This window comes from Meleagris gallopavo, chromosome 2, assembly GCF_905368555.1.
Source record: "Meleagris gallopavo chromosome 2, MGAL_WU_HG_1.1, whole genome shotgun sequence".
Classification (NCBI taxonomy): Eukaryota; Metazoa; Chordata; class Aves; order Galliformes; family Phasianidae; genus Meleagris; species Meleagris gallopavo.
The window spans coordinates 78414728-78479258 of record NC_139405.1 but is presented as its reverse complement, the minus strand read 5'-3'; the positions used below and the strand labels follow the sequence as shown (position 1 = coordinate 78479258).

At 40.3% G+C, this 64531-nt stretch overlaps 1 protein-coding gene across 1 annotated transcript; it reads right to left on the bottom strand.

Annotated features, from left to right (window-relative positions):
- Positions 1-31752: 31752 nt before the first annotated feature.
- ELOVL4 (ELOVL fatty acid elongase 4) lies at positions 31753-63999 on the bottom strand. Its single transcript, XM_085217741.1, has 6 exons — positions 63669-63999; positions 45512-45699; positions 42699-42779; positions 35262-35433; positions 33411-33538; positions 31753-32714 (listed from the first exon to the last, which is right to left on the bottom strand). Exons 1-6 carry the CDS (start codon positions 63766-63768, stop codon positions 32439-32441), a joined length of 945 nt encoding a protein of 314 aa, XP_085073867.1. The 5' UTR covers positions 63769-63999; the 3' UTR covers positions 31753-32438.
- Between the last annotated feature and the right edge of the window lie 532 nt (positions 64000-64531).

Sequence of the window (64531 nt, the reverse complement as noted above, 5' to 3'; positions counted from 1 at the left end):
AGGTCATTGCTGATCTGCAGGGATGAGGGAGGGCACCCAAGCACCCAAGGTTTATACTCCTTCTGAAATTGCTATAATAAATTATTTACAGCCTGAGAAAAATAACTGCAAATAGAATATACCTTTCTCAGATACTTACAAAGGGAAATTGTATTGCTCCCATCAGATGGTAAGTAATATGGAAAAATGTTTTACTTTTTACTCCTTCCTTTAGTCAAACTTAGTCAAGAATATGCAAATGCAGGAAGTGGGATAGTATCCCACTGACATATCCAAGGCAGCAATTTGTGATGGAAAAGCTAAGGGAGAGCAGGATGCGCTATGAGCACAAGAAGAATGGAGAACATAGTACTGCATGATATTTGACATTTGGCTAATTTGCATATGAAGAAAAACCGTTCTTGAATTTAACTGGAACCAACCAGAGACAACGAGGCCAAAGTAGCATGCTATTTCTCAGAAAGCATACAGTACAAGCAATGTGAAACCAGACAGGGGGAATTTAGAGGCTCTTCTAAGGAGTAAAGACTTATAAGAACAGCTATGCCTAGAAAATCAACTCTTTAATACCATATAAATCTGAAAATGCATAGGTAATAGTATAAGAAGTACTGGATTTAAAAATAGTATAGCAAAATAAGGGTAAAATATTTGTTTTTTTAGAAGGAGTGTGAGTGGAAAAAGGGAAGTAAAGGTTATAAGAACAGGCTGAGAGAGCTGGAGCTATTCATCCTGGAGAAGAGAAGGCTCCAGGGAGACCTGCAAGCCTTTCAGTATCTTAAAGAGGGCTGTAAGAAAGAAGAGGACAGATGCTTCAGTAGGGTCTGACATGATAGGACAAAGGGAAATGGTTTCAAATTAAAGAGGGGAGATTTAGACTGAATATTATGGAAAATGCTTTTTACAATAACTGTGGTGAGGCACTGGGACAGGTTGACCAGAGAGGTGGTGGATGCTCTGTCCTTGGATACACTCAAGGCCAGGCTGAGCAGGGCTCTGAGCAATCTGATCTAGCTGTAAGTGTCCCTGTTTATTGCAAGGCATTTGGACTAGATGGCATTTAAAAGTCTCTTCCAACTCAAATGATTCTATGATTCTATGCTTGTAAATCAGCTATAGAACAAAAGGCAGGACAGTTCATGGTGGGAGTGTGGACATATACATGAAGAACTGATGCTGATGGGCACATTCAATGCCTTTTGGGACATTGGAGGAGAATGTTCAGAGAGCTGGACTCTCCATCAGGTATGTCTGAGAGACTTGTGTGGAAGACCAGAGAAGGGAGCGGAACTGTGCAGCAGTCGGATGTGAAAGGCAGAGCTGGGATTCAGCAGTCATTGTGTTTGATGAGCAAGTATGAAAGTGATTAAACTGTAATTCAAAAATTACCACTGTACCACTGTACCATTGTAAAGAATGATAGAAATGTGAATCAGTGAAAGTGCTCTGCTCTTATTTAATTAGTTGATTGATCAGGTAATTGGTTTATTAGATTATTAGTACTGTGATGGTTAGTCAATAAGCATTATAGTCTCTCAAAAACCTCTCTCCCGAACCTGCAAAACAGCTGGGAGAGCTGGCTCTTGAGGCAGTGGTAGGCCAGCCAGCCTGGTGTTTGTAAAGCATCCCTGCAAAAAAACATACCAGTTAGCAATAAGGACAAGCTATCTATTTCTTTATTTCAAATCAGAAACAGTTATGCACCAGCAGGGTGAAGGCAGTCAGTTTCTATCAGATGAGAGGGGGGTACAAAGTTTAAACAAAGCTGAGAACAGGGAGCTCAGAGCTACTGAGGGGAAGCAGGTGAGTTTCAAGTCTGGACAAACTGGAATGGAAGTGCCTGAGGCATTATCTGCCACACAGTAACAGCTTCCCACTAGAGCTTTCAGTCTCACAGATAGGTAAATAAAACTGTAGGCAGTCACTGCAGAATCATAGTGCTATCACCCATTCTAAAAAGAAAAAAAATAATCTGAAAAAAACATAATATCACTTATTAAAAAAAAAAAAAAAAAGAGTTTCAATGATCCTTCTTGTTGCTGAAAAAGCCATCTTGTCATTTAACAGTCCTCTTAATGCATAGACAGTTAAAGTGAAACGTTTGTTGACAGACACATAATTAATTTGGATTTTTCTCTTTACCATGAATGATGATGAAACACAAATGCATTTTAGAAAGCGTCAAAGTAGCATCCATTATTTATGAGCTGGCTGGTAAACAAATAACAAAGCATGTTCCTTGTTTACCAGCTGTTCTGGCAGATAATGGTTCGACAATCAACATCATCTGATCAACAACAAGAATGTCCCTGAAGTTTTGCACACCAACATGGAACTGGGAGTGCAAAATGCTGCAAGGATCTCACTGGGTTAAGCAATCAGAAACTCTTCAAGCTTGCCCATAATCTGCTTACTGATTAAGCTGATCTGGAATCAGGCGGAAGAGTTCCTGCTGACCTTGCCAAGAGGGTCATTTCAGTCCACACACAACTTTAGGAGAGTCTCGCACTGCGCAAATGTGTTAAGCTGGCCCAGCTCAGAATGGCTACCAGTGCATCAGTCAGAGAAGTGTTGTTCTCTGGCTTGCATAAGCATTTAGGAGAAATGTGTATATGATCACAGAATCACAGAATTGTAGAGGTTGGAAAGGATCCTTGGAGATCATCATGACCAGCCCCTCTGCTGAAGAAGATACCTCCCTGCTAAAGCAAGTCATGTTGTTAACTTGAGGAGGCTGACAAAATTGACTAACAAATCAACACAAAGTTTCCTGTCCACTGTATTACATTCAGATTTTTTAAATACAAGTAAACATATGATCCAATTCAAGGGGGCTGATTAACTTGTTAGCTAGTTATACTTTCAAACCAGTTAGGTTAAGGTGTATAAAGCTATGATTCTTGAAAATTCAGTGTGATATGAAATTATTACATCAGTGTTCAAGTTATTACTGAAAATTTGACACCATTTGATCTTTTATTTCCTTATTTTAAATATTTGTTTATCCCTCAGATGTGTAAGCTATAGGAACCAGAGACCTGGTTTTTCACTTCCTATTCCATGGAGGAAGCTGCCTTCAATCCCAGGGATTCTTGAAGGCCAGTTTTACCAATAAAGCTCAAGTAAGAAAGAGAAGTCACTGAGTGCCTCATCTTCTTTCATCAACTTCTCAGCGACTGAGGTAAGGCTGACAAGCCTATGGGTCCCTGGATGCTCACTCTTGCTCTTCTTGAGGACAGGATTGGTATTTGTTCTCTTCCAGTCCTCAGAAAACTCAATCATTTCTGTGGTCTTCCAAGGATATTCAAGAGTGGCATTGCTCTGATATTGGCCAGTGTCCTCAGCACATGTAGGTACATCCCACCAGTCCCACGGACCTGTGTTTACTCAGTCTGTTGACATATTCACTAACCTGATTGTCCTCTATGGAGGGGAAGCCTTGCTCCAGACTTTTGAGGACGTAGGGCTCCTAGAGGCTGGTTTTACCAGTAAAGGCAAAGGAAATAAGGCACTGAACTCAGTTTTTTCCACGCCCTTTGTCTCATTCATCAGCAAGCCTGTATTTACACTGGCATCACTTCTGCTGCTAATACACTTTAAAAAGCCATTTATAGCTATTGTTGCTCTTTATGTACTGTACTGGATCCAGTTCTGGAGGGCTTAAATTGGCCACATCTCTTTCCATCTGAGCTATATTCCCACAGAGACTTCCCACATTAAATGTTAACAATTTTCTTTTTTTTTTTTTCTTTTTTTTTTTCCCAATAATTCTGTATCATTTTCTATAATCATTTTTCTGTTACTCACATACTCCACATTACATGTGTTTTAAATTGACACCATACTGTTGGCAGATAGTTGTATGCGAGTGTTTGGGATGTTTCCTTACTCCTTTGGAAGAATTTGCAAAAGGGGTAAACTGTTACAATTTTAAAAGTTTCATGTTCATGTTATCATCCTTTAGGCCTAATATGTTGGAGAAGGGAGAGAAGTTGAAAATTAGAATTTCTTCTTTCATGTGTACCTTCATTTTTGTAAAGTTTATCAAAATGGATTAGAAACACTCAGCAGAAATATTTCTCTATTTGAAATCATTTCTGTTTCCTGGCTCTGAAATGTTTTGTTTGTCTGTTTTTGTTTGGTTTATTTATTTGTTTTCATGTTTTTCTTCCAGTGAAAATGTAAAAACATTCATATTCTTACACTTATCTTTATTATGATTTTTCTCTGGAGGCACAAATTATTACAGAGACACACATTTCATTCTTGTGGGAGAACAATAGACTGAAACCCTCAGATCCATCTGTGGCCCTGTGTTGCTTGGACTGTGCATTGGTGGCCCTCACACTGCTGTTGCTCTTGAAGGGCCTTTCAGAGTTTTTGGCCATCTCACAGGACTTCTTTCAAGATGCATGCTGTGATGCTTGCTTGAAAAATTCCTATCTGAATGCCTTTGGCTGAGGCCGTTTGTTCACCTTACTGGCTTCTCCATCCAGCCCTCAGGCACTACAGTTTGCTGCCACTTGCATAGTGTTGCTACATGGCTTATTTTTAGCTCTCCCTCATCTGTTTACAGCATGGACCTCAGTGATCAACAGCAGAACTGGGGAAAGAATGTGATCTGAATAAGAGGAATATTGGCCCTGACAAGTGACTTTAGGTCTGAGGAGGACTGATAATTCAGTATTGTATGAAGCCAGTCTACTGTGAAATGAGGATTTTGGTGGTCAGGGGTTGGTGGTTTGGTGGTCAGAGAGGATCAGAGGCTTCTTCAGAGTTTGATGAAGTAGCCACAGACCTTATGAAATTCTGACGGATCGTTGAAGGAAAAAAATAATGTTCTTGTGAAATGAAGTCATACTCTATTTCTCATCTTACACATAAATGAGAAATGAGAAACCAGCACGTGTGGGAAGTGGAGAATGAGGACAGATTTCCATATGCTGGGAGCCAGGAATTCTTGAATTTCTGTTTGTTTCTAAGCTGGATTGGCAAAGATTTATGCAAGATTTATTCACGGTTTTACAAGAATTATAACTCCATTCCCAGTTTAAAAACATTGCTGTGCCTCATCCATTCACCTCTGGAAACAGATTGAATTATTTGTCCTCGTAGCAAACTTCATCTATTCTGTCTCTGCCGACTTGCCGAGACATTAACACAGAGCTCCTTAAAGGTCCCTTTGGGGAAAACCTGTACTTACTCCAGCAAAGAGGTTTAAAACATCTCAGTATGCAGGGGCAGACACCTGCTATGGTTCCTGATATTTCAGCAGACCTCTGGCCATTCTGAAATTGTGTCCTTTTTGTTGGGCTCTATTCTATCAGCATTTTCAGAATAGAAATACTGAAAGCTTTTAAGAAGCCAAGTAAACCACACTTCCTTGCTTGCTGCCCATGAATGCATTCCTTTTTTAAATATGGGTTTTCTCCTGAAGAATCCTCACTTCTCTGAAAGAAGACTTCAGTTTTTCTCAAGTTTGTGCTATTCTGGCTTGACAAGACAGATTGACCTTGGCTTGGTAGCACATAAAGGTATGTTTGGTGTGTCAGGATGCTCCAGGCATCTACCTGCCCTGGTCCTGGGCCACTGCCAACAGCACCACATGGCATCTCAGACATCCTGTGATACCTTGAACAACACAAGACACAACTATGTGGATAAACATATGGTACTACCTTCATAATTTCTGGGACGCTGGCTGATGGCCCACGATCCTTTGAACTTTCTCTGGTGAGAGGCCAATTTATTTTTTTCTGCAGTTAATGACCAAAGCTACACATTGATGACTACTTTTAATATATTTTCTCCAGTAACGTTTGTTTTTTCACTACATTTCTAGCTCTCATGAGACTATTTATCAAATTCATATTTCCAGTATGATTTTACAAATCTTGGCTCATGCGAACCTCATGAAGTTCAATGAGGCCAAGTAAAAAAAGCTGCATCTTGACGTGGGGCAATCTCAAATATCAGTTTGCACTGGGGGATGAATGAGTGGAGAATAGAGACAAAGGAGTTGGGGATATTAGTGGTTGAAAAATTGAATGTGAATCAATAGTGAGATCTCACAGCCCAGAAAGCCAACCGTATCCTGGCCTACACTGTAGCCAGTAGGTCAAGGGCGATGTTTCCAACCCTCTGCTTTTGTGAAACCCCAACTAGAATACAGCGGTCAGTTCTTGGACTCCCAGAACAAGAAAATTGTGGAGCAAGAAAAAAAAAGAAAACAAGAAAAATTGTTCAGGCCTGCTCCTTCACTCCCAGACTGAGGATACCTTGTGAAAAAAAAGTGTTAAAAACCTGGCTCTGGTAAACTCCCAAAAGTAAGTGTCGCTGATTGCATTTGCAAATGGAGAATACTGCACATCTTTTCAAAACATGAGTTTCTGGACTAGATGAGCACAATTAGATACACATTTTTTAAAAAATAAAAGAATGTTTACTTCAAGTTCTAAATTAAATGAACTTTAAGAACAGAATTGATTTTTCCATATCAAGATACTACTAATAATATAGTGTGGATGACTTAATACTTCAAAGCTGTTATTGGATAATCAATTTGGATATTTTTAGACAATGAAGAAATTTTTTTAGTCCTGCCCAATTTGTTTAGTCTGGAAAGAAATTCTCACAATATAATAAAAAATGTAAAATAGTGAAAATTACATATATGATTTACATCCTAAGCTCTCATTTTTAGGAGAACTCTGGCTCTCTAAACTGAGTGGAAAATCAAAGTTGATTGTGAAACGTTTTGCCAGAGGGGATTGACCAAGGGCATCCACTGCACTAGGAGAGGCATGAAGTCAGTTTCCCAAGCTATGTATTTTAGAAAATCACAGGACAAATTCAAATCACTGGGCACAGAAGAGCAGAAATATTATCTAATAAGAGTTCATATTATTAAATCTACCAACGTATTTCTCCTAATCCTCTGTCTCCCTTCTCTCATTTGATCTCCGCAACGATTTTTGCAATGTAAAAAAGCATACTCTGCTTTAATAGGGCTTAGGTATATAATTCTTTCTCTTCAGATGGTCATGGCCATGTGAGTATGAGAATGGTGAATTCAGCCCCTTGACAGCATGGGAAGATATTTCATGATTAATGCAGCATGAGAGCCATGTTTAAGAATTATGCGTCACTATTATTCACAATTTAAATATCACCACAAATGTTAAGTGAGTGGCCTGCAGTCTATGTGGGGATGAAATCTGGCTGTGGCCTGGGCAGCACAGCATGGGCTGATCTCCAGGACTGATCTGTGCCATTGGAAATTGCTATCTTGAGTCTTTTGCAAGGACAATATGGTAACTTCTAGCTCAATCCTGTCTCTTCTGCCTGAGTGCCACAGATACCTAAATGACTGAGTATCAGCTCTGAGATGGCAAAAATTAATGATATATTTTGTACTTTTGATTTCCAGTGATGTACTCAGATCTACTGTAGCTAGTGAGGATTAAGAATATACAGATACAAACTTGTTCTCCCTGGAGACCATTTAACCCACCACTAGCATACCTGAAGCATTCTCAACTGAAGTCTCAGTGACCTAAAAGCTCCCTTGGTGGAGACCCCTCTCTCTCCCTGGGTGATCCATGCTAGGGCTTCATCACCCTCATGGCTGCAGAGCTCCTTCTGATCTTTCAGCTGCAGCTTCCCAGCTTCCTGTGGCTAAGGCTCGTGGTCTTCATCTTTGTCACTGTAGACATGGGAATGGATAATTCATTTTCTCTTTTTGGTAGACTTTTAGACATTCCTTACTCTGTCATTCTGCACTCATCTTCTTTGGGTAACAGTTGCAGATCTGCAGGCTTGCTGTTCATTCTTTTCTCCTCTTCTGAGAGAAGATTGTCTCAAAGTCTTCTCCTTTTTCCAAGTGCATTCATCTTTTATAATTACAGCTTTGAAATCCTAAATCTAGTTGTCATTTACAGTTCCTTCTATCTTCCATTTTCTGGCAAGTAACTCACAAAGTAGCTTCTCAGAAGGAGTCCACGCCATACTTCTAACCCATTTTGAATTATTTTTAGTTGACTGCCACAGATAAAACAGCAGGAATGTAAGCTGTGTGATTGAAAAGTATCTTTTATAAAGCCAGGGGATGCAACCTGCTCCTACCATTTCACTGAAAGCTCTGCTCTAGTAGCGTGTGTTATCTCTGCTGGAAAACAGTCACATTGCTTCCCTGGGTGATTTGCTCCTGCGAGGATTTCTTAGTGCAGTCACAAAAAAGTAGCAAGGCTGGAGCCTGCTTTTCATTGAAAGACAATGAGTACCTTATTTCAAGTAAAATATCTTTGTTTTGAAGTAGGTAGTAAAAAAAGAAAGTTTACTACACAGTGCCTACCCCTGCACCAACTTTTATTCTAATTCAAAATGCCTATATTTCATATATTTCCTGTAATCAGCCCTATAGTATGAGGGAATCCGAATCCTATTTCTCAGGGATTTTAGATGCATTTTCGAATTCCCATATTTTCTTTTGCTTTTCTTTTCTTGTCAGGGAAGTAAAAGCAAGATCAGAGGGCTTTAGAGGAGTGTTAGCCTTCTTTAGCCTGGAAGACTTGTAGCTAAATCCTTCTGCACTCACCAACCAAGATAGAATTAGTACAGAATTGTTTAGTTGGAAAAAAACACAAATATTATCAAGTCCTGTCTGACCTTTGAGGGTTAAGCAAAAGTTACAGCATGTAATGGAGGCATTATCTGAATGCCCCTTGAACACTGACAGACACAGGGCATCAAACATCTCACTAGGAAGCCTGCTGCAGTGTTTGACCACACTCACAGAAGAGATATTTTTCCTGATGTCTGATCTGAGCCTCCCTTGTACAGCTTTGTCCTGTGCCTCCAGATTCTGTAATCGGTGAATGAAAACACGTGTATTTCCACTTTGATTGCAATAATGCCTGATCCTCACTGCATAGCCCAGTGTTGAATGATGTGGTTGCATGGAAAAAGCAAAAGGTCTGGAACTATTTTTTGTTTCCATAACAGTGAGACACGTGATAAGGTAGCTTTAAAAATATGGGTTGGGAACTCCAAGAGAGTTTGATCTCTGACAGGATCCCTTGGTCCTCCTATGCCAGCACGGGGCTGATGTAGGAGAAGTGGCCTCCAAAGTGCCATGCTTTCTTCAGAGACATGATGGCAGAATGAGGAGCATCAGCATAGGACCTAGGGGCTCACCACTCACCACAACCCTGTCACTGTAAGGGGGATGTGAGTGTTAGAATTTTAGATGCAGATATGGAGGCTGGTAGTGGTTGTTTTTCAGCACAGCCTCTTCTGAGAGCCAGTCAGAGCAGTGAGAGAGTGCTGGAAATAAGAGGAGGTAGTGCTTGCTGCTATTTTCGCTTATATCCTTATCAACCTGCCTTGTTTGTCCTGCCAAGACCTTTGAATTAGCAAGAGACTTGGTGATGCAAAAGGCAGAACTGCAAGTCACAGCAGTTCTAGGACTAAGTGGATCTAAGCTTCACTTCAGGCTGAGGGTGGCCCTGCTTCCCACTTCCAGCTGCCGGAGCACTACAACAGCATTAAAGCTGTTTCATTCTGCTGTGAATTCTAGAAAAAGTCTGTATTGTTCTTCAGCATTATTTGGAATTGAAATGATATCTGGTAGTTTGTGTGACCAAGCTGAGCTTGTGTAATACATGAAATATTTGACATCTGATCTCAGCTTGTGAAAATTCTGAGATAACATGAGGGAAAAAGATGACTTAGCTGACTTTATTTTCTCCTTCTATAGCTTTGAAATTCCACCTTGCCATTCTCTGCCTACTTCGGGGCAGTATTTCTAACCAGAAATGTGCATCTGAAAATGTAAATGATACCTTTGCTTGTACCTCCAAACAATGCAGTGACTTCTGCAAGTACTTCTCTGGATCCAGACCAGGGCAACTCCCAGGGACAAGTGCTCAGCCTGCAGGAAGGTGCCTATGCTGGGGCACACATCCTTTGGTGCTGTCTCTAGGGACATGCTGCACTCATTGTGTGCATTGAGTTGCTTGAGGGAAGACAGCCCTGAGAGAATCTCAGAGCACATCTACTTGCAAAGCAGAATTTAAGCAACGAATGAGAAGGATGCAATAAGTACATAAGCTGCCTTACATGTGAGGACATACATGGTAGAATTAATTTTTCAGAGGATAGTCTGAATGACAGCGCCAGAAGCATGGAGTTGGCCCCTGCCAGACATCCCCTGTGGTCACTTGTGCATAGCAGATCATAAGATGGGGATGTGCACCCCAGCTAGAGACATAAGGACTGGGTATTTTTTCAGGGGCAACTGTTTCAGATCGAACTGGGGAAGCCAGGGTTTTAAAACTGTATTTGCATGATTCAGGAGAGCACCTGAGCCTTCTGCTTGGCTCAGCAGGCAGGCTCTGAGAATACTCTCAGGTCAGCAGGACCTTGCAGACACAGTAGGTGGGAGATGCCTGGCTGGAAAATCCTCCTGCAGATGAGTCAGAAGATAAAGCTCTGAGCAGTTTAGTGGTGCCAGGCTCCCCAGGGAGACAAAGCTGCAGCAGGGAGCGGGACTGGGGAAGAGGGAAGCAGGGGCTGGGAGGTGTGGGCAGGCATTTCCTCACCCACTGGGGATAAAACGGAGTTGTGTTTGCTTTGGATTCTTTTACAGGCACTAATCCTCACAGGAATAAAGTAAATTGTTTGGTGGATTAATATTAGTGCTTCATTATATGAATGGAGTATTTATGCTTGGACCTGTATTGTTGTAGTGGGAAAATGCATAATGCATTCCTGCCTACTATTAATCATCTTTCTGTTCAGAAAGATTTTTTTTATAGTTACCCAGGATATATGATGGGATTAAGTTATTTTAAAACATGATGGATGGAATTGTTACCTCTGTTTTACCCATGGGTTGATATTAACATCACAGATAGCATGATCTGGCTGCATGGATGCTGATGGGATTGCTCTCAGCAGCCTGCAGGCTGGCCTGATGGTGGGGAAGGTGTCTGAGTGCCTGAAACACACCACAAACTCCCTTCATCTATGCCATGACCACATGACAGTGAATGCAGAGAACACCAGTGCTGGGCCTCGCTGTGCTCCCTCAGCACACCCTCATTGCCAGATGGGTAGCCTCAGGCCGATTTACTGCCTGCAAGCCAAACCTTCCTCCAAAACACTAATTTATTAATACTTTTTTCATCTGTGGCAGCTGTTACCCCATAGCATGGCTGCTTCACAAACATTAATTAACAGATATCTCCCTAGCACACAGGGGAGAGGCACCGCAGGCCTCATCTCTAGCCCTGCTGGGCACAGCACCATGAGGCAGACAGCCACCCATGTGTGGTTGGCTCTGCTGGGCTCACAGCAATGGCAGGAGGGATAAGGAGGAAGATCTAGTGAATTCTGCTAAAGTGTACATGGGCCTAAGATCTTCCCTGAAGCCCTCCTTGGCAAAATCCTTTGGTACTGAGAGTCTGGAGAGGATGCTGTTGTTGTTTCTCTCAATCCTTTCTGGCACACCAATGTGCTGGACTAGAAGCACCATTCTTGGTACCCTGGGACTCACTGCCCTAACAAAATCCACCAGGACATTGGCATCTGTGTAGCTCCTGCAGCACCCAGCGGTAAGCATCAGAGCCATCAGAGCAGTGAGTTAGGTGGCAGGAGGTGGCATACTGCTTCCCTGACTAGTAGAGAAAGAAATATGAAGCAGACCTGTATTGGGATAAAGCTCAGCAGCCACTAGTCACAGAGGAACATGATCAGAGCACCTCTGACAAAACTAGCACAGAGATGTTTCCTTGGCTTCACATAATTGCCAAATTTTTTGTCAGCTGTAGTAGATCACACACATTTTCAGCGCTGCACAGGCAGACAAATGCTGCTTAAAATAACCTGCATCCAGCAATTCTTCCTTCAGGAGCTTATCTATGAACATTTTCAGTATACTGATTAGCGGGACCAAGCTCTCTCTTCCCACTCATCTCATTAAAATATTTAAAAGAATACTAAGTAAATTAAGACTGTCTAGTAAGTGACTAGTTGTGCTCTTCTCTTTGCTAGATTATGTTTTGTTCATCTTAATTAAAGAGAGGGAGAGGAAATCTCAATAAATCAGAAATCTGCTACTCTCTGAATCAGGAATGCTTCCTTTTGCTGAAGAAGATGAGCTTTAACATGTGACACAGGTGTCAGATTGGATTAAATATTATGAAATAAGGAGTGAAATAGGAAGCAAAATTATGATATGAGGTAAGTTAAAGAAGCATCTGTTTCAATTGGATTTTTTAAAGTTTAATAATTGGGTCTGCCAAGATGTTAATATTCTCATATAGATAATGAGAAGTCTCAGAGTGAGAATTTCAGGGTCTTGGCATGAAATCTACAATACCTCACAGTTTTTATATGATAAATATGTCTGACGTTCAGTAATGGGATATTAAAGCAGGCATCAAACGCAGCCCATTTCAGTTGCTCACATGTGAATAATGCAGCCTCTTCTTGTCAAAGTCAATGGTCTCTCTTCATCTGCTATCCTTTTCTGATGCCAGCTGCACTCTTAAATGCAGGACTAATCTATATATTCCTCAGAGTGCTATAAAATTTATGAGAGAGCAAAGTGAACTGCATCCAAATGGTCCACTCTCAGGCTAGCAGTTAGCAAAGGAAAACATTTCCTCTACAATGATGATTTAAGAATCCTGATTTTAATATATATGAAAGTGATATCAATGAGTAGATGTATGCTATATTTTGCACATGTAAGAAGTTACTGGAAGGTATGAATTTGAGAACAGAGCAGGAAACCATGACTTCTGCCATAAGTATGGCTCCTGCAAATATATGTACATATACCAACTTTAATCTGCCTTTCTATATGTATCCTCTATAGCTTTCAACCTACCAAAACTCTGTCAACCACTATCCCTTTCTGAAGCCATGAAATTCTGTCAGCAACATTTTGGAGATGGGAAAGAGGGACATTGAGGATTGAATTCACAAGAGCTGAATCTGAAACATGACCAACCTCCATGCCAGCTGTGTCTTGCCCCAGGTTATGAACCAACTAACTGACAATTGACCAGGGGCCTCCAGCAGTGAAGGTAGGCTTTGATTCGGAAAAATACATCTATTATTTCAGTACCTCTAACAAGAGCATTAATGGGAATTTTCAGTCCTACAGATTTCTTCTGATGTATTTTTCTGCTAAGAAGGAAAGTGTGGGAAGAAATATTGATGATCAAACCATGACATTTTCTGAGGAGGGGAAGTATAAAGTACTGCTGATAAATGCTGAGCAGAATGAGACAAAATGTTGGACAGGGGAACCCTGCAGAAGAGGGCATGAGAGGTGGCCATGGCATCCTGGGCTCACCACTCATTGCTTTGCAGGAGCAGCATGCTGGATGAGGATTAAGAAGAGAGAAAGAAGACAAAGAGGAAAAGGCAAGGTGAGGCTATGAGGGAGAAGGTGGGGGGTAGGCAATGTAGTGATGAACAGTATCAAGTAGGCAGTACACTCTGATTCTGCAGTACTCTCTCCTTAACACACAAGCAAACCACAGAGAAACTCTGCTGAAAAATAATATTAAAGTTGTCGATTTTTAGAGAAAAAAAATATAAAAATAATGCCTATTAATCAAGCAAATGGCACTCCAGGGAATTGGACAGTGTGGGAGAACAAACTGATTTCAGGAGCTGTGTGTTCCCCCTATGTGTCTCAACATTTCAAAGTGTACATAATACCCGGTGATATTATTTGTTAGCCTTTTAAGTTGGAACTGAAATGCAATTAAAACAGTACTTGAGAGAGCCATACATTTTAATTAATGGCTTGCATTGCTGAGAACTTAGAAAACAAAGAGAGTATTGTCCATTTGTAATGAGTAAATCAAGACAGATGCTTTCCTGGCTGTTCATACATCAATATGATGACATAATCTAGTAAATCGAGAAGCCCACCCCTGCTGCAATATCACTAGTTTTTCTTCAGAAATCCAACCCAACAGGTGTGTATGATAAGTGGATTGATGGATGAGCAGGCATCCATTTTTTAAAAATGGGACCAGATGTATGTGAAGGGATGGGGTTTTCCTGCTGGTCTCCGAAACCAAATTCATTCCAAGCTGAAAAAGAGGTTTGTGCTTAAGGTCTGGAGTTTGCTCCAGCTCAATGCGTCTAGTGGAGCGTGGGCCTGATAGCAGGGACAGTGCTGGGAGGGGGCCCAAATAACCCTACTGCTCCCAGGGGACAGCTTGGATGTGGCATCCCTCTTCTGGAAGGCAGCAGAATTATAAAGCACGTATCTATGTATATGCAAACATCAAAAACTACAATCAGACAGGTTTGCAAGCACACCTTTCTCTCCCAGGCCTTAAGCTCACAAACATTTTACAAGATGAGCATCTTGAATCTAACATTCACCTGGAATAATATTGACACACAGAAAAAAAAAAAAAAAACAGACAAGATTACTAAATTCTCCTAGATAAATAGTAAAATGGGAACTAATTCACATGTTACAAGTCAAAGAGTTTTTTCAAGAATATTTGTATTAACGCATATCACAAACCACATATATTTTGGCTAAGGAGCAAGGATCTCATAGAAGAGATTTCTTCAGCTTTTTGCAAGGGGAAAATCAAACCAAACAAAACCAAATATGATCGAGCTATTAGAAAAATCTCACACTAAAATGAGAGACTGCAGAAAAGCAAATATACCAACCATTTTAAAGCACATTTATAGACCTTAAAATTACAAACCACTGAGGTAACAGTTCGCAGAGAAAAGCATTTTTTTTTTTTTTTTTTTAAGGTAGATCAGTGTTTCCTGGACTAGGGAAACTCTCGGAGAAACTGACAACAAATAGACTCTTGGGAAAGAAGATGATGGGGGAAATTGGCTGTTGTCAGTATGAGAAAATGAGCTTTAGAAGAAATAATTTGAGCTGTTCTGTCCCCTTGTTTGTCCCTCAGTTAAATCTAACCATTTGGGAGAAGAGATTGACAACCTCTGGGTCTATAATCCAACAGAAGGCTCTGATTTTGGTCTTCCCAGAAAAGCACAGAAGGGTCTGGGATAATTCCACTTAAATAAGTGGTCTTCACGCATTTTGAATGTTTGGGGCATTCTTAGTCACTCTATCATAAACCATATGAAGCAGAAATTGATGGGCTCCAGAAAATGGGCAGAAAACAAGGGAGCACAGGGAAAAGTTTTCTAAATTGCACCCCAGGGAGAAGGTATCCAAAGGCTTATGTTTGCCCTCAGAAGGTCAGTTAGGCTGTAGTCTGCCTACAAGGAAGTGTCAGAGGGACTGTGGGTGGGCACAAGTACCCCTCTGTCTGGTTTGCAACTCTTGGTGTGGGCAGGGGACACAGAGATCTGCATGTCCAAACCAAGGACATCCTGGGTATGTGTGGGTGCAGGAGATCTGTGTATACATGGGGGAGGCTGGGTGTAGAGCAGAAAGAGAACTTTGCAATCTGGCTCCCATCCCCTGTGCCTTTTCATTAAATATGCTTGGAAAATGTTTCACATGGAAAATAATCATTCTATTTTGTTCTATTTATTTAATATTTTATTTTTATTTGTTTTATTTTTCCAGTTTCCTTTTTTTTTCCCCCAGCTTTAAATAGCTCTTTTTAAATGCATTGCTAAGTTTTTTCAGCAACTGGCAGCCATAGTTTCATGCAACCACTTCAGGGTGCATTATTTACTGAGATGAACAGAGAAAGGTGGGTGGCCCTTAATCCACACCTGCATACTCCCTTGGGAACTAGTAAAGCTAAGGTACTTCATCTTCTGGGAAGTCTGATTTAGAGTGCAGCTCTCCTTCTAGTGTCATCTCAGTGGAAACTGAAATGTCACGTTGACATCAGACCTGCAAAGTGAAGCCAAACTGTTACCGGTTTATTTTCTGTATCAAGAAGCTGAAAGCAGGGAAGTACGTATGAAAGTTACAGAGCTGGATCAAAGACAGCTAATTAGAAGCCTAGATAAGTGTGCTGAAGGGAAGATAGGGGATACGGTTGAAACAAAAATCACTGTGCAATTATTTATATAATCAGCTGTTTTATAATCCATGATGAAATATGTATTTACAGTTATGCCGTGTTCCAAAGTTTGATTTACTTTCCTAGTTGTATCATAATTGTAACGTTTTATTGCAAGACAAAGCGAACAGTCAATCCAGCCCCCACATCTACATGCTGTCATTGATTCCAAGGGCAAAATCCCCTTCTCTAATGATCAAAGACAGAAGGTGAACTTGAACTTTCCAAGAACCTGTGGTGGAGCTTATATAAATGGAAATGGCCTGGGCCTTTGGATCATGTAGTTAAGGTAACACACTGAAAATACTAAAGAAGCTTCCCCTTCTTTTGCAATGGCTCCAGAGCCCTGTAGGCACTCAGACCTGACTGCTCCCCACCTCAAAGTACATGTTCAGCACATTCACTGCTTTTATGCTACCTGTTCTGTAGGTGAAAACCAAGCAAAGCAGCCAGGGGTGTAAGTGGTGAAGGAAGGGCAAGTTCATCCACAGCAACATCATTGCTGTGTTAGAGAATTGGGAATTTGCATTATCACAAACTGAAAGGGGGTAAATTCCTTTCATCTGGAGTTACCCTTGAACATAAATTTCCTTTACCTGTGAACATAACTTTCCTTCTTATTTTTGAACCCGATCTGCAGGTGTATTTCTCAGAGGAGGCTCTGATAGCGATATAACCCAAGGACTATATATACATATATATACCGGTAAAGTCATTTGACAGCAATTAATAAAGGGAGCATCAATTAAAAATGAGAAGAGTTAAAATTTTCAGTAGTTCATCCCTTTCATTTGTACATAAAGCCATTAGGTGGGGCCAATTACACACATTGTGCAGCATCTCTCATTGCTGTGGTCAGGAGTGCTGTGGACATCCCATCCCATCTTACCCTGTCCCATCACATCCCATCACACTGCATCTCATCCATCCCACCCCATCCTTCTGGTCTCTGTGGCCATTTCACTCTGAACCTAGAAGCCAGGGCCATGTCAGTGCTTTTGAAGGAGCCTCTGTTAACAGGATCGCATCTCCTTTCATGCTGAGTTTCGCCTTGTCTGAATGTCCAGTGCTCTGTAACGACTAACAACACTTATGCCATGTAGTTGCACAGATTAAAAGGAGAGGGTTTTCAGGAGAGATTGTGGAATAAATCCTTGTGGTCGTATCTGCCTTTTTTTTCTGCTTAGTCATCCTATGTTAAGCCCCTATGTTCACCCGGGAGCTAACTCCTATCTAGGAGCAGGAATGAGCCTCAGGCAGAGTCTGCATTATGCAGGTGATGCACAAGTGCCAGTGCCTCTCTGGTCATCAGTTATTATGAGGTGGCTTGACTACCATTCATTTAAAGACAAAATTTCAAGAAGGATCAGGACCAAAAGGTACAAGAAAGAAAGCCATATATAGTCTCAGGTGGGAGGGCAGTGTCCCAAAATGTTTTCTTGCCTCCTCATTACAGGCCTGAAGCCTTTTCCTGAATAAAGAGGCACCTGTTCTCTTATATGTTGCACACCAGCCTATTTTCATCTCACTTTTGCCTCTTTCTTTATTTATTGCTAAGAAAGGCCTTTGGGGTACTGGCAATCTTCCCATCCTGAACCAGGACCTTTGGTGGTGGTGCCAAGTTTCACTGCCACAGGCAGTTATGACCATGGACTTCTTCTGCATGCTGCAAATCAGTGCCCCCATAGGCCCTAAAGTGACACCTGAGTTCAAGGCATTGGACTGAACAGGCTAACTGAGAAAAATCCCATTAGATCTTTAAAAATGGCATTGGTGAGCAGCCTTGTGCTGTATAATAGAATGGAAACCCAGTGCACGGCTCTGATAATCCTGTGATATTTTGAAGAAATCGTGCCCCCTGCTGATTTAATTAGATTTTTTTTTTTTTTTTTTTTTTTTTTTTTTTTTGTAGCCTCAGCTCTAAACCTGGTGAGAACATTCAAACATACTGATTAGCGTTCAAGGTCAATAACTCAGATGTCCCACTGGGTAGTAAAAATCTTCTCTTTCAACCCTGAAATAAGATGCTTATTATTGATTTTTTGAAAGCAGAAGTTAAAAGATGAATGGCGTATTTTTGCAGGGACAGCTTTTTTGAGACCATTTGTAGCATTTTACATGCCCTTTGTAGCATTTAATGGGGAAATAAAAGCCAGGAATAACAATACGAATAGAAAGTCATGACTAGGAAATTCTTCAGGTTTACAAAGTCTCTGTGGATGTTCGTGCTTAGCTGCGTGTTAAAATTGCTTCATTTTCCAGCCCACCTACAAGGGACATTCCTCTGTCACCCATTTACAATAGTCACGAGAGATTAGTACAGTAAAAATGCATCACACACGCAACAGCCATCACTGACGAGGCAGTAGTTTATACCCCAATACTGACTGTCTCACTGGCCAGCAGTTCTTATAAAACCTCAGCACTGCCAAGCTGACTGACACTGGGGTCCCCAAGCTTCTCCTCTTGCAGGTCGGACAGCAGGAGCAGAGAGATGGAAAGCAAACCCAAGCTTACAGTCCCACAGTGGGGACAGTCCCATCAGAACCCCAACGGGAATAGAAATGTCCTGTTCCCACCCGGCAGCTTGGGGTCGTGACACGTGCTGGACTTCAGAGAACCCTGCGCTTCTTTCAGCCGAAATCCTGCCGGTGGGCGCTGCGCTGTTCGCTGCTATTGTTCGTGCATCTGGCAGGGACATTTTCTCTAGCTCTCCCTCCTCTTGCAGTCGCTGGGTTGCAAATTGCCTTCACTGGAAGGTCGTTGAGTACCCTCTAGTGGATGTTCTGGGGAAAATAGCTCCCATAGGTCTCGGGAGACAGCAGCAGCTCTCGGAAAAACCGTGTGTTTCTGGTTAGGATACGCAAGGGATGGATTACAGTAAGCACAGCACATACTAGAAGCTGCAAAGATAAGAGCTTCTACTCTTTAGTGAAATCAAATATGAAGGGCAAACAAGATGAAAAATCAATACATCAGAGAGAAACTTCTCGGTTTATTTGAACTGCTGGATGTGGCAACACACAAGGGCAAAAATACCTGCAAGGCAAAATCAATCTGCCAGCAGCATTCATTGCCAGGAGGAGCCTGAGCTGGAGCTGAGCCCTGGCCTGTGGTCTCTGGGGACACAGTAGGTGGGAGCACTGGGAGGAGCAGGACAGATCCTCCTCACCTGCTATCAATTAGATTTATTAATCTCCTCTTTTTGTAATCAGCCATTAATGCATCTATCCACTTACCTACATATTTATTAATGAATTTAATAATTTATGAGTGTAATTATTAATTAAGTGTGGTTATTATGAATTTAGTAATTAGCTATTAATGCATTTCTAACACTTCAAACATTTCCCATGTGTAAGTGGTGGGTCACGATCACTCCCAGTCACTTCTTCCCTTCCCCTCCTCAGGAAGAGAAACTCTTATGTCAACACAAAGACCACTTACAAGTTACTATCACAGGCAAAACAGACTTGACCTGGGGAAAAATAATTTACTTTGTTGCCAACAAAAATAGATTTGAGTAGTGAGAAACAAACACTAAGATAGCAGCTCTCCTTCTCCATTTCCTCAACTCACCTTCATTCCTCCAGCTCTGACTACCTCTTCCCCTGAGACGTACAGGGGAACGACAGCCTTGCTCCAGGGAGTTCCTTCCCAGCCTGTGGCGGGGGTCTGCAGTGCTTGGAGTCCCTCATCCTCCGTTTCCTTCTCCTCCTATGCTCACCTTGGTGTTCCCTCCCTTGTTTCTGATTTTCCCTTCTCCTCTGCCTGTCCTGTGTTTTCTGCCCTAACATGTCCCACAGAGCTGCCACCAGCTTGGCTGCTCTCTCAGCATTCTCATCACTTTGCTTTGGGTGGATGTCAGACTAAATGCCTTACAATTACTGGGCTCATACTCATGCCCTTTTAACAGCAGCCTGATGTTAACACTGTAAAGCTTTGGGAATTTCCCTTGAACACCAGGATGTGTTCACAATGAAGATAAGTAGGCCAATTATCTGCAAGCAGATCTTCCAGGTCTTCTTGAGTATGTAGCAAGACAATATTTATGTGATACATATTTTTAATATCTTCACTTATCATTTATCTAACATGTTACTTATATCGTTTCTCTCTGATTTCGAATATAGCCTCTTTCTAAATGCATAACAGAGATACTAGGTTTTCTTTACCTCTCGTCCTCCATCTCCTTGCAGTGGAATTGCTGATTTTCAGGGAGATTCATCAGATTCAGCCCTTTGTATGTCTCATTTTTATATTTTCTGATCTGAGGGTTTCTAGCTGCTTTGAAGTTTCTCCATTAAGGCCACGTTGCAGTGTTACTGACCAAAGGTATAGCAAACACCCCAATGGTTTTCCTTCTTAGAACCTCTGATACAAGGAATCTCAAGCTCCTCGGTGAAGTAGGCAGTTGCTATCACTGCTGTTTTAAGGGTGAAGGGTCACCTCAGATTCACTAATTCTGTATAATTTTTGGCTGTATTTTGGCCAATACACCTACAAGACAGCATGGGACTGCAGGCAGACTTCCAACCATCTCCAGCCGAGGCTGGAAGTGGTTTTCTATTTAACTGGCCCCCGACAGACACATAGCCATGGCTTTTCTGACACAATCCGGAAGTATTTATCTAAAACATAAGATTTTTCTGTGGCTTCTCCAGGGAGCCCATGGGTCTGAGTGGTGGGTAAGAGAGGACTTGGTGGATGAAAAAATGCTTGCCTTTTTGTTCACTCAACAGTCTTTGGTGAGTTTCACATAGCAGGGATGTGCCAGCTTCAGCCATGGGCAGCATTCTGCTGTATAGAACAAGCAACAGTGCTTATTTCTGCACAGTCTCGGGCATAAACATCTGTAGCAAAAAACACATTGGCTTCACCAGCACTTCAAAGAGAGTGAGCGAGCTACCACCTAAAGTTAATTTTCACCCAATACCTGCCACTTTCTTTTGCAAAAGGCTTCTCCAGTGTCTCATGCTCCCATCTTCTAACATGCTGGACTTGTCAGAAGTGTATACCACTTACTCTTTGTCTTGGGCCCACAGTTTTCTAAGGATTTAAAAGGGACTTCAGCAGCCAGGCTGGCAGTAGGACGTGAGCTTCCTCCCAGTGCACAGTGCACTGCACCCAAGCCAGCTTCCTTGCTGTCCACACTTGTGAAAGGCTGATCCTACACCCTCCTGTGACATAAGGGACACCTGGCCCATGAGGACCTGCTGGCTTTCCCCAACACTTTCACTGTTCTCCAACTGGAATGCAAGGATATAATTCTGCTGCAAAGTTAGGCTGCAAAGTTACCACATTAGCCATGGGCACCCTGTGTCCAGGCCCTCAACATTCACTCACTCTTTGGAAGAACCTTCAGACTCTTTCCCAAAAAGCATTACCGTTTTTGTTATTTAACACAGGTACCTCAAGTCACTGCTGTACTTTTCTTGTTAAGTTCACGCCACAGATCTTTCCTCCGTTCTTCTTTCTTTCCATAAGTGACAGCTTCTCCATTTGTGCTCCCATTGCGTCATACCCCCCTCCACATCTGCCCTGCATTTTTTTTGCCTAACAGCATGTAATTAATCACCTGGAGTTTGTAATAAAACACGACGCCCATTTAATAGCCTGAGTCACTGATGGAGCAAGGTAGAACTAGAACATGAGAAGGATGGTGGAGCAGATAAGGCTCACACTGGCAGGGGCCTATGTTACACCAGAACCGGGTCTAGTGCTGTCCCACTGCTCAGCTGTGCTTGGGCAGCTCTTCTGCAGACTGGTCAACCCCTTCCCTGTGGGATGGGTGTGCAGGGAGCAGGGGAACAACGAGGCAGAGGGAGTGGCGAGCAGCCCGGAACAAAAAGGAATAAAGTGATGGGCCTTGGGGTTTGCTTCCAGCATTCAGCAAAATTCCTGTTTCACGCTGCGGGAACTGATTGGGTCTCTTCTCACTCAAGGAGCAGAACCTGCAAATGGAGTAAGGGTGTGAGTCACCAGGGAACAGGATCAAAGGGCAGAGCCAGCACTGCCCAAGTTCTTGCCAGTCTTGTTTCTGAATGTGCCAACCACTTTATAAACTTCTTCTTTTTTTTTTTTTTTTATTAGAATAAAAATTAATGAAGAGCTAACACACACAAATTACCTGCTCCACTTTTTATTATTTAATGAATAATCTCCTTACTTTATAGTGCTGCCAGAAGGAATAACACTATGGTTAGGGTATGGCTACACTGTCTTCTCCAAACTTGTTTGGTCCGCTCATCCCTGCCTGTAACTACTGGAAAACACACACAGCTTCTGCTGCTGTGTGCATGAAGCCTCTTCAGATACAATATAAGGCTCATCTTCAGTCTTCCTTCCCATAAGGTAAAAAAGTACAACAGACAAAAAAATATACAAGGTGAAGCACCTGAAAGTGGTCTTCAACCAATGCAGAGAATCTCCTGAAATAGAAGCTGAAAGCATTTGTTTTGGGTGATATGTGGACACTGGAATAGACTCTTTTTGGATGCCCATCAGTTAAATCTTTTATGCCAGGGAGATGGAACTGCAGAAATACCCAGCCTGTTGCTACTGGGACATTACAAACCTCCTCCTCAGTGAACTGCAGGAGTTGGGAAAGGCTCCAGGTTTTCCTAAGGAAACATCACAGTGATATACACCTTCAAGTTGGGCGTAACTCTGTCACCACTAAATCATGTCAGCCCTATACAATGCAACTTGTTAATAGTTTACTGGTTGTATGAAACTTGCAAAATTCAAGTGCCACTCAGAAAAGGTTTTGCAAGTGGTCGCAGTCTTCAGCTGTTCGGATTTCCTCCTTCCCTATGAAGCTGCCTGTGAAAGATATTCCATGCATATTTTGATGTATTTACTTATTTAAATAGACTAATGATTGGATATTGGGAAAAATTTCTTCTCAGAAAGAGTGGTGAGGCACTGGAACACGCTGCCAGGGAGGTGGTGGAGTCACCATCCCTGGAGATGTTCAAGAGCCTTGTGAATGTGGCACTGAGGTCAGTGGGCATGGTGGGAATGGGCTGACAGTTGGACTTGGTGATCTTAGAGGTGTCTTCCAACCTTAATGATTCTATGATTTTTTGAAAACTAAACTAAGCCTGAGATCAGCAATGAGTGCACCATCATTTAAAAAAGGGTTGAGATCAAAGGTTTTTATGATCTATAATCTTTTTACCTTCTACTGGACACAAGGGTGATTCTGCTGGGCTTGTATGGATTTGTGGGCTAAGGAAAAATGTTTATTTTGCTGCCAAATTTCCAACCTCAAGAACTGAAATTCTGACTCAAATATTCAGACTGCATTGTAAATGGCTGGGAAAAAAAAGAAAAAAAAAAAGAAATACAGTTGATCCCCCATCTTTGGTTGAGTTTTTATCAACATCTTTCCAAAGCATCCTCCACAACCATGAGGACAACTTTATCAGTACAATAAAGATTAACAGCTGGGGCTTTAAAACCTGAGGTCCTGGCTTTCTTAAAATAAAGAGCATGAATAAGCAATAATGGAGACAGTTCTTAATTTGATTGCTTCCACTAGTCAAATAGCAGAGGGCACAAAGAGGACAAGTAACAAGCAGTGAGCACATCCCATGGATTTTTTTATTTACCTTATTCCTCAGTTCTGAAGGAAATGATAATAAAGCTGTGCTGAATATGATGTTTTTTTTAAAATTGTTAATTATTTACTATTATCATTATTTATTTATTTATTTATTTATTTATTTATTTTAATCAAGGATTTAGGACACACAAAAGATCTGTGTTTTGTCCTGAGCTCAGATGCAGAACACCCTGCTTATCAGGCCTAAACTATTTTGCTGCATAATCCTTGTGACCAGCACCAGGCTTACAAACAGAGCTGTGATCAGCAGAACAGGTCCTGCACAGCACTCTGCTGTGCTCTCTGCTATCAAACAAGAGAAGGATTCCATTAGCTTAAGGTGCCGTGCTGCCAAACTTATTACACCAACACTTAAAGTGAGAGCAGAGCCCCAAGTCCTATTTCAGCCAAGCTGATGCATTACTTTCATCATCCTTGCTTTGTGCATCTGTCCATAGTCAGCCCTTCACAGGCAGCATGTGTCAAGACATGATGCGAAGAAAATATCAGCAACATTTTTGCCGGATTAAAATAGGCCCCAGCCCATTGTTAAAATACCTTCCAAAACACCTCATAAACAATTCCTTTCTTTTAATGCACGTGGAAACTCCTGCCTGAATCCTTATCAGAAGCACATTTAATAAAATTATAGAAACATATCATAGAATCACAGAATGGTTTGGGATGGAAGGGACTTTAAACTCACCCAGTTCCAACACCCTGCCGTGGGCAGGGCAGTCCCCCACCAGCTCAGCTTCCAAGGGCCCATCCAACCTGGCCTTGGGCTTCCAGGGATGGGGCACACACAGCTCTCTGGACTGCTGTGCCAGCACCTCACCGCCCTCTGAGTAAAGAACTTCCTCCTTATATCTAATTTAAATTTCTCCTAACTAAAAAGATTAAAGCCTTTCCTCCTTGTTCTATCACTATTAGACCATGCAAATTGTTGGCCCTTCTCCTGCTTACAAGCTCCCTTCAAATACTGGAAATTTGTGATAAGATCTCCTTGGAACCCTCTGCAAGTTAAACAAGTGTGGCTCCTTCAGCCTTTCCTTATAACAGAGGTGCTTCAGCTCTCTGACCATCTTTGTGGCCCCCCTCTGGACCCACTCCTACAGCTCCTTATCCTTCTTGTGCTGGACAGGGCCCAGTCCTGGCATAGTTCTGCAGATGGGGCTTCACAAGGGCAGAATAAAGGACAATCACCTCCATCACCTTGAAAATGCCAGAAAGCAAGTGAAAAAATATCTCTGCTTGCATTGCAGCATGAAGCAGGTTTTTCCTCGGTAAGGAATTTGCCACAGTCAACTCTGTAGAAGTTCAATATAGAACACCCTGTCTTGTCCTGGGGTTTTACCAAAGTGATCATTTCATCATTGCAAAAGGTTTAAATAAAATCAGTATAGAAAAAGATAAAAGTTTTCTGTACTGATTTTTCTATTATCTCTGAACTTCTTAGCCTGCAAAGTGGGTTACACAGTCAGTGAACTGTTAGAAATGCTGTAACACCACTAAGTGTCCTTAGCGAGTGAGAATTCCCACTGGAGTGAAACTTGCCTAGAAAGCAAGCAGCAAAACGCCATGAATCAGTATGAAAACTGATACCTGTGCAATAAAATACTTGAATTTGTTACCTGAATTTGAAATAAAAATTTATATAGAAATCCAATTTTTCTTAGACTCTAGTCACAAAAGGGAATTGCTTAGTATGAAGTCTCTAACAAAGTGACATTATAATGCAGGGTTCTCTCCATCTCCCACAGCCACAAGCTCTGGTTAGGAGTACACAACACACATTGTTAGTGTCATAGAATACAAAACTGGAGTTTCTCCTTGGAGTTTATTGTATTTTGAGCAGGAGGAAATAATGAGATTTGATCCCTCCAGCACACTGAAAAAGTCTACATCTCAGTGTAAGCAGAACATCCAGCTTTGCAATGATGCTTTGAGAGCATCGTACATGAACGCACAGCTGCTGGGAGGCATTTCAAACTGTGGGATAAGTCAGCTCAAACGCCCCAGTGACAGTGCACAGCAGGAAATCAGCTCCTGAACACACACAGCACCCTTGATCCAAGAAGATGCAGCCATGCAGGAGCAGTGCAGGAGCACACATGGCTTCAAGACACCTAAGGGGGAAAAAGAGAGCTATGTAAAGCCTCACTCCCTGAGGGTGGGTAAAACTGGAACAAAATTCCTCTTAGGCCCAAATATTTATCCTGGCCCTGTAATGCTTGTCTCACTCACAACTACCATAAGATCCTGCTGTGAAGTCCACCTCACTTTGGAATAACTTCAGTAAGCGTCTGACCTGAAGACACTCACAGAAAAGGAAGTAGGCAACAGGAACCCTGCAAGTACTACTTTAGCAGTTACATTGCAGTTTTCATCTTCACTAAGCACTGTGTTGCTGTAAGAAGCTACCTGGGAGCTCTGCAAAAGGCTATTGATCAGAGGCTCCACAGTAACTATTCTTTGCCACGGTTCCACTACAAGCATTTGTGGTTGGAGTCTGCAGGCTCCCCTTCTGTTTGTTGTAATGTAAGACAGAAAGCATTTTTTTTTAAAGTACTTCAGAATCTATTTATGCATAAATACATTACTCGTATACTTCTACGATGTCCATAAATAATAGATATATGGCAGTAACAGCTAGACAACAGCTGTACAACAGTTGTTAAACTCCTTTAGAACCTGGAGGCAAAGGCAAGAACCAGAGGAGCCAGCACTGCACAGCCCCAGGCTTTTGATCCCCTAAAGTCAATTTTGCCACTGGTCTCGTTTCCTCTCACCAATAAAGTCCAAAGGTAAGGACAGGCAATGCACATCTTTGAGAGACTTAAAGAACCAAAGATTTCCTTCCATTCAACAGACTGAAACCTGCTTGATCAGGATTTAACAGGCAGCAGTGACTCCATACCATGTTCTTTCAGCTCCTGCATACTGAACCAAAAGCCAAATCGCCTTTTTTTTCTTCAAATATCCTCCTTATCTGTCAAGAACTGCTGTTTTAACACATCCAGTCAGCATGCCTCAGTCAGGCCCTAAATAACTGACATGACAGTGATGGATGCAGTGGCAATCTTGTCCATAGATACTATTTGCAACCCTCTTGATAATCAATCGCAATGGGACATCTCTGGCATATGAGGCAATCACTGGATGTCTGTATGTATGTGTTCACTGGGGCTACTTCAAAATCTTACACATGAAAAGGCAGAGGAAGGCACTGGTCCAAAGACAGAAAGCATTGCCATCAGAAGTGCCTTGGAGAAAGTGCTTGGTTTGCATCCAGGACTGCTGTGATCATTCTGACGACAGGAGCTGAGCAAGCAAGCAGGTAATGCAATCCTTCCCCTACCAAAATGTTCTCAAAAAAGCAAATGATGCTGTAAAAAAAACTAACATGAAAAACAAGAGGTCAGATCTGTTCTTTTGAGTCATCTGATTTCTCCAACTTAATCACATATGTTTATATTAACCGGTAGTAGGGAAGAAATACTATGGGAAAGATACCTGGATAGAGTGTTACTGTCAGCGTATGTTAATCACCTAATGAACAAGTCCTGCTCTGTGTGCTGTGTGCATTTTCTGGGAGTATGCAAGCAGTGAGTTGAAGCAACAATTGCAAATGATGTAAGAAATAATTGACCACACCACATTCTGCTATGATGGCAGACTTGATTCTCCACTACCTGGCATGCAGTGTCTGTTTGCATTCTGGTGCCAGGAGCGCAATACGGGTGCAACTCAATATTACAAGCTTGCTTACAGAGATGGTAGTTAAGGATGAGCTGTGAAGGAACCTGTCGTACACAGAAACATGTACTTGTGAGTTATATCTCCTGTCAAAACTGCTTGATACTCTGTGGGATGAGAGACCCAACACTAACACAACACAGTGTCCAGCAAAAGCTAAACCACATGGCTTTCTGTTGTATTCCCATGTGTTAACATGTCTAAGACCAAAGAACTGGTAGCCTTAAACTGAGTGCAGTTTCACTTACCAGCACCTTCTTAAATCAGATTTAAGACTGACTGAGGCTTCATAGAAAGAACCCACCTTGCACCATGCTGACTGCTCCTCCCCCTCTCCTGCACACCCAGAACAGGAGCCCGGCACTGCGTGATGCTGGGAGCATAAGAGAGACGCCTTTCATCCAACCTTCTGTTTCTCCCTGACTGAAAAGAACACATGGACCACAAGTGAAGCTGATACATGTGCTGCAAAGACAGAATACACCCCAGGAGACATGTAGGATAAGTGGACATCCTGTTTTCAGCTAGTTCTGCCAAGGGACTGCAGAGCCAGTACGCTATCCTTTCAGGCAGACATCCAACAGTAGAGAGTCTCCAAACTTTAAATGAGAAGGGATGTACCAGAAAAATGTCCCTTGAACCTTTGGGCTACCTGACAGATGCCATCAATGCAACGCTTTGGAATCAGCATGTAATTCAAAGATGGGATAGAACATTCTGGGAGATGCATAAAATCAAACTCAAGACAGCATGAAAAAAAAGTAATGTTTATTTTTGTTGTTTACAAAAGCATTAACACCTTATGCAAAAGCAGCATTCTGACCCATATATTTCCCTCATCCTCATGGGATATTGGCAGAAAGCAAGTATTTTTTTTTCTGTTCTTTAGGGTTAAACAAACTCTGGTGATGTAAAGAGGAGCCACCCTGATTTCCAGAGCTCTGACTGCTTACGCTAGCAAAAGGGAGACCTGTCAGAGCACAACACACTGAAATGTCATGGTGGTGACTTGCTCCAAGTACCAAAATTCATAGCCTGTGCTTTCAAGCTGAGTGCACTATCCAGATTCTTCATGACCTCCCCATTCTCTTCAATTTCAAGTGAAACTGATTTAAGTATTGTTTACACATGATGACTGATACCATGCTAATGTGATGCTAGGCTTAATTTTATGTACCATGAACAATTTTTCTCAAGTTTTTAAAGGACAGCAAGTGTGCTCAAAAACATTTTAAAGAGTGAGGTCTTTGAGCACAGCAGTTGTTTACTCTTTTCTTACCTGTCTCCCCCATACCTGGATGTCAAATGCTTACTCCAGAGAAACAAGATTAACCCAAAAAAATGTGCAGTATTTTTATTTTGCCTTCATCTTTTCCTCTTGATCTGGTAATGGTCATATACTCAAATAGTCCATGCTTCTGAATGTATAGATAAACTTTTATTTATTTATTAAGGGTTCTCTTAAAGTATGTGATTGCAATGACTTCAAAGACTTACCTGGAGCAGATTACTCAGACTGTTTCCCACTGGAAGACAGCATCATTCCTCAGCTCCTCTGAGGAATTACTACCTCAATTTATTATGCTGGGAGAAACAGCTCTGGCTTGTCCACCACTCTACATCTAAAATGACTGACAAATACTATCCATGTATATAAGACTGATATTGGATCTATAGATCAATGAAAATTGTTTCATTTCAGTGCTCAAGTTGTAGGAACTATGCTATTAGTCCCTGCCATCCTCACACCAAAGAAATATCATTTACTTCACACTCTGAAAGAACCTGCTAAGAACTCATGTATATGTACATAGATACACACATGTATGCACACATCCTATATGTGTGTGTGTGTCTGTGTATACACACAGAATTTGTTTTAGTTTTTTTACACTAAACAAGGTGCTAAAAGAATCTAACAACTGTCACCACTAGAGATGAGGATAATTAAATTGGTATCACTTATATGGCATCAAATAATTGTATGGTTGGTCCAAGAGCTTTGGAACTGTTAGCAAATAATTATAATTTCAATTTCAATTTCAATTCTGTGTACAGTAGAAACATTTTTACACATACACATACTTTTGTGGCAAAATTCTGTGAAGCCTTGGACTAAGTGATGACTTTAGCAGAACTGGCAGTATCTCACATATGCAAATCTTGAGAAAGAGAAATCTGCACAGTCAGAAACAGTGTAGCAGGAGATAGACTCAAAACAGCAGCATTGCAGAAACTCAGTGTGACTTTTTTCCCCATGGAACTGCCAATCTCTCCAGCTGGTTTTAGTCACGTGTCCAGACATGATGTGCATCTATACATGCATTCTCCCAAAGCATTGTCTCTCTCTCTCTCTCTCTTTTTTTTTTTTTTTTTTTGGAATCAAATGACCCAGAATTTGAGGACAAGATTCCATGTGTGCTGAGGGGGAGAGAAGATTTGACTTTCAACCCTTTCAAGTATTTGCCAACATGCAAGACATAATTCTTACTTTACAAAGTGTAGCAAATATAGTCAAACTTGTACTACAATATTTCTCGGTATGCTCTTTTTGGAACCAGATCACATTAAACCTATCAGTTTATCCAATCTGGCTTACAGAAAGAAAGACAAAGTAAACAACCAATTTAACACAAGACAAGGAATGATACAAACTTAATGGTTAGCTGTCCACATCCCATGTCAAACAGAAAGAAGCTACTCTTTATCAAAGTGGAGTAAGCTACCTGGAATTTACACTAGGGTAAGAGTACCCACACCAGCCATTAACTTGGAATGGCAGGTGTGCTGCAAATCTGCTCTCCAACTTGCTTTGTAGTTATTTACTCCATTAGCCATTCCAGAGCCAGCCAACTTTTTGGCTTGTAGTGGCATCTGTGCAAGAAAGAAGAATAGAGCATGTTCCCTCTTCCTCATGCCATATTGCATAAATGCATAGGAATCATAGAAATGAAAAAAAAAAAAAAAAAAAAAAAAAAAAAAAGCATCATTACTGGCTGGAAGAAAAATCATGAGACATAACAGATAGGAAAACGAATGGTCACATTACAGCTCAGCAGAGGCATTCTCTCTGAATCCTATATTCTGCCATAAAATCCACAGCAGTGGATATTACTGATGAACCACTCTGGCAGTTGAATGAACACCAGCATTAGGAATTATTTCCCAGTAAAACATATCATAACCAGCCCTTTTTTTCCTACAACCCATTTTTTAGGCTTAGATAGTTTTCATCAAAGTGACAAGCTTCAAACCCAAGACAGAAAAATGTCCATATTGTGCAAAACAGGTCACAACAGGCAAATGGGTATTCGAGATGCATAAATGTGTGCCACGTGTGTAACTCTCTATACGTAGAGCTGTGTGTACTTTTTTCCCTCAATAACACCACCACTTCCTCCATGTAAGTTCATCACTGACAATGAATGTTTCCGGACAGAGCTGGGCAAAAAGTGCATTTCAACAACAACAGTGCAGCTCTTGCAGTGATGAATAAGGACCCTGAGAGTTCAGGATTTGGTTTCTAACTCCACTTGCATTATACTCACCGCATCTGCAGCAACACAAAAATTCTGTCTAAATTTTCATTTTGTGTGGAAGGGAATTAACTCGTATTCATATTTACTTCACAAAAGGAGTAGGAAGAAGTCCATTAATGCATCAAGTAAGATGAAAAGCTACTAAAAGAGGCTTCTGCTTGTAGTAGCAGTTATGACTAAAAACTGATTAGCAGAATCACTTTGTCAATCAGGTTGAGAAGAACCAAGAATATTTAGGGACCAGATTTTCAGAAGCCCAGCTCTGCTATTCACATTAAAATGGTGGCCTGACTGCCAGCAATATTTTGCCTGCAAGTCATCAATCGAGAATTGATGGGCATCAAACAGTAGCAGCATTTTCAGCATTGTGTTTGCCGTATTTAGAAGTTTATAATTGAATTCTCTTTCCCCCAGTAAAGTGCCTGTCCTGTTGTTAGCATGACACTACACACTGTACTTCTGAACAAATGTCAATGTTGTTTTCTCTCCATCATAATGTTATTTTACAAGTTTCAGTGTCAATCAGCACCACAGGTTTAATGTAGGTCACAGATAACAAAGCCACAGGCCTGTTTAAATTGCTTGCTTCACACAATGACCATCTCATATTTATAAATCCTTAAAATGTTTTCTTCACTTAGCCATGCTAAGAACACCACTCCAAAATTTAAGTTCACATTAAATGAAAATATTGATGATTTGACCCAAAATACCTGGAAACAAAATCTCTTTTACTCCCAAGGAAAAATTTCCTCCTGAATTATGTTAATGGATATTTATATTAGAAGACTCCATATTTCAGAAATCAGTTATTTAATGCTCAATATTCTTTTCAGCAGATGAAGAGGTAGGTATATTTCCACACAAGGAAAAAAAAAAACAAAAACAAAAACAAAATAAATCAAAAAGAAAAAAAACCAACCAAAATAAACCTGTAACAGACACTAAATTAAATCAAGTAATTTCTGAAAAGTCAAATACTGTTCTGACAATACATAAACACGATGTTTCTGAAGATACTCTTCAAGGAGGACAAGAAAAGTTGCGTGTTCTGGTTAGATAATACATTGTAAATTGAAATTTAATATATTTCTGGAAAGAAAACACAAGTATTCAAACGCTACTTCCTTCCCCCCTCCCTTCCCCAGAGAAATGTGGGTGCCAACAAAGCTGGTTGCATCAATGATAGTTTTTAACTTTTGGACTGCTAAACATGGAATTAACTGCAATTCTTCCTTACATTCACCAACACCAGCAGTCTACAAGTTTACACAGAGACCGTATGCATGATAATTACATAATTACAATAGAAATTCAACTTTAAGTTTTGTTCTTAAAACAATCTTCATAAATAATGAAAATATCTGTGTTCTAGCTCTTCAGTAACCTAAGGTTAATTGGTACAGATAGTGTTTTTTTCTTCCTTTTATAAACCAAACTGTAGGTTCCTCACTGCCAACAATGGTTAAGGCCTGGATCAAGTTACTCTCCTTTTGCTTTTCCCTTTTTCTGCTTTTTTCCATTTTCCACCACTGGATTATTTTCTGGTTTGCTTACTCCATTTGCAACAGCACCATTTGCTATTTTGCCATTCTTTACAGGTTCCTTAGGCAGCTTATATGTCCGATAGTAGAAGTTACCAAACAAGAAAATGAAGGTGATAGCATAGAAAATTACACCCCAGTGCATCCATTTAGGGAAAGGACAATCAATATAAATAGACAAAGCTGTGTGGCCAATAGTCACATGGAACTGCACCTGAAAGACAGAAAGCACGTAATCAAAACGGTTTGGTTATATTTGTAGGTCTGCACCCATGCATGCTAATGTATTAACTCATGAAAACTGAGAAACAGTGAAGCAGGGGGAAACTATATCTGGCTGTCATAATATGCAGCCTACTAGCTCAAAAGTGGATTTGAAAACTCAAATAAACAAACAAACAAATACATAAAAACATACAGAGATATATTCAATTGTAATAGATATTCCTTTAGATTTTTCTTTAAAACACAATGGTGATTTCATGGTACTCAGAATAAGATAACCACATGCTTGGTAACTGATTGCTTGCAGGTATGAGTGTTGAGAAGGGTTGTTAATGAGGTTGGGCTGTGAAGTCATCTTTAGCCCTTTTCCAGTCTCATAATGATCCTTATTATGCCATCAAAAATAAGTCATTGTTTGTTGAAAATAAAAACTTCTTAGAGCTTAAAAATGCCCATGATCAGTAATAAGTATTTAAGAAGACTTCTTCACACAACAACGGTTGTATACTTAAGCAATTACTTTAACTGCTTAATTACATTTAAGAATATAATCATTTCTAACTAGACTTGTGAGTATGGGACAGCTAAGAATTTTAGATAGAGACAGCACCTGTTCCAAAGCTGTACAGAAGCAAATCTACTCAGAGGCAATAGCTCCTCAAACGAATGGAGAAATTTTACTTACCAATTGCAATATAGTCAAGTATCGTTTCCACCACAGATATTTCTGAACTTTAGGGCCACAGGCAGCTAATCCGTAATACATGTACATAATAACATGAATAAATGCATTCATCTGAGCTCCAAAAAAAGCTGTCCAGAAACAGAAGGAAGATTTCCATGTAATTAAAAAAAAAATAAAAATCTATTCTAGCATTATTCATGTGATTGTAAACATCACAAAGCACAGGGGCATGCTGGGCTTCCATCTTTGAAACATTCAGTTGTGTAGTGCAGACCTCGCTGATGACATGCACTCACAGAAATAGCTGTTTGTGCAAGTAGGTGTCACTGCTCTCATGGAACTACTTAAGCAAAAGCTTTTTATAATGTTTTTGTTGAATGGATTGAAATCATGCATTACACGTTAGTTTATTATAGTGTAAGTGCAATGGCTTTGCTAAGGGGGCTATTAAAAGCAGTATAAAGTGTACAGTATAAAGCGGTTGCAGGTTCTGAACTGTAATTTGTTAAGCTGTAATGATATGTGTAAAGTTAACATCTCAGCAAGACATCAAGAAACCCACATGGAAGTTTGAATAAAGAGGTCAAAAAACAACACAAAGCAAAACCTCACTTGTGGCTGTACGACATTTAAGGGCATTGCAAAATTAGTTTGTTTAAATAGCTCATCTCTGTTTTTTTTTATTTATGACTTACAAAATCCAGTATTCTTAAATAAAAGTATAGTACTTTTTCCAGGATTATCCATGCTGGAAACAAAGATCAGTGTTTATGTTTGCATTAAGATCTCTTTGCTCTTACAGTAACAAACTAGATCATTTTAAGGTGTTATTACACTACCAGAGAGGCTAAAAAGGGAGGTGGTCTATAAGATCAAGACAATGCAAAGAATAGCTGCTGAAATCAAACAACTCAGATATCCATCTGTGGCAAACTACTAGGATAATCTAAATGTTAGATAATTTATAACAGGTCTATCTATGTATACAATATCTCATCTACTAGCATGAGATATTTGTAGTAAATGAAAGCCATAAAGTTTTAGGGTGGTTTGACAAAAAGTTAAATTTGGTGTTTAGTGTATGTTATTCTAAGTATCTTAAGCCTAAAAACACATTACCAACAGAATTGGTAACCGTCAGCTCTGTAGAGCATATAATTTGAGAGGAACAAAAAAACACAACAAAAACAATGGCAATGAAGGTACAATTTAAGAAAGAGAGAGGATGCGGCAGGAACAATGGAATAAAATTCATTGACGTAGGTCTTAGAAAGTAAGCAGAACAAAAAAAGGCTGATAATGAAATATAGACTTGTGTCTATAGAAGTTTTAAAAGTTAACTGATGGATTTATTGGCTCACCTTCAAGGAAGGTTTCAGAACTTTATATATGTCTCTTTATACAAAAAGAAAGCTAACCCCAAACTCAGATATAATGCCAAAATAACATCTCCATTAACTTCATTACATTTGCACACAGATTGTTGCTCATAATTAGATTTTGCAGTTCTCTGTATCTGCAAAAATTGAAGTTAGGCAAGACACATTCATCTTTCTATTTCATACAGAACAAAGATAGTTTTGAAAACAGAACTTCATGCTTGCAGTTGATGCCCATGAGGAAAAAAAAGAAGTTTTGCAATTCATTAGACTATGGGCCCTGGTATCTTTTCCTCCCCCACATTTCCCACAGAAGAAGATAATACACATTAAAGTTATTGCACTGCTTCAGTGCTATTTAAACAGCCTTCTATATAATAATGCTAAGTCCAGTAGAACTTTTTTCCATTGATTATAAACAACAGTAATTCTGTTGTACGTCCACTCAAAATACGGGAGGAAGGAAACTCACCTTGTCCACCTGCAACCCACTTAATACCAATCCACCACAAAGTGAACATGGTGAAATGGTGATAGACATGAAGAAAACTAATTTGGTTGAATTTCTTTCTCAGGATGAAGAACACTGTATCGAGGTATTCAATTCCTTTCGAGACATAATACCACCATAAAGCAGCAGCTATCTGTAATGAGAAAATAAATAAATAAATTAGTGGTTTCAATTTCCAGCGTGAATGGAATTAAACTATCTCCAGCTGTATAATGCAAGAGAAGAACATCTCTTCCATCCCCAAATCCTGGAAAATGTTGCCATGGAATCATCAAACATCCGAAAGTATGAGTAAGAACAAAACCAATACTCCATTCATCTACTCTGGATGTAGTAGTAGTATTCTGAGTGTACTGCTCACAAATCATTACCACAAAAAAGAACAAAAAGTATTAAGTATTCTCTGAACAGTTTACCCATTAAATGCAAGGAGTTTGTGTCCTCATTCTGAATCTTGAGCTTTGTGGGAGACTACTACAGAGCTTCCCATACTTATGGAGCAACACTGATACGGTCAGAACAATGAGGCTGGAAAATTCATGGTGAAATGAGCTGCAAAGGCTGAAACTTTACATGAAGTTTTTCAGTATCACAAGCACATGGATAGAAGGACACCAAATCATTCAACAAGCTTGGCTGAGGTAAAGATTTCACATTTTTTAGGGAAATCTTCCACTTAGTTTCTTCTGGCCTATTCAATAACATTCTTTGGAAATCAATATTCTCCTAGTGGCTTTGTTCCATTCAGGGAATGGAAGAAATGAGATCATGGGAGCCACGCAAGCCGCACAGATATAACCTATCTATCCAATACAGTAGTGTTACACACCTAAACTTCCCCCATTCTCAGTCCACCAATTACAGCAGATAAAACGTGAACGTGGCCTCCTGTTGAAACCAGGATATTGCTATACCAGGTTTAGCACAGAAGCTCTGTGTAGTAATTTGCTAATATACACTAATGTTGGAGTATATTGTTTGTGGGGACTCCCTTCCAGATCATGAAGCATAGCAATGACTGTAGTTCCTGGCACTGCAAGTCACCTAGCTTGATATGCAAGGGTGGGACCAGAATGTATCCCAGATGGTGACTCATAAATAGAATTTTAAAACAAACAAGCAAACAAACAAAAAAAGAAGATGAAAATGGCACCGCCTGCAAGAAAAGCAGGCAATGTCATAACACACCTATTTTCAAGAAGTGTACCTCATCTTCCAGGGCTCATCTGAAGACAAATCACGCTTTCTTACCTTAACATGTGAAATAACTCCACCACCCACTCAGTCCCCAGGGAAGATAGATAGAAGGAAAAAATTAGTAAGAGGGCAGCAGCTTCCCTGACCAAATACACACGAATGGGAATTTTTAAGAGTATGGCTGAGAGAGAGAATAGAAACTGGGAGAATGAGCAGCAGAGAACAATCACAGAAACATGAACTATACAGCCCTGTCTGCTGTGTTCCTTCATGTCTCCAAAAGAGCCAGAAAGAAACATCTCTCTCCTCAGAATAAGCTTGTCACAACCATAAGTGGACTGGGAACACTTTAAGAAATTACAGCAGAAGCCAAAAAAAAAAAAAAAAAAAGGCAGAAGAGTGCCGCAGCTCTGCATTGCAGACTCTGCAGTTTCCCAAAGGGACTGCACAACTTACTGATGCCAAACGGCAGACTTCTGTGTAACTGTTAATCTACACCCTTCTCCCTAATAGACACAGTACAGCTCAGATCTCAGGAAGAAGACAAAAATTTTGTCAATTTTATGTCAAAAGGTACATGCCAAAGTTGAAGAGATGCTTGATGAGAGAGAAAGGACACCCACAGATACTGGAGTTCCCAGACATGTATGCAAGTCGCAAGAACTATCAATACACGTTACTCAATATCCAGTACAGTTCTGCCTCTGGGACAGATAGGCATGTGTATAACAACACCCACATCAAGGATTTGTCTCACACCCATGTATTAGCGTTACAGCACAGCATCTTTTACAGATCTTTGCTAAAGCTGCATCTTTTAAATAAATTAAGATAAACATCTTTTCATCTCATGAGTTGACAGTAAACACTTTGGACTGTACCCATAGACAGACCAGCACTCACACTCTTTGGAAGTGCTGTCTTCCGAGAAAACTGCAAAGAATCAATAGGTCAGCTACAAGCAAACTGCCTGAAAAGCTTAAAGCTGCTGTGTATTTTGTTAAAGAAACAACGGAATAACTTGTAAATTTACTGCATGACATACAATATGTCATGTATGAGAAAAATGCAGGAGAAAAATCCAACATTAAAGTATTTTATGCCCAGGATGTTTCTGGAAAGTCATTTAGCACTTTATTTCTCCTCTTTTTAATTCTAACTGTCTTGCAGAGAAAGCAATTACAGTACGTGGATCGAAGTCAGCTTAACTTTTGATCAAAATGGTTCCCATTACTTAAGAATAAAAATAGCCTCCATTTCTCCACAGGATAATAACTGCTGATTATTATGTTTATATAGATTTTTTGCCTGAAAGCTCTTTTTTTGTCCTCCTGCTTTCCATTCTGAGGTTTTACTACTATTTATTCTTGCAATTGACAGGTTTGAGGTATTGACCTAATCTCAGAGCTCCCAATGTTTTATGAAGGCATTTTGATCATTAGTTTACAAATGCAGAAAAGAATCAAACAGATGTTACATTGTTTCCCCAAAGACATGCAAGCTATCAGTGACAGAAGGTGGAAAGTAGAACAATACACCGACATGTAAGCTATTTAAGGAGTACATGGTTACTGTTAAACTTTTCCTGTAAAGCATCAAAAGTTATGACCTAATCCATAGTCTTTCTTTGGACATAGCATGAAAGAAAGATATAGCTTAAGAGAAAAATATGCATTAAAACAGATGTATTCCTGTAATGAATAATACTATTTATGACCATACAATTTCTGTCAGTTTTCAGATGCATCAAATGTAAATCTATTAAAACACCAGATGGCACAAAAGATTACACTACAGCCTAGGATTAAGGGAGTCAACAAGAGCTCCAATCCTATGAACTCTGCTTGCTGCAGGGTTTTTGAAAAGAGGGCTGTTTTAACATGGAACTCTGCTCCTGAACCCTCTTTTCTCATTTGAGGTTGAGGCAGCCATCCAGAAAGGGGTTGTAGGGAACAGGGCTTTTTAAAGAGAACTCATTTTCCTTCTGCTTCATTTATAGAATTTTATTTATAGAACCATGGGGCTTATTTTATTAAAAGTCAAGCTCCCTTTTCACAGAAATTTAGGGGAAACTATTCAATCTGTAAACACATTTAAAGAATGCAAGTAAAAGCAAGCAGACTACAGTTACAACCACAACTCGTCATTGCAATTACAACCAGTACACTTAAAAAACTAAGTTTATTTCTCATCTCTCCAGAAATACCAACAGAAGAGATCAACCTTGTTCTGCAAAACAAGAACACGCATGCATAAGCAGAGGGTGCAAGTGACTATTCACAGACATTAAAATGTCTTAATTCACACAGAATTATGAAATCCTTTACTTCAAATACTGGAGCATCTAAAGGAGCACTCCATTGCCCAGATTTACAAGGGCTGCTTTGAAATTAACGTCTCCTACGTTATTACGTTGGCCCACGATGTCAGAGGCAAGTGTTGGTGGTATGGCAGTAGAGGTTGAACCTTTTCGCCAATATTCCATTACGTTTTGTTGCTGTGCGACAGATGGCAGCAGAGGGGCAGTCTGACAGAATGGCATCTGACATGGAAGTGCATATGAAGCAAAGGGGTACCATCGAATTTCTCCATGAAGAAAAAATGACACCTATTCACTGAACATTTACAGAGACGAAACAGTGGAGGTTAGCAAAGTGAGGCAGTGGATGGTGCATTTCAGCAGTGGCAACATGAAAGACAAACCATGTTCTGGATGGCCATACAGAGCTGTCATACTGTGAAATGAAGAGTGTCTCCATTAGCTATCTGTCCATATCAGTAGATTACAAACAGGAAACGGTACACTGAGCTTAATATTGACTTCAATGCCTTGGAAATAATGGTGACAAAGTTTATGCCAGGTGAGTCCCACAAACGCTCACACAGGAACAGAAAGAACACTATATGCAAGTCTGTCAGGACCTATTGAACCAATATGAGGCTGAAGGTAATGGTTTCCTGAATCACTGTCATTAACAGTGATGAGAAATGGTGTCACCACTACCAGCTAGGATCAAAACTGCAGTTCATGGAGTGGCAACATGTGAATTCCCCATTGAAGGAAAAGTTCAAGACATAGCCCTCCGTGGCTAAAGTGATGTGAACTGTCATTTGGGATAGGAAAGGGATGATCTTTCTGGATTTCCTGAAATATGGACAAACCATCAACTCTGATCGCTACGTTGCAATGCTGACTAAGCTGAAGGCTCAAACATCCAGTGTCAGGCCAGAGAAGACAACCTTTCCCTTGCAACACAATAATGCCAGGTTCTATATCAGTTTGAAGACCATGGAGCACATTGCCAAACTTGGCTGGACTGTTTTATCACACCCACCACATAGTCCGTATTTGCTACCGTCTGAGTTTAATCTCTTTGGGCTGATGAAAGATTGACTGCATGTATAGCATTTTCCTAGCAGTGATGTCATCATAGCAGCTGTGAAACAGTGGGTCACCTTTGCTGGTGCAGATGTTTATGAGCATGGTATGAGTATGCAGGCTCCTGTTCATCAGTGGCAAAAATGCAGGACTAATGGTGGTGAATATATTGAAATTCAGTGCTTTGTAGCTGAGAACGTGCTCTATCAAATAGTGTTATCTTGCTCTTTGTATCTGGTGTATTTTCCAACTAAATAGGAAATAAATAGGAGGCATTACTTTCAGACTGACCTGCATCTCACCTTTTTGCTTTTATTTACTCTGAAATTATAACCAAAATATTCCTCTAAGATGCAGCTCCAGCTCCATCAAAAGCCTTTGTTGAAGATTTTTCCCCATTTTTTCTTTTCTACTATGAATGTTGTTTTTTTTAAAAAAAACTGATCATAAAACACAGTCCTTAACACCTCACCAGCACAGTAAGATTGCTACCTACTATATCCAGAAGATATTTCTGCATTTTCAAAGTCTAGTTTCCACTCCCTGCTAGCTCCAGTTGCCCACTCCCTCTTGTAGGACAAGAGCCAGTGGAACTCAGATGAGATTACATTATAGATAGTGGTTCAAAACACTAAGTAGTGGACCAACTTCTTCACACTATATGTAAACTAACTGAAGAATTAACTGTCAGTGGATGTCAGAAGCTTGATAAAGTTAAAGAAAACTTACAGACTAATTCATGGAAGGAAACCCCCTGAAGGATCAGGGAAACAAAGAGACTATCTCTGCCTCAGGAGGTCTGTAAGCTGTGAATTGCTGGCACTGCACTCCATGGGGCAGGTGCCACCACATGTCCTGTCTTACACTGCTCCCTTGAAATAACCACTGGTCATTTGTCTTAAGACAAAAGTGGTTTCGAGAGGAGAAGGAAAACATTCCTCTGTCATCCAAGACTGCCAAATCTTTGCTTTGGAACTGCTAACCAGCTCTCTGGACTCCCTGTAGTCAAAAAAAGATCCTTTGAGCAGGCCACTACGTGGCAACTTCGTATTTGCACTTCATCCAGAAATGATAAAGATACAGAGGAGATATCAGGACTTCTAATTTTTCATTCAGATTGCCACATGCAATTAGTTTGACAGTATTTGTTCCAGCTTCCTAGCCTCTGTAACAAAGCATGATACACTGACAAGTCAGCCAGACACTTTAGACTTCTTAGTTAAATTCAGTACAAGTGTAGAAAGTATAGTTTTCTACTTGCTGCTTATTGCCTTAAATTGAGAATTTACTCAGAACTACCAGATTATGATCATGACAAAGGTCTTGTCCAATATCAGACTAAACAATTACTGCAACACTTCAGAAAACTCAGCATTTTTCCCTACTCATCAGTTGCAAATTGAGCATATTACAACCTAGAAGTTTAGAAATAAAGTTTATGCAAATCCACAAATTTGCGAAATCTTAAAAAGCTGGGAAATAAAAAGAATCTTGGCCACACATACCATAGGCAATTAATATATTGTACTGGGCATTTTGTCTTTACTTCATTATTTAATAATCCTTTGTTCCTCATAATAAACAAATTACAAGATAATTCTGTTGATCAGGTCTGATACCTGTACAGCCTGTCTACACGTACACCTAAAAGTGAAGCTATTAAATAGCTTTCATGTACAAACTGCTACATCTCTTCTGCTTAACAATAATAAAAATGCCTTTAATTTATTTCACCACAGTCCCTCGCTATCATTCAGCTGAGTATCAGGATATTCTATTTTGCTTGTCTATTGGGAAGAAAAAACAAATAAACAACAACAAAAAAACCCTCAAGCATTTTTTATACTTCAATTATTTGCTTTTAAACAAAATAATAGAAGTACTTAAGTGAACAATACAATGAATCCACAATACTGGTAAAGACAAAAGACAAGTGACTATCACTGCTGTTCTTCAATATCAGCCACTATGCAGAAGTTTTAAGACACAAAGTTGTCTTTCTCACTACCACTCATACCTCTTACACAGGTGTTTGAGTACCCATGAACAGTCATTTTGTTGAAACATATTTTTCAAGATGTGCTATAGCCATCCAAGGTACTTAGATCACAACACGCTCTCATTGCATTTTTAGGGACATGTTATAATCTGTAGTGGATGAAACTTGCAAGGACAGCTGCAAGATTCTCAAGAGTCAGCTCTACTGGAAGATAAGGTTTAACACAAGAGCTAGTCAACAGAATTACTTAAGCTAACAAGCATCCGCACTTTGATTTTAATTTGAATGCTTTCCAAAATACACACATTTGAAATCTAAGCTTCTGCAATGAAATGTAATGATAAAACATTTGCCAGAAGCTAGCAAGAGTTCATGAAGCCAAACACAATAAAGAAGACAAAAAGTTGCCTCACCAGTATCAGTGAAGTGCAACCACAGTATATGCTGACAAATCTTACCTGCTTTGATCTAGAACTACACCTTTACTGTGGTTACGCTGTATCATAAACTGCAGCATAGGCTGGCAACCAAAGCACGCATACAAAATTTATCCTGGCTCATGCAACGAGGGCTGAAGCCAGGGATGGTATCTTTGAGGCTACACTTCCTTGTAGCAGTCAGATGAAAGTTAATGCAAACACACCAATGCTTGTGATTAACCCAGCTATGTGTAACGTAATCAAACCTGAAGCAGTCAGAGAATGTAACGGGATACAGTATGGCTGACAGCACAAGCTTGGAAACTGTATTTTCAGACAAAACTAAAAACATAACATAGTGCTATATATTACATACACATCGATAATAATAAAGAAATACTCACCCTAACTTCATAAACATTATCTGAATAATCCACAGTCTGGCAGACATAGCTGTACCCTCGAGCTCTTGATGATAAAAACAGCTGAAAATATTAAAGCCATACATGAGGAAGAAGATACTATAAAAACCAAGTTCAAAACAGTTATCAACAAGTTTCTTGCTACATCAAACTTACCTGTACAAAGTACTTTAACTGTCCTAATTTGTCTTAATAACACTACTGAAGAAAACCAGCATTTAGTTTTAACAATCTGTTAACACGCTGAGCATTTTTTCCCTATTATATTAAAAGTACTAATTTCCTTGCGTGCATTTCACCAGATAATTAGAGACCTGAACAAATACGACCTTAAGATATTCAAACAAGATTCTTCTCTTAGAGGGCTCTCGATTCAGAAACAAAAGACACCTAGTTGCTTTTATGAAGAATGATAGAAAGACAAACGCTGTGACAGCTCAGAGCAGAAAGAATTCTCTCCTACAGACAGGGATTAGACAATCTGCATCTACCATTCTTATAACAATGTACCAATCAAAATCCAGAAAAAAATCCCTGAACAGCCAATGCTGAGCACCCATAAAACATATTTAGAGACTGCATAAAGAGAACTGCCCCACTTTGCGCCTAAAGCATATCAAGTGCTTCTGTAGAGCCATGCCAAATAAAGTGTATTGCAATAATCAAAGCAGGAAAATATAAACTTGACATTTGAGCAAGTTTCCATTGGAAAGAAGAGCACTTGCCTAGATCTGTACAAGGTTCAAGTAATACTTTTAATTTTGATGTCTGTATATGCTGTGATCCAAGGTTGTTTATAGCCAGGTAATCCCACTCTGTTAAGGTGCAAAAACATAACATAACTTGTAAACTGGGAACTGTTACTGTAAAGAAAATTGATGCAAGAACATCTCCAAAGCAAACAGAGATCTCAAGAAAGAAATTCAACTATTTCTGTGTCACCTAAGCCTGTTTACAAGCTACTGTAAAACCACTATTCTTTCATGTGGTTCCATATGGGCATGAGCACATCTGAACATGTCGGAGAACTACAGAATAGTTTTGTGTGCACTGTTACAGAAACTAACCATTTTCTATTGTGGTCTGTGATAATTAGATAATTTCTCCAAAGTTCACTTGGCAACAGCAGTAATAAATTTACTTTCCCAACCTGAAGCTACTTCTTCAAAATGGAATAAGAAATACATGATTTTGTGGCAAAATGGGGCTCTGTGTCTGAGACTTCCGAGTGTTTGAAGATAAATTTGCACCTAAATCTCAATCTAAACTTGAGACCAATATATGAGAGTTTTCGACTGAAAAATCTAGCAGCATTTTATGACTCATCATTTTAATGTATGTTATCAAAGGTGAACAATGAGCTTAGTAATCAGGATGACTATATAAATAACATTTAAATTTAAAAACAAGATCTATGGATCTTATCAAAAGCACTTCACATTCAAATACTATTCTTAGAAATACATGGAAATTTCAGTCATTTGCAAAATACAAATAGAGTATCATTTTACCTGTAACAACTACGTTACTCATAACAATTACAACAGGAGCACATAAGTAATGTAAACCTCACATAGACTGAAGTAGAAGTTGCCTGGTTAAAGACAACATTTGAAACTTGAATACTTGTATCAGTCCCTAAGACTGAGAAGAGTCACTTCTTATTAAAGTGCTGTATGAACAGCTTGCTTGGTTTAACATCCACTGAATAGCCAATTGAACTATTTGAAAAAGCAGGAAATTAGAACCTCTGTCTGCAGCTGGGCAGTTACATTTATTTGTATATAAATTCAGTGGTTTGGCAATGCTACACAAATATATTCATTATCCTGTAAGCAACAGAGCTTTGAATATGAACTGACCATAAGCTTGGGGTAATTCAGCTTATGGATAATACAAACTGATTAAGAAGAAAGTGAAAAAGAGATGCAGGAAAAGACAAACAAAACAAAAAAAAAAACAAAAAAAACCAGTGAACTCATTTCAGAGGAATTTCAGCTTTAACCTGCCAAGATGCCTCATCAATTTTATCCATTTTCATAATTATCTTTAGGTGAAAGCATTAAATTCTGGGTTATCTTATATCTTATCTTATATCTTATTACACATCTAAAAAGTGCAAGGAGACAACTTAAAGAAAATGATGACTGAGTTGTTATGGCAAAGATTAGTTATTGAATTATGTCTTAAAAACAACTAATCAACTAATCAACTAATATGAGGCTGTGGAGAAAGGTCAATATAAAAGAATTCCTGCTTTCCTGGCAAAAGTGTTGAACAGGCCATCTTGAAAAGAAATGCTGTAATTTTAACCATGTTATCTGTTTTCTTATTTCTGGAAATACATCTAGTAAATTCACAATCTTTCAGGATTCACAGTCTTTCAGGAAGACCCTTAACCCACATGAGCAAAATCACAGTAACAAAAACTACTCCTTAGGATCATATGTATTCTGAAACTCTATCCTGGAAAAATGATTTCCAAACTGTTAAATAATTCCACTTAAATCTTTATGGACTCCAGTTATTCTGTACAGTATTTATGCTAACATAAATCTAAGAAGATCTTGATCTAGATAGTGTACAAATTCTTTATATATATCTATCTAGGCATTTTATTCATATCACAATGTATCTACCTACCTAAATGCTCATGTCAAACACAAATTCAGTTTTAAAAATCTGGGCCAAACTTCCTACAACACACATAAAACGCATAAGATTATTTTAATTTTGCATGTGTACATGCCTTCAAACCTCAGTAGGAATTCCCTCCTGTAAGAGTGCATACACACCTCTTTGAAAATGAAGAAGTTCAGTAGAACCATTCCAAAGTTGTAAACAACCAACAGGAAACGTAACTGGAAGGGCTCTCTTGTCTTCATCCATTTGGGGCCCAGCCAAACAGTGAGGAGATAAATAGTGCTTATAGTCAGTGTTGGAAATGGAGACTGCATCAAGGGCCAATCATCGACACGTTTGTCTGGGAAGGATGAAGCAAACAGAAGGAGTCAAACTCTAAGCAAATTTCATCATCATTTTAGGCATTGCATTCATTAAATATTATTTTATCCTAGAATATCTGCATCACATAGCAGAAACACAACATATTCATACTAAAGGAATTAAAGAAAATAGTTTAAAAGAATCACATTACTTCATACAGAGATTCATCAAGTTAAACAAGTTCTACTTCCCAGTTCTACAATCCAAAACAGAAAAAAAAATATATCAGGTAGCCCAAACTCAATCCAGTAATCCCCCCAAAAGTATTTTACTTACAATGATTGGTGACTGCAGCAGCAATATAACCAAATATTCAACACCATTCATTGAATCATAGAATATCTTAAGTTAGAAGGGACCCACAAGGATCACTGAGTCCAACTCTCAGCTCCTCACAGCACCATCCAAAATTCAAACCTATGTCTGAGACCACTGTCCAAATGACCCTTGAACTCCAGCAGCTTGGGGCCATGCCCAGTGCCCTGGGCAGCCTGTTCCAGGGCTTGACTATCCTCTGGTGCAGAACATTTTCCTAACCTGACCCTCCCCTGCCACAGCACTATGTAGCAGTCACAGAGAGCAGAGCTCAGCGCTGCCCATCCGCTCGCTGTGAGGAGCTGCAGCCACTATGAGGCTTCCTCCCAGCCTTATCTTTTCTAAATTGAAGATATCTAAGGGACCTCAGCTGCTCCTCAGAGATCTTACCCTCCAGATCCTTCATTTAAATCCTTTGGATGCTCTTTAACAGTTTTGCATCCTTCTTATATCTTGGTGCCCAAGACTGCACCCAGTGCTGGAGGTAAGGCCACACAGCACAGAGCAGAGCAGGACAACCCCTCCCTTCACCTGCTGGCAGTGCTTGGCCTGATACACTCCAGGGTATGGTTGGCCCTTTTGGCTTCCAGGGCACACTGCTGACTCATGTTCAGCTTTCTCTCAGCCAGAACTACCAGACTCCTTTTTCCATGGGGCTGTTCTCCTGCATCCTCCAGGGCTGTACAAAGAGATTGCCCTGTCCCAAATGCAGAATCCAGCAATGCTCTTGTTAAATTTCGTGTGGTTGCTGATTGGCCAGCCCTCCAATTATAGAATCATTAAGGCTAGAAAGGACCACTAAGGTCATCTAGTCCAGCAGTAGGTCCATCACCACCATGTCCAATAACCATGTCGCTATATTTCTCAAGAACACTCTGCAAGATTTCTCTACTCTCAAGGGAATCAACTGCTCCTCCCAACTTAGTATCACCTGCAAACCTACTTCGTATGCATTTGAATCTTGAGACTAGATTGTAAAAACACTGAAGAGAACTTCTGCAAATGAAAGACACATAAATTTGGCAAAATGCTGATAAAGTTAACAGATTTGCTATTTTAAAATTTGGCATCAAAATCTCCCATTATATATACTTCATATATAGTATGTGATGTCAAATAACTTTGCTACTTGATCATATCAGTCTGATGTGTTTCAGACAAAAAATAAAAGTAATTACATATTGAAAAAATACTAGATAGAACAGTTCAGATGGCTCAGCTTAGAGTAGTCTATGCTTCTGTACTGGAGCCAACAGGGTTTTTTTAAACTGCTTTAGAGTCACTCTTTGGATCTTGCATTGCACATATTCTAGGGCCCAGAATTTGCTATATAAAGTCCTGGATCTATGTCAAAAGAAGCATTCAGCCTGAGGAACCGGTGACATTCAGGATTAAAAGATGGCTCTGCCACAGAGGAAGGATGGAAGTGACTACAGTAATAACACTTTCCTCATTTTCTCAGTGTTTTCTTCTGCCCTCCTTATGAAGGCTAATCTCTGACTGTAGCAATAGATAGAAAGTAACTGTTCCATTACTAACAGCCCCACAGATGCTGAAGTCAGTGCAGAAGGAGGGCAAGGGGTGTTCCAGGCACGCACAGGTACCACATGGAGTGGATCTCCACGTGCAGTCACAGAGGAGCCCACAGTGCAGTGGTGGTTGAGGCCCGAAGGAGCCACAGCCATGGACACCCCCACAGAAGCAACAGAACAGAGCTGCAACCTGTGGGGAGCAGTCTGTAGTGGGGTGGGAGGGCTGAGGGAGCTGCACTCATGGGGAGCAGAGCCTGAACGGAGGCCCTGTGGTATGGAGCTGTGCTGGGGCGGTGCTAAGAGAGCTGTAGCCCGTGGGAAACCCACGCAGGATCAGTTTGGGAAGGACAACATCCTATGGGAGGGAACCTTGTGGAACATGGGCAGAGAGTGACCATGAGGGAGTGGCAGAACCAAACACTACAGACAGATTTCAGTCCCAATTTCCCATTCCCATTCACTTGTGGGGAGAAGGTAAAGGAGGGTGGATAGGAGGAAGGTGTTGGTAGTTTGCTTTTAGTTCTCACAGTTCTGGTCTATTATCAGTAGGTAATAAATCACATGAATCTCTCTAGACTGAGTCTGTTTTGCACAGAACTCTGGGGCAATGAGGTAGGAACAGAACAGCACTGCCATTCCTTTTCATTCCATTCTCCAGCCACCTTATCTTGGTGGTTAAGAACATACATTAGAACCATTTTTTTAGTAGCAGATGTCAGGAGACTTTCTGTATTTCTAATAAATCCCACACATTGTAGTCTACAGAAAGACAGCATGTACGGCATTGACTCATCTCGCTTCCTGTTGATTTTACAATATTTAACCTGCAAATTGCAAATACAATGCTTTTTAGGACTGAAGCCATCAGTCTTAATAAGAAGCGGAAAAGGAGAAATAGAAACTAGCCTTGCTGCTTCCATTATGACTGTTAATAAAAGAGAAAAACAAGAGAGAGGCAGCATTGTTCTTGTGCGTGGAAACCTGCAGAGAGCTGGATGCTGCCAGAGTGATAGCAGTCAGACTTGCCACCGCAGCCCCTGACAGAAGCCACAGGCAAACAGAACAAGAAGCATGGGGAGGACTAGCAAAAAAAAAATCAGATAATCTGGCTGTGAAAATAGAGGCAGTTAAATACAATGGAAGAAAAAAAGAAAAGTTGCCTTTTACACTCCAGCAAGTCTCTGGGACAGACAATTCTACTGCAATATAATGTACTCTGTGTAAAATAACTGCTGTTCGGTACAGTACACTGAGTTGACGCAGAAAGAACTGCCCCATTTTCCACACCTCATAGAATATTACCTACTGAAACTGAAATGACACTGCTGTGTTGCAATTATTACACTATGATCTCCCTTTTAATTCAATTTCCTCTTGCTTTTAGGGATCACTCAACAAATCTTAGCTAAAAAACAACAGTAACACCATTAAAAAAAAAAACACATAGTAAAGGAGATTGTCATTTCCACATGATACGAGGCAGTGGGCAGAGATTTATTTCTGCCAAGGAAGGAGAAAGATTTTACTTCTTAATTAAGAGACAGTACAGGCATAGTCAACATGACAAGCTTTAATCAAATCTGCATCTTGCTTCAGACACTATACTGCACAAAATGTAAAGAGCAAGAAAAGCAGGAGGCTTTCCCAGTCTCCTTATGTTGTCTAAGGAGTATAAAAAGCCAAGGACACAGTGGCTTCTATTTTCTGACCTGGCATTTCATTGCATCCTAACTGCTAAAGCGATGACTCTGAAGACATGAAAGTGGAAGATTTGAGATGAACAGGAGATGAACATTATTGCCGACTGCTCAAAACAAGAAAGCATGATCTATCTCAGATCTCTTTCTGTGTCAGGTGACAAAGATTATGCCTGTAGGTGAAAGGAAGGAGCAGGGAACAATGAAATCTTTTATGAAAGCCCCCTTGCAAGTCGGGTCCTCCTCACGCTTCATCAGAATAGTCAACCATTATTTCACCCACTTTGCTGGAGAAAAAAAACACAAAGAAATATATAAATACATCTCCCAGCATAGAAACAGATGGTATGCTTCCATACCTGCTTCCATACATGTTTTCAGCTTGTTACCTTCCCTTTGCATGGGGTTCCTGGTCTGTGAACCACTACAGCTCAGATACCAGCCTTTACAAAGCACAGACTGCACATCCCATTGCCCTGGGAAGATGCCTGACTGGCATTTGAGCCTGACTTCTCCTAGGATAACTGAAAACATTCTCAGCATAACACATCTGTTTGAAGAGAAGACTCAATATTACAGTAGTCAGTTCACTTCTGAAGCGTATCATAGAAAATCAAAACAGAAACATTGCATTTATTTTAAGGGCATTTGGGAGACTCTATATCTGATTACTTTTCATTAACATCATGGTATTAGAAAACATGGTGATTTTAATCCCAGAAATTCTAGATTTAAACAAACAAACAAAAAAACAACTGGTTTTTTTTTTTTTGAAAGAACACAACTTATTAATCCTACAATCTTCCCTGGACAATATAAAGTAACTTGTTAATTTTTAGATCAGCTCAATATACCACTCTTGTTGCACAGAAAGCATTACAAAAACAGTTTCCTTTCAGTTTACTGAGCAAGACTTCTTACCCATGATCTATGCAGAAAACAGTTACGTGCACAGCTTTTTCCCAAATTTCCTTACAGAATAGTAAGATAAACTCTTTCAAATCAAGAGAAATTAACTCATCTGTTTTAAGTGACAAAGCTTCCAAGCTACTCAAAATAATAATAACCTCACCCCACCCTTGTTTTAGCAAAAATAGCAAAATATTGTATCCCATTTATTCTCTGGTACAGATGGCCATAAAGGATTTCTGCAAATTACAGAGAACTGTGATAGTTTAAAAGGACATACAAGGGTACTAAATCCTCATTATTTTATATGTAATAGGTGCATTATTACCTGAAAAACAAAATAAACAAAAACAAAAAGCCCAGCTCCCTGTATTAAAAAAAAAGAAACAAACAAAAAACAAACAAGCAAAGAAAAAAAAAACAACAAAAAAAACCCCAACCCCTCCAACTGCCTTGAAGCAAAATGAGCAATGCCTTCACTTGATTAGAATTGACAGAGAGTGACTGAATCTTTCAGGGGATTAATGCGTTTGTCTTTCAAATCCTAAGACCCAGATTCTAATTTGATCACAAATGAAATGATTGTTGTGATGGTACAACCTGTAGTACAGTGCTTTGTTGTAAGGTGGTAAAAGCTTTGTAGAGCAGACATTTAAAGCAGCACTCAAATGTAAAGTGAACCCAGAGTAAAGGAAGGCATCTTTTAACAGCAGTTTTCTAGCAGGAACATGTTATGTAAGGCAAGAATGTGAAATCTTCACATGCACGAGATTTACCTGCCATTTTGCATATATACATTTTTAAGTCTCACGTTGCAAAGGCAACATGAGGGAGAGGAGAACACACATATTTGAAATTGCCTCGAGGCATCTAATTTTTTCAGGATTTATATCTTTATTGTGTGAGGCAATTAACAGGAAATATATGCATGAACTGCTCCTCAAATGCAAGGTCTGAATATTCTATTAAAAGGACTGAATATTCTACCATCCATTGTTTGAACAGGATGTAATTACCTTATATACCTATACTGAAATATGGAAGGCAAAAGAAGATGAAGTTCACAAGCAATGCTGTACTGACAGAGACCTGAATTTAAAATCATTAGAAATGTCTATGAAGAGCGCTGTAGGTATTTTAATAAGCAAATGCTTCTATTATGTGTGATTCAGCATTTCCTGGTCAATCGAGACGGATTTAGGTGGTTACATTTTCGGTATATTACTGAGCCTATGATTTTTTTTTTCCCCAATGAAGAAGTACAAACTTTAAAAGTAAGCAAAAAATGCACAGCACAGTAACATGAACACCCATCAGAAGAAATCCTGAACTGATACAATGGTGACTATCTCTGCATTTAATATTGGCTTTAGAGGAAATACAACTAAAAGACATGACTTTTGAAATTCCTTGCATTCACATTTGTTTTATAAAAATAAAAACAATAACATCAATGCAAGTTTTTTTAGCTCAACGATGTGTGTATTCCTTAGCTATAAGGTTGCTACTCACTAATTTAGCTGGAGAGCCTTTCCAAGTTATTAATAGCTATTGATACTATTCTCAGCGCAAAGACACTTACAGTGCCAATCCAGCACATCCATCTGTCCAATCACATTTCTAAAGACACTGCAGAAATGACGGTGGCTGTTTAAAAGTGGTTCTTAGCAGTGAGAGTTCTCTGCAGATCATGCCGTATATTTTGAATAAGAAGCCCTCCCAAAGCCCCATCACATGTTCGAAAAAGTGTTCCTTAAAGAAGTTAAATTTAGATTCTGCAAGATAAGAAAGGCAAACCAGTAGTATTTGGTTGTTCTATGAAAAACACTGTGGTATTAATCAAACAATTTCTCTTGTCAGCTCCAGTAGCACTACAATTCAGAGTTATGATCTGTGTTTTCATTTTGTAAGAAAACACGTGAGAAACACCTTCGTGCACCTTCTAATGCGTACAAAGCAAAGGATTAAATTCCTTCATAGTATTCCAGCGTTCTTCTCTACTTTTTATTTCTGGTGATGATTAATAATGTTAATTATTAATGTTAATAATGCTACATATTTCTCTTCCTACTTTTGTGTTAAAACCACTAGCTCAGCCCCTTAAGTGGTTACAGATGAATAAAATACTCACTGTGGCTACACAACCACTTGCAGACTAGTTCAGCTCAAGTAAACATCTCTGTGGTTAGAGCCCAGGCTTTTTAAATTAATTGGAGTAACACATCAGAGCCACTGAGCAGTGCATTTATCATTACCAGTTTGTGGAGATTCCAAGAAAAAACAAATAAGCAAAAACCACTACTTTAGTCTGACGAACTGAAGCCACAGAACATACAAATGAAACAGCGGAAGCTACAAACGTAACCTATAAAATGGTAGAACTGCATGGGCTCCATAACCCGAGACTGAAAATTGCACACTCAAAACAGGTGGATTTAATACCAACAGAAACAAAAGATTTCTATGTGTTTATTTATTGTCATTTTAATAAAGCATATATACAGTTTGAAACGAAATATTCTTTTAAAGTCCTCCAGCTCTTGAATTAGTCTGTTCTGATGCAGATTATTTATTACATGTATTCATTGCGCTCTAGTCCTCAAAAGCCTCAGGTTATCAACCTTCCTCATGGAAATCCTACAACGAAGGACCAAAGCCAGAGCACAAACATGCCCATACCATATCTGATTCATCAAAAACTCTGTATGGATTCCCAGGTGGGGCAGTGCAGGAAAGCAGAAGGGCTGGGACATCGGGAATGCCTAGTTTATGCTTCTTGCCTTTATCTTACCCATCATATATAGTGATGTCTACAGTCTGCAGGCACTATAGGTATTTCTAAAGGAGTCTGACAGGTCAAAGATACCTATATGAGGAACACAGATATCTACAGTACTTTACAAAATGAAGGCCTTCCATCTCTCTTAACTCCTTTGTTTTAGCTTAAATATCTCCCTGAGAAAAATTTCTCATTTTACTCTCCAGTATGTATTTCCAGAGGCAGAGAACTCTAAAAAAATCTGTTGATATAAATCGTTAATTACACCTACTGCAAAAATTAGAATTAAGCTTGAAGCAGTCAATTGATCATACTTCTCCATGGTAGACTGAAGACACATCATTTTTTCTCTCATTTGTGTACTTATAAGCAGTTTTCAGCTTGCTCGCATTTTTCCCCCTATTCACTGAAAGGCATATTCTCAGACCTTTAACCGTTTTCATAGCTCTACTCTGGCTAGTCTCTAAACACTGAAATTAGCCTTGCACCTGTTTGATGGGAAAATGGCCACTGTGCCAATCAAGTTGGAGCTACTTGCCCTCACAGGAAAGCTCTGTACCACCATGTGCACGTGCATGGTCATAGAACTGTTCAAGCTGGACATGACCTTTAAAGGTTACCTAATTCACCTCCCCTGCAATGAAAAGGACACCTACAGCTAGATCAGGTTGCTCAGAGCCCTGTCCAGTCTGACCTTGAATGCCTCCAAAGGATGGAGAATCCACCATCTCTCTGGGAAACCTGTTCCAGTGCTTCCCTACCCACACTGTAAAATAATTTTTTTCTTAGGTCCAATCGTTATTTTCCCTTTTTCCATTTGAAAACATTTCCCTTTGTCCTATCACAACAGATCCTGCTGAAGAGTCTGTTGTTGTATGGACAACACTTCCAACAAGGGAGCACAACAGCAGGCTTCACTTCAGTCCCTTTTAAGCACACAACGGTACAAAGATGTCATGTTCACTTAGATCTTAGAGAATAAACAGGAATATGCAAGTCAAGTATTTCATCTGTGCTCAAGCTTTAACAAAAACAATTTACTCTCATAGAATCAAAGAATAATTAAGGTTGGAGAAGACCACTAGGGTCATCTAGTTCAATAACTGAATTTGGTTGAGCTGAGAATAAAGAAGCATCAAAATTTTATGGCCAAGTATTATCGTTATAACAAGCTATGAAACACCAAGATGCAAGAAGAAAAAATATTCTTCTATAGCACAACAAATAATAAAAATATATACTTCAGAACAGAACAACCTCTCCTCCTCCCCTCTCCCCCCCCAAAAAAAACAACAAAAATAGATTTTAGAAATTTGCAGACAAAACTGAACAAATCCTGTTCCATCCAGAAATTAAAGGTGCCTGCCCCAAACCAAAAGAAGTATAGACAAGACTAGCAGGTACTGCATGCAACAAGCTGTGGTTTTCCTTTGTATTTCAGGGCTTTGCAATTGACTACTTATCCTTATATAAAACTATACACAGCAATACATGAACCTAATATAAAATCAAAATACCACACAGCTATGAAGAACATCTCCTGCAGCTACTAAACATCAGGGCAACAAGCATATTTCATAAACTCCCATTAAAGTAACAGGACGCGTAATCCCATTTTGTTGTTATAAGGTCAGGTGTGGTGTAACTGGTATTGTAAGTAGCATCCTAGTCTTCTTGGGGCTCCTATAACTCAGTTGCTAGTATCATACTACCTTTGAGCCTGTGCTCAGCAATTACAGGATACACTTGTCTCGAGGAAAAAATAGTAATGAAATTAAGCTCAGGAGTCAAATCAGTTCAGCATTTCATCAGGATTTTCAAGTCAACAAGAGTGCCTTGTTCCAATTATTTTTTATTCACCTCCTCCATTGATTATGATTATTTGTGGGGACTACGAAAACTCTGCTTCAAGGAATAATAAAAATATAATCCTTGCTAAAGCTTACACAAGCTAAGCTTACAAGATGTGCAAGATAATAAGCCCTTGAGGCTTGTTTTCATTCATTTGTCAAATCTGACTTTCCCGAACATCACAAAAGCAAGATACATTCCCAATGCAGTGATACCTGCATGCCTTTCCTGAAAAGTTACAAGATACAGATGCAAACAGAACAAAAACAAAATAGACAAACAAAAAGCACAGGCTGCAATTTTATGAACTAGGTACACAGTGCTATGATCAAGCATGTGTCTGTATTTCTACAGAAATGTGTGCAGCATAAAATATACTTTGAAAAGATTTTCCTCTGCAATGTTTTCCTTATGAAAACTTCTCTTTAAACCATATTCTATCTTTTAGTACAATTAAAATACCTGTATAAGTTTTAGAGTATTAGTAAGCAGTCATACAAGCATACGATGTACACACATTCAGTGTTGCAATAGCAGACTGGAGTATTGGCCCACCTAGAACAGTTTGGGGCTTTTATAATGGCAAAGGGTAGATGATCGCGGAACAGATTTTCTCCATAGACAGATCTATATTAGATTCCTTCAGATAGAAGCTAACATGCTTGAAAATTAACTGTTATTAATAATCCTTTAAATTAAAATCTCTGCAAGGCCTTACCCACTGTAAAGAGATGTTACACACTCAGCACTAATGGGACATTAAGTGCAGCACTGAAATGTCTTGCTGATATGCTAACACAGCGGAAGCATACTGTTGCTTAACTACACAGCGACTGCAAACAACTTACATTGTTGTTCTCATAACTAAGAATGATTTGGGATTTCAGATGAGTATTAAGAGACTTCTAGATGCAGTGAGCAAACATGTTTGAGGACCAGGAATGGCAAATGAAATCTATTAAAAAAAAAAACAACAAACAGATACTAGAGAACATTTGTAAGGAGCTGCACAATAAATCCTGCTGATAAAACTGCCTACTTCTGTTTGCATCAACACGAGAGTGCTGCTAACTAACTTGGTTTTACAGAAGGCTAAACAAGGTCAAATGTTTGTTTGGAGTACAACTGCATAAGAAGATATTAAAATGTATTAGCTCTTATCTTCCAACTTCAAGGGCAGAAGTAAAATTTACAGTAGTGAGGTATAGCAGGTCTTCTGTTAGTACATCTGCCTCCACAAAAGAATCCCTCAGAGAAGAATAACACTATAAGCCTCAACACGCTTTCAATATCAGCAATGACAAATCCAGGAAAAAAAAAATAACAATTCTGGAGAAGTTGTTTTTGAAAATGTGAACTGAACAAGAAAGTGTTCTGCTGTCCAAAGATGTTCAGAACAATTATAAATCTGAGTCTTTCACTAAATATATGAGTAGAAAAAACAACCAGTTTGGCTGCCATGTAATGCCATATCAAATGACTGCCACAATTAAGTCTCTCTGCTTTTCATGGTTACCTTTCACGGTCACATATGGTCCCCAAATCTAAGCTTTGATGATTTCTGAAATACTTTCTCACCCTTGATCAAAAATTCATACATCACTGAAACTGTGGTTAGACAGTATAAAAGAAAATTTGGCCTAAGTATCAAAGCCCATCAGGGCATTCTGCATGAAGTACTTCAAAGGGACGCATTTGTTCCTAGCAAAATACTAAGTATTACATGCAAACCCAGAAAATACAATAAAGTGGTCTCTTATTTTCAACCCAGCTATTCAAGTTAGCATCTGTATTTCCTTTTTATTTTTTCCTATAGAGTGGTATATTAAACCATCTTAAAAGGAAGTATTATAATTATGATATAGGAATAGAAGGACACAATAAATTTTTTTTTGCAAAGATAAGATTTACTGGCTCAACAGATGAGATGAAAGAAATGGGATATAAACGTCTTCTTCCAGCAATATTTTATAACCATCAACAGAGCAATCTCTCACATTTGCTGTAACTGGCAGTGGGATATGAGGAAATGATATTCACATTCAGGAAAAAAAAAAAAAAAAACAACCCAGAGGAAAATACTGTTCTCAATCAGAATATCTGAAGCATAATACATACAAGACACAGAAAAAGGCACTTTTGAGAAATGCAGGAAGAGATAAAGGGAAGAGGAAAACAACATGGATATAAACCAAACTGTCAGAACTCAAGGTTATGCTGAAACAGAGGAGTGCACGTGGAAGGTGGATGGAGGGAATGAACCGGGTGAGGAGCTCACCATACAAGCAGACACAATGCCACCAAGAGAGAACATTCAGAGGCAGGACTTAAGGATCAGGCCACTAAAACCAAGTGCATGAAGAAAAGAGCTGAGCACTAAGCACATGAGTTAGCTCACCACAACCCAGAGCAGTCAGTGCCCATAGGCCTGACACTGTTTTGCAATAAACGCAAGCCAAATCGACATAGTTTGTTACCTCACACCTGTGAAAGAAAGGTAAACTACCCCATGTTTATCTTGAGATCCAAGCTTACACGGTGGGATTTAATACAAAGCACATAGTGCAATGTAGCTCTGGGCTTGCCTTGCAGCTACACATCACTTTTCCTGCTCTACTGGGTGCAGTCTTGAGAATCCTCATAGGGATGCTTTCTGACCGTCAGCAGGCTGAGCCTCATACCCACCATAATTTCTGTCTATAAAATGCCAAAAGTCCTTGCAGTCCTCAGAAGCACAGAAGTCTTGACAAAATTAAGCACAGTTACACATCACACCTAAATAAGATCAAGAAACTAGCTATTATCTGTCTGTATCTTGCCAAGGAGGTCAGTCTGTCTCACACACCCAAGCAAATTCCTTATTAAATGCCATGGTAGCTTCAGCTTTGTTTCAAATAAAATACAGCCTGAAAGCCCCATAGCACAGCAGTTTGCTGTCCAAAGCCCTTACAAGCACACTGTCCCAACTTCTAACTCCACACACATTCTGATCACACCAACACTCTCTAGAAGCCAGACCGGTTGTTCTTTCTGTGGCCAGTTCTTTTTAGCTAAATGAGTTATCATTCAGCCCGTTTTTCCCAGTTCAAAAGCTCTGCAGCACACATTACGACCATTTCCCCCTAATGTTGCATCCTAGCAAATTCTTCCTCACAAAGTTTTCTCAATGTCTGCTTGGAGCCTTTTCAGTCATCCATCTTTCATCTGAATGCTCCTTATTCTTTCCATGTGAATCTAATAACTCCAAAAACCTGTCTGGACTGGCAAAAGCAGAATCTTGCCTCACCCACATCTCATGGCCCTTGATCTTCAAGTCCTTAGAAGCATCTCTAACCTACCTCTTCCTCTACTGGTTGTCCTTAAGTTGCCTTTGACAGTCTTTCCTGGTTACAACACAGAGCTGTGTTCAATACAACCTCTTCTGGATGCCATCGCGATAACCATAACCCTGAGCACAGCATAAATATAGAATGACTACCACAATCCATCAATGGGCTCCATCAATGTATGTAACCAGTGCAGTCTTCAAGATGAACGACTCTGCTTCACACTACGGATATTTCAACTGCTTGAGAACTCCCTCCCTCTTGTTGCAGTGTAAGGCTCCTGCACAATGTTCTGATTTGCACCTCACGGATGGCATCTGGCCTCAGCTGAGAAATGTGATCTGCCAAGAGCTCCATAACAGTGGTTCATGGTGTGGTAATTTTAAATGTCATTTGGATTAGCTACAGTAGATACTAAAGTCATGCAATCAGCTTGGTTAAATTCTGTTTAGTTTTCCAGCCATTTTTCAAGGAAACTGCTTTAACAGTATTGTCTTATTTAACAGTAACTTCATAAATCAAACAGAACTTTGTATCACATTCTTACAGGTGCTCTGAAGGTCTTTTTCTTGTTTCATCTCTCTGCAGGAGCTGAGACTTGCAGTTGATCACTTCTTCATTTTATGAAAGAGGAGTCTTTCTCTTACACCTCAGCTTCTTGCTCACACCATTAGCCTTGCTTCAGGCTACTCCCTAAGGCTCCATTTCTTCAAGGCTGGTGATCCAAAACCTCTGAATGGGAGCTTCCACTTCAGGAACGCACTTTTCTGAATTATGTTCCATTTCCAAATGTTCTTGCACCTGTTTTGCTCTGATTAGCTCTCCTTTGAGTTCTGCAATTTGATATCTTCTGATGAAACATGAGTGAAACTTCCCTCAAACACCTAGCAAAAAAACTCCACCCCCCAAAAAAAAACAATAGCTATTTTTTTTTACACCAAATAAGTTCCTTCACTGGCAGTTAAGAAGGATGCTTAATGAAATGCAAATGAAGCAAATTGGGATGCTCCTATTCTTTGGTTTGATTGACAGTGGATTCACGTGTTCTAGTCTTTAGCATTCTTTACTTCTGCAATCAACTTCCCCAAGTGCTGCTTCTGCCCCAAGGCAGCCAAACCCAATTACACTTACCCAGTTCTCTAGTATCTGGCATTGGTCTTCCCTGTTTTACAAGGAAGTCTAAGTATTCCCATGCCTAATCCTTGTTTTACAGTCATGGTCACAGATCAAAAAACTGTTTCTTTGAGAAGAAAACTGCATCTGCAAATCAAGTATTGTACCAAATCACCAAGTCTGATGCTCCAAAAACTTAGGACCACATTCTGTTTCCCTTCTGTGAAGCAGACTACAAGAATTTTTGTCTCACTCTTCCATCTCTTCCCCCACCTTCAGCTTCTGAAGAACTTTCATAAGGATGCTTCTGGCTTCCAGCTTTGGCACAAATACTCCAATACAACAAGATACTGCTTCCACTCAGATAAATCCACTGTTCTTCCAACCACCTCAATGAACTTTCTCCAAGCATAAATATCCATGATCATTTGGCCATTTTCACTTTCTCTATGGGGTAAAGAAGAAGGGAAGAAGAAAAAACATGCTTTCTTCCGGTTCTTTTCCCTGGGCTGAAAAACAAACTAGGATAGATTCCTCAAGTAAAGCTGTAGTCTCACGACCTTCCCAGCACAAAATTTTACAGCAATTAGAGTTCCATGAGAGCAGCTCCACCAGATCACTGTTAATGCAAGTAGCTGTAAGTTTCCCCCATATTCCCTATTCTCATGCCCTTACATTTCTGGCCCAACTGATACAGTTGATGTCACTCCTGAATAAAATGTAAACTTCCACTTCAGAGGTAGGATGGTTCTCTAAGCAGCATCTTTCGCCTCTCTTTCCTCTTGATGGAAAAAGTCTAATCTTATTAACTGCAACAGCTGTAAATAAGTGCTGTTCCAAAGCAGTCCCACAAGGCCTGGGCTAGCCCTGCCTTCTTTTAACTTGGAGCTCCAAGAACAATAATTCTCACCCAAAGTCCGTAAGTCTTTCTGTTCTTTAGCTCAGCACATCCAAATTAACTAATTCCCCTAAAATACCTCTTTTTGATGATGGGTTTCACAAACTTCCTTTTCAGGCCAGTCTCCTACTCCTCCTCACAAAGTGTCAGCAGTCTCTTCATCCATGTTTTGAGATTTCCACATTCTTTCTTGGATTTTGTCCTGAGTTATTCATCTTAATAGTTCTCCTGGACTCAGCCTGGAACCTCCCTTTAAGTCATTTGCTCAGTCATCTAATCATACCCTTAATCCTTCCTGCCCAGATCTAACCCCAACCAGCTATCTGAGCCAGAAGAAAGAAGAAGCCCTGCCCTATCTATTACACATTCCTGCTCCCATGCCCTTACAGGAATAATGGCATGGAATTTCCTAGATCATCTTTCCTGATAATAATTGTTCCCCCAACAACGTTTTTTTATCCCTTGGTAATGTTGATAATGTTTTTGCCCTTTCTGCCTCTCTTTAAAATGTATGGCTTCCTAAACTATCTCCTTCAGCCTTCTCAGATGAAGATACACTGACAATGGATGTTAGGTTTTCATGAAGAGGGGTTTAAAAAGACTGTCAAAGAAGAAGAGAAAAAGAACATATGTATTTCAAATAAATTAGCAAGAGTAAAAACACATTTAAGTATTGCTAAGGCTGAAAATATATTTGAATAATAAACACAGAGGAAAAGACAGGCTAGTGTTAACCATGCAAGATTAAACACTAAACCAAAAAAAAACAAAAAACAAAAAACAAACAAAAAAACCCAAAAAACAACAAAACAACAAGAAGAAAAACAAAAAACTCCAAGCCCAATGGCATTTGCTTTGGATAGCATGCTTAATACTAAAATCTGTGACATATTAAAAAAAAACAAAAAACAAAAAAACAGGATTTATCAGATGTCTTTTTGACCTCAGAAAGGGTTGGTTGCTTTTTAAACATCACAGAGTAGGGTGGAAAAAGGCCAAATCTTTACTGCATAAAACTGAAGCAACACGGTACTCAGTGGGATATTCTGGCAGTTAGATACAGTCCCATTACAGGAAAATGGGATAACAGAGGAAAACATCTACCAGCAGGACAATCTAGTTATGCATTGAGATCAGAGAGAAAGACAGATCTAGGCATCCAACAGAAGATGGAAGCAAGTACTGGAGAACAAATAATTTTAGTTTTATATGAATGAGAAGCCTTTGTGTAGGAGTTGTAGTGGGAATAAAATTTCTTCACATTTTATTGTGTAATTTTGCTGTGTAGTAGTGTTTCAGTATGATTTATTGTGTAATGCTATTGCATGGCATCATTTCTTGAGCAACTTTGCTGCGTGGTATAGTTTTTTATTTAATGATATTGAACATTAGGCAATGGTCTTGCATGCCATAATTTGTGTTGGCTGTTGAGCAACATCACTGTCATTCTTGACACAAAGGTGAATTCACACAACAGTGCCAAATTCATGATCTTAGCACACATTCACTCAAAGATGACAAATGGATACAACATCTTGTTCTGAATGAAGACACATGCAGAAAAGCTGCAAACTGAGAGAGTATTAAAGCCAAACTTTGACATTAAAAGATGATTTTATTAGATAGCAATAATGGCACTTTCTTATCCAGAGCTACATTGTAATTGCATGGTATGATGCTACATTTCACATACCCACACCTGGCCGTAAGTACAGCAGGATCTTGTTTTTACAGACTGCTGGGTATAAACAAGGGTGGTAATATGAGTACAATGTGACTTAAGCTCTGTCCAAAACTGTCCTTGCATGGAACCACAAAATTCAGAACACGAACAAAAACTCTCAGTCCCTTATGCCAAATGCAGTCAGCGCACTTCATTATAGAGGATTCCTGCATTAACAGCAACACTACTGATCTTAGTGTAATAACCTAAAGTTTTGCATAGGATTAGCAAGGACTTGAGCATGTTCTACAAGCATCACAAGAACATCCTACCACTTAAGGTGCTCTTAAGTAGCAAAAGAGGAAACAAAAGTTTGCTCAACATGTAGTACCAATGTAAGTAACTTATCTTTACCTTCCTTACACAAACTTCATTTTTTTCATACTTCTCCTTCTTTTCCTTACAACAAACATAGTCTGTATACAGATTTAAATAAAGCATTTGAAGTTCAGGAAATATATCTGAACTTGAAACTCTCTTCCAAACAAAGCATGTAAGGGTATAAGGATATCAACTTAGTAACCATATTTGTATTTACGTCCACCCAAAAATGCTATTGATGGGCTGGAATGCATTACTTGGGAACCTACAAAAACTGTATGCAGCAAGAGGCAGAGAAGGCACTGACAGCTGACAATTTACTGCTACCGCAAGCATTTTCATTTGATCTCATATTCTTGCAGGCTGCAAGTAAAGACGAAACAAATATGTATATAGGTTTAATAATTTTTAAAATACGGTGATACCCAGTGGATAGACTGGGAAGGCAGCTCGGGAGAAAAAGCAAGCCCCTGCACCTATGACATAAGATCAGTTTGTTATCTGGCAGATGGCAAAGCAGAGGGAGGCAGAGAAGCAACGACTGCTGATGCAGTATGAGCTCCCGGCCCCAGCCAAGGCTGCACGCTTCCCCTTAGCAGCCTGCCACAAACATTTGCTCCAGAGTGCTCCATGCAATTCTAGGCTTACATCTAACTAGTCTAGAGCTCATCATTGTGCACTCAACTAAAACATGATGGAAATATCCAGAGAGGTGCTATTGTTCTGTCAGCTGCGCAGGCCCACTCATGGCAGCAATGAACAGAAACTCTACCCCACTCGTTTCACCGACCAGCTTGAGGCCGCCATTGACACGCAGCAGTACCTGCAGAGCTACCTGTCAGTGAGGTGACTTACTGCCTCATCTGCTGTCCCTTTACCGACTCCCAAGGCATTTCCTCTTCCTTCAGCATCTTCCATGCTGGGTGTCAATATGAAAACTGAACACACTGAAATCGGAATACAGCAGAACGACCCCCGTCGCACTTAATACAAAGTGAAACGCTCCCGCAGCGACGGTAACAGCCATTTCCTCGCCGAATCGCTGAACTCCACCATTTGCAAAGCGCGAGGGATGCTGTCAGAGGGCTCCCGGCTGTCGCGCAGGTCCCGGGCCGCCGGAGCTCCGGAGGGAACCAAGGGGCCCCAGAAGAACGCGGCCGCCCGGGGAGGCTCCGCTGCACGGGTCGAGGCCAGAGAAGCGGCATCCCCGGCCCGCGAGCGGCCCTTCACCTCGCGGCTCCGAGACCGCCCGTGCCTCGGGGGATTAAAGCGGATCGCGAACCCACGCGCCTCGAGAGGACGCGGCCGGGCACCCTGGTAGGAGCCGGTCCCGACCCCTCGGCCGCGCCGCGTCGCCGTGGCAACGGAGCCATTTTGAGCGCGGCAGCGTCCGCGGGCGGGGGGCGCGGGACGGCGATGGAGACGGCGACGCTGCGGCGGGGGCGCGGAGCGGCGGGCGCGTGGCACGGCCTGGCGCGTTACCTCGGATGCTCCAGGTCCAGCGGTAGAACTCCAGGGTGTCGTTCAGCACGCTGGACACCAGCCCCGCGGCGCGGGGGGGCTCGGCGGCGGCGGCACCCATGGCGAGCAGCAGCAGCAGCGGCGGAGCCGGCAGACCTGTCCTCGGTGCTTGCGTCCGTCCCTCTGCGCCGGGGCTGCTGCTGCTGCTGCCCTTCTACAGCCGGGGATGTGATTTAAATCTCTATCTCTCGGTATCTTCCCTCCAGACTCCGCCTCGCTCCCGTCACCGGCTCCCGTGCCCCGCGGGCAGGGAGGAGGGCGCGGAGGCGGAGGCGGGCGGGGAGGAGGCGGGGGGGGGGCGCGGCGCGGCGGCCGCGGAGCATCGGTCCCTGCGCGCAGGCGCACGGCGGCCCCCGGCTGCGGGAGCAGGTGCAGTGCCGGGGCGGCCGGCCGCGTCTTGTCTTGCCTTTCTTTTTCTTTCTCTAATCGATCGTTTTTTTAATTGGTCCGGGGAATAAATATGTCAGTCAGCTTTTACTTTCTTTCTCCCGGCTTTCTCCTCTTAGAATCATAAAGTCGTTAATGTTGGAAAAGACTTGCTGAGATCGTCTGGTCCAACCGTCAGCCGTCCTCCACCGTGCCCGCTAACAATGTCCCTCAGTGCCACATCCACACATTTCTTGCTTAGGGACGGTGACTCCATCACCTCCCTGGGCAGCCTGTTCCAATACTCCTTACTGAGGCACTCGTGTGAGCCGTGCCCACTCCACCTCAGGTTGCTGGTATGAAGGTGTGGGCCTTTCAGCTTTCCCCAAGAAATCTCAGCTCACCATTACTGCAAGAAACCTCACCATCATCCCATCCGCTGCTGATGGGCTGTTGGT

What these genes read in the sequence shown, in the direction of transcription:
- ELOVL4 (XM_085217741.1), bottom strand. Translation starts at nt 63,768, where the DNA reads ATGGGTGCCGCCGCCGCCGAGCCCCCCCGCGCCGCGGGGCTGGTGTCC. An exon ending in ACTTCTTCATTTTCAAAGAG is followed by an intron (nt 42,780 to 45,511) that starts GTGTGTATGCAC and finishes TAATATTTTCAG; the next exon opens with CTGTTTTTATCATCAAGAGC. An exon ending in ACTTGACTATATTGCAATTG is followed by an intron (nt 32,715 to 33,410) that starts GTAAGTAAAATT and finishes TCTGTCTTTCAG; the next exon opens with GTGCAGTTCCATGTGACTAT.